General features: G+C 44.8%; 1 protein-coding gene across 1 annotated transcript; it reads left to right on the forward strand.

The window, feature by feature from the left end:
- The first annotated feature begins 3,194 nt into the window (after positions 1 to 3,194).
- Positions 3,195 to 51,307, forward strand: ramp1 (receptor activity modifying protein 1). Its single transcript, XM_035651215.2, has 3 exons — positions 3,195 to 3,894; positions 32,080 to 32,218; positions 49,027 to 51,307. The coding sequence occupies exons 1-3, from the start codon at positions 3,837 to 3,839 to the stop codon at positions 49,280 to 49,282; spliced, it is 453 nt and encodes a 150-aa protein (XP_035507108.1). The 5' UTR covers positions 3,195 to 3,836; the 3' UTR covers positions 49,283 to 51,307.
- Positions 51,308 to 51,970: the final 663 nt, after the last annotated feature.

The following is a 51,970-nucleotide window of genomic DNA, read 5'->3' on the forward strand; positions in this document are numbered from 1 at the left end:
AAAATCCCATTTTTTTCTTGAGAGAAATTTCCATACAATCAAATGTTCACGTTGGTCTAATTCTTCTTGGTGTTCACACTAATAAACATAGACCCTTTGTAAGTGCAATAATGTGTCCTCATTTAACTCTTTCAGAATTTTTTCTACAACACAGATACCATGAGGACACTTTTTAATAAAAAAAAAGCTCTATTTTGAGGTCTGTGTCACTGTATTTTTTTTTAACGCATTCCATTTCTCTTCCACTAGATGGCGGTGAAACCTCTTTTGAGCTCAGCGAGTCACTGTGGCTTCAGCGGGACTGGGAATTTGTGGTCCAGAGCCGCAGCAGCAGCACCTTGACGGAGCTTATTTTGCTGTCAAATATAAGCAGATATTAATCTTCGCCAGCACACCGTTGACAGAGAATGTATACAAGCACTGACAATTTTTTTTCCCTGGAGAGTTTGGAGTTGTTCCTGCTCACGGTAGGAAGAGAAGGAGCATAACCAACAACCTTTGTCCTGAGAGTGTTTTTTAATAGCACTGCACTTGACATATACGGCATATTACTCTCCGTGGAAGAGGGGACACGTTTTCCACTGCGCTGGACACATTTGAGATGGCCACATTTGGCGTGTGGCGGTTGAAACCAGCGCCACCTCCTGATGGAGCTCCAAAAGCAGCGGATGTCGATGCGCTCTGTGACGTCACCTGTTTCTCAAGGGGTTAGGGTGTGCGACCGACAGCACCTGAGGTCGAGGAAGGTCAAGCTCTGTTCGGCAGCTTTTTCTGGTCACTCGGTTCTGCTCGCCGGTGGAGGCCCGCTTTCGGTAAAGTGGCAAAGTGAGAGAGACAGTGGATGTTAAGGACACTGCTTTTTTTCCCCAGGCACCGAGAACGAGGGAGCAGGTTCGCTCTGCTCCATCAACAACAAATCGTCCACCAACAGTTGACGCCTGCCTTTTGGTACCTCCGCCCCCTCTTTTCTCTGCAGGTGTCCATGTTAAAGGTCCTGAACACACGGGACAGACCAGTCTGGCACTTGAGGATGCTGGACGGGGAGTCTCCGCGAGGCTGCTCCCGGGACGTGACTGGAAGCTTCTGTCCATTCCATTCCATTCATTTAGCAGACGCTTTTGCTCAAAGCGACTTATAATAAGTGAAAATATTTAAGATCTGGCCAATTGCAAAGAGAGGTATGTAGCTCTGATCACTAATCCCCAACAGCAGCTCAAGCGAGACTGAATTTCCAAGATATATTTCCTTCTTTTGTCCCTGCAACTGTCGGTGACCTCAGATGATCAATGCTTACAAGGTCAAATGAAAATGAAGGCCTTTTCTTTTGAACAGAATGTTGTCATTCTGTGAACAGTAGCACACAGAGTTCCAGTCCTCATCAGTATGTGGGCCGACATGCATAAAGAATCAGGATGGAGCTCATCTTTGAATTAGGAGTCAAGGATTTATAAGTAAAATGTTGGACCTATAAATAAACCTTGTGTACAGACATAAGTGCTGATTTCACACATGAAAGTCTGATCCTTTTGAACCTGTGTCACTGTCCATCGGGAGCCTGACATCGTTGTAGGAGTGCGATGCTGAATCACTGGAGATTCCATTGAGTCTGATTCATAAGTGGTGACTGCAGTGCTCTTACTGTAAAATAAGGTCTGCAGATGACATGAGGCATCAGCCGGTGATCGGTTGATCACTGAATCAACCAATTGCAGGCTTCACATCAGTCCCCCCCCCCCCCCCAAAAAAAAAAACACATTAGTCTAAAAATACTCCCCGGTGAACCGTACTCACTGTCTGCCGTTTCATTTAAGCGTTCATGTGAAATGTAGGTTCCCCGAGGTCAAGTGCTCTCTAAAATATTATAAAAGGAAAATTAAATGGCTGACGTTATGCAAGTGATGCCAGTGACGCTTCAAAAAGATGATACAAAAGTCTGTTGAATAACTGCTCACTATAACGTAAACTACTGATATACAGGGGGAAATGAATGAGTGAACCATGCAATAATTTTGGGCAGAGGCCTTGACATGATTACGATTGAAGACAAAACTGTCTGGAGCCCGAGGCTTGTACAGAAAATCTTATTTAGTGTATTTAGTCAAGCCATTTTTGAGTAAAAGTAACTTTATAGTGGGAAGTGACTCTACGTGCAACTACACATCTACACCTCAACTGCTTTCTGAGGCTGTTTTTCTTTTTCTCTATGAGTTCTCTCTGTTTCTCTGATGTAACACAGAGACGCACGGAGTTACAGTGGCAGTGGAGAGCACAACACTGGAGTCCCTAACACTCCACGCAGATGAGTGATCTGTTTGGCATTTTGATATCAATGAATGTTTTATACAAAGACACAACACGCCTCTATGTTTCCTGCTGGTCTGGTCTTTGTAATGAAAGGTTAGAAAAAAACAATAACAGCACTTACATGTATTTTAAAAGGACAGTACATGGAGTATGATCCTGTGTGTGTGTGTGTGTGTGTGTGTGAGAGTGTTCAGTGAAGTGAAATATTCTATTGATGTTTTTCCCGTCATCATCTTAACCACAGGGCCTCGCACTGATGCTCCAGTGCTGCACAGGAGGCTTTATTCTAATTGCATTCCCGCTGACGATCAAACCACTTTGAGGCCTGAAATAATTTCAATGTTACATTCAAACTATCTCATCATTTCATATATATATATATATATATATATATATATATATATATATATATATATATATATATATATATATATACAGTATCTAAAAAATAAGTGTGTCACGATTCGATTAAATCTCTCCTTCAGTTGGCCACAAGTAATGTGGAAACGCGGAAGCTAATTAATTGAAAAAAAAATGCCATAAAGTCCACAGCATTCATCATCATCTACAAGGGGGGGGTATAAAACATCAACTATGTCGCCTCCAGGCTCATTTGATGAGCTCGCGCCACTCGAACTCATCACCACTAGATGGCGACGTCGTACAATCGTAAACCCTCCAATCCCTGATCGAGAGCAAAAAAAGTCCAAAAAAAGTCCACGCTCCATACACCTGTCCTAATATCGGCACCGCAGCTGCGCCACCACTTCTTTTACCAAACTCTCCAGCCTCAATGCTTTTGCATAGTCGGGCTCATATGTTTCTGTGCCCGTTTAATCTTCCATGAGCAAAAAAAATAACTAGAAATTGAATGAACAATCTGCAGTTTGACGTTTGCTGCTCACGGCTGTGTGTCTCCGATTGACCGCCTCATCCTTCATCCAGATCGCCCTCCCTCCACTCGGCTCAGTCCCGCGTGTCTCCTCTCCTCTCCTCTCCCGACCCGCAGTCGTGTCCCTCTTTTTACTCCCTCAAATCAGCCCGCCGTCTCTCAGCTTCCAGCCGGTCCCCGGCTGCAGGCGCATCCCGCTGCGCGCAGCAGAGCGCACGGTCTCCAGCTCCGCGCCGCGCCGCGCGCGCGCGCGCTCCGGATTCCCCCCCCAACCCTCGGACAAGCGGCTCTTAACTTTACGACTCTTCATGTTGTGAAGGTTGTTAAGGAAAACATCAGGGGCAAGGACGAGTCTTGCCCCCCCCCCCCCCTACACACGCACACACACACACACACACACACAGCCCTCGAGCAGCTCATTTGGCAACGTGGAAGGGCAGCAGAAGCTTGAGATTCGACCGGACGCCTGCTGCACCGCACGGATTCGTCTCCACCGGCTGCCACCCACCCCTACGTGTTGTCACCTGCTTTTTTTTTTGACTTTGAGCTCCGGTGAGTCGCGCTCCGCTTCACCTGCCTCCGGGAAAGAAAGAAAAGATAAAAAACTTTCGGTCCGCGGATCAATTTCCTTCTCGACAGGATGGGATCGCGGCCCGGGACCGCTCCGTACGGACAGACGCTCCTGTGGCTCATCGTGGGTGAGTCCCGACACAGTGTGGCTGCATTGTGGCAAAAGGTATCAGCAGTGGGAAGTGTCACCAAATATAAAGCAGAAGAAGAAAATCAGTCTGCAGCTGAGGGGTTTGGATGTAGATTATATATCCATGGAAGCATAATAAGGCGTTTAAAGTGAGTTCAATTACTCCTCATCAAAAAAAAGGGATATCCCCACAATATATTGTATTTCTTTCTTTCTTTCTTTTTTAACCCAGATGTGTGTATTTCGGCAGGTGTAAAGGCGAATGACCATTGTTGTGCCAAGGGTAACCAACAACAACAATCATCAAAATGTACTTATGTCCTATTCTTCGAGAAGCCCGTTGCCCAATCTGTCATTGCATTTACAGTTGGATCAGAGTACATGGTTGGTGACGTGTAAACAGAATAATCCTTGTGTGCACAACAGTAGCAGTGCAGTTGGGAAGTGATGGATTGCGGGTGGAAGTGGTTTCGACCAGGCAGAGTGAGTGAGGGAGAAGCAACTGGTTGGTTTTCCAACAAAAAAACGGATGAATCTGAACAGAAGAAGCTTTGAGTGTTTGGTCTTTTCCTCTGTCCTGTATGTGGATAAATGGTTTAGGTCAATGCTACGCAAAGTCACAACGTGTTTGTGTGAAGACCTTCTTTAGATACATCGATCGATAGATAGATAGATACACAACAGATACATAGATGTGAAGATAAATTAATCTCATTTGTGACAGACTGAATTTATTGCCCCCTGACTACCTCCGCCCGCTGTGTGCACTCACACATCCACTGCACTTGTAAGTTGGTTTTGTTAACGCTGCTGAAGAAATTCAGTTGACTTTGTTTCATTTCACAACCCCTGACCACTGCAACATGTTCTACCCTGAGACGAACTGTAAGGCGAACCCCACCGGCTAACCCCAAAGCATTCGACAAATCGACAACGGTGGAGCCCTGAAAACGTACACTTACACTTGAACTTCTCAGTGTTCATTTAAAGAGAAGATAAAATAACACACACACACACACACACACACACACACACACACACGTCTGCACAGCTGGAACAGAACAGGCCGCGGTGTATGCACACATGCACGTCACCATGCTCCCTGCCAAAGATGTTCCGGCATGCTTCCTCCTGCTCTTTGCCCTTTTGGCTCCGTGTACCATAGGTGTTCTCTGTTTGCAGAAAAAGACAGAGTTATGAGTCATCACAGCGGCAACAGGTTGCCTCATTACTGTTTCACCACATTTCCATTTTTCTTCTTCTTTTTTTTTGCTCTGAAAATATACTTTCCGAAAAGAAGGTTTCTACCCAAGATCCCCAAGTAATTATCCCCATTTGCTTATCTGTCTAGGAAACTTTGGCCAGTCTTACTGACATACTCAAATCAATTGAGCACAGAGTGATATCAAAGTCGTCAAAATCACTTTTGCCTCGGCACAAGCTATTTCATACATTGTCTTAGTGAATCACTGGAGAATGGGTGATGCCTATTTCCCAGAGAGACACTTCCATCCTCCTCCCCGTGACACCATCGCCTTTCATCTGATGGCTCAGCATTTAATTTGAATTCTTCTGAAATATTTCACGCATATAAGCATCTCACTAAGACGGAGGCGAATTGACAAAGGGGAAACACTTTGAGGAGGGATTCAGGGGAGAAACATCTGGCAACACTGACAGTTTGACTGGATGACTGAATACGCTGTAAGCAATCCAAATGGTTGCATGTTGTGGACAACCAACAAAAAAAACGGGAGACTCAAGAGTCTGGGTCCCGGGCAACATTTGAATCAATTCCTCTTCCAGAATCACACAAAAAAGTTATTAAAAAGAAAAGCTCAAGTTAATTAACTTTGGTCGGCCGGCTTAGTTCAGCTTTCGGAAATCTGTCCGATTTAAAGGATCATTTCAGACTCTTTTGAAGTCTGACTTTATAACATGCTCAACTCATTCTGGTCATCCCTCCCGGAGAGTCAGTGAGCCGGAGCGAGTGGGTCAATTCATCCAGAGTTCGTTTGCGAGTTTTTCGTTGCTATTGCGTCCAGACGAGCCTACAGGTGAACGCCAGGGCTCATGCCTCAGCCCTCTGTGGCTACACGGGGAAAAGAAACGTGTCCAGGGAAACACAATAGAGGACAGTTTTCCCTAACAGGGCCGTACATTTGGAAGTCGCCTATTGATTCGGCTCAACCTGCTGAAGACACTACTCAGGTTAAACTTGCAGTTATTTAGGGCAATGCAAATCCCTATGCTCCCTCATTTCTATGAAATCCCCCCTATTGTATATTATTATATATTATAATTCCTATAACATATCCACTGCATCTGACAGAGAAAGTATTGTACTGAGATGGTCTTCATAAAAAAAAAAGAGAATCTACGCTGTGACTTCAGCATTTGTACTTCGACTACTAATATATCACCCAACAGAATTTGTTGCATCAGTGTGCAAAGATGTGACTGTTTATCAAAAACTACTTTCCCAGTGAGATGTTGTTGTGGTTAGTTGGCTGACATCAGCAGCACCAGCAGGCGTGGTTTTTTTGTTCTTTTTAAAGGCAACAGTGTAAACACAAGAGTGGGAGGGGAGCAGCAGGGATGGAGACAGAGAGACCCCCCCCCCCCCCCCCCCCATTGCTGCAGATCAGAGAGAGTCGTCTTCAAATCTGTCAGGTTTACACCCCAGTCCCCCGGGAAGCTCATATATATATATATATATATATATATATATATATATATATATATATATATATATATATATATATATATATATATATAAGGAGAGTATGAATATTTCCTGTCCTGGTGCTCTTGTTGTATCTGTTGTGCTCAAACAGAGGAGCGTGTATTTCTGGTGTGGAGGTCTCAAGGGGGACGTTTTTAAGAACCTCCATAAATCAGTGGAGAGAGAGCCAGAGAGAGAGAGAGAGAGAGCCAGAGAGAGAGAGAGAGAGAGAGAGAGAGAGAGTCAGTTTAACAAGACAGAGAGAGATAAATGTGGATGGTGGGAGGGAAAGTTTTAATAGTGCAAACATACATACGTCCATTTTGTATGGTGTGTGTTTCCGTGTGTGTGTGTGTGTGTGTGTGTGTGCGTGTGTGAATGTGCATCCTGTGTGTCAGACCCACCCACTGGTTTTGGCTAATTAGATGTGGAAAACGAGAAATGAAAGGATTAGAAGAAAGCCAACCAAAGTAGCCGTGCCCTTTGAGGAAGCAGTTTTGCATGTGCAATATTAGATGTCTTCCCTCTTACTCTCCCTTCTTCCTCGCGGGGGGGAAGAAAACTCAGGAAATGCTGCAAGAGACAATATTGCTGCAGTTTCGTGCTTAAATGAGCCGGGCTTTTTTTTGTTTTTTTACAAGCCAGGCCCCACTGAAGACAGGAAATTCAAATAACGACCAAGGGTCATGCTCCCACACAGTGTTTGCGGCGTTTGAAATCTGCCCGCAGTGAGGTAAGCTGCAACAGCAGCGGCGCACTGCGGCCCAATCGATGCGTCCAAACCGACCAAGCGGCGCTGAGTGTGTCTGCCGTCGTCCCGCACCAACGCAGACCGTGAGCGACTCTTCCCTAATTAGTCGTAGATCGTTGCGAACGCATGGGGACGTCAGCAAGTCTCTCTTGTCACAATCGTTTTTTTTAATGGACTAATGTGTGTGTGTGTGTGTGTGTGTGTGTGTGTGTGTGTGTGTGTGTGCGCGTTCACAGTCCATTTAGCTCCATTTTTATGACCCACTCACTAAAACAGGATGCTGGTGTTACTTTAAATGATGAAAGGTTATGAATGTTTCAATACCAATATGTTTTTTTCAGCGATTACGTTCGCGAAATTTGGCCAAACTCAGCGACATTCGGGTTGAGCAACTGAAACGTGGTTAGGCACGAGTCCTGTCGTGGTTAATGTGGCATCACAGCAATTGATGTTCTGACCTCGATGCCGAGAAATATGCGGCTGGACGGCTGCTAATCATGCTCCAGTGTGTTCACGGGCTAGTCGCTAACCCTCGCGTCTGATGTTCATCGGCTCAATTAATCCTCTTATTCTGACTGCATCTAGACACCAGAAAGATACTGTGGGTTCCTATCACCGACACAAAGAGCTGAAAGAATCACTCAGCTCATTGTGTAGAGCTAAGTGGAACTGCAGAGCTGGGTGATGATTCTCTTTGGGCGTCTTTATGAGCGCCCCTTATTATTTTTACCCATCGTTAATTTGAACATATCAATAATAGTGCAGCTTTTGCAAAAAGCTCCTTTAATCTTTGGTCTGGGATGGGACTAACCTCGAGTTCATAGCATCAATGTCAATTTAACCCCACACCACGCAGAGTAGACCCTAAAACTGTTACTGATTGGATGACAGCTGGAGTCAAATGCAAACACATGCAACAACAAAAAAAACAGGTTGGCGCAGGGAAGATATTGGAAAAAGAATAAATGGGCTTACAGTAGATCAGGTTGGTAGACATGCAGGCAGGTCGACGTAAACAGGAAATCCAACTCAAAGACATGGGAACAGGACGGCAGCCACGCGGGAGCTTTAGCAGACGACCTGACCCAGAGGACTGGGAGCAATGACTAAATACATACACAAAGGAGGAAGGATAATATGTAGGTCACAAGTGAAACACATCGGGCCGGGGCAGGCTATCACTGAAGCCGGAAAACTGGACAAAGACAGGAAATAAAACAGTAAGGTAAGTTCAGTAAGTGCTATCAAAATAAACAGGGTCAGTTATTTAAAAACCCCCACTAACAATTCATTTTTTAATTGATCTATTAATTGTTATTTTTAGTTGAAGATTCAAATCATCATTTGGTGACCCCTCAGGTTACTTAGTTTCTTCCGGTGAAGCGTTTCTTCCTCTTTTTTTCCCATTGCAGTGTTCATCGGGGGACATTTCGGTTCCCAGAAGTAGCTGGAGAGTGAGCGCTCTTCGCCTCGCGCTGCTTTCCAGGGTAAAATCTAGCCTGGGACCCAGACGAATTCTGGGAGCTCATCTCAGTTGCTCTGCCAGACTACAGACTGGATCCCCTCATTCGGAAGTGATTTTCCCCCCACTGGCAGAAATCTTGCGCGTCCAATCGCAGACGAGTATCTGATAACGGGCGGGGTTCATGCCGCCACGCGGAGAGAAGCGACCGTTGCAAACAACCGCGATGACTGCCGCTGACGAGCGAGCATTTGACTCTGCGTCGCTCAACAGACGTCGCATGATTCCATGCTCTCACTTGTTGTAGGTCTATCCGTTTGCGTCCGGAGGCCATTTTTGGTTGGTAACGCCTCTTGGAAATCGAAAATGAACTGAAATCCGATTGCTTGTCAGTTAGACAAGGAGATGGCTGGGTGGATGGTGAGGTCAGTGTAACACAGGTTTCAAACAAAGTAATAAACAATCATAAATAGAGAAACAATCTTGATTGTGTTCCTCCTGTAAAGGGAAAAACTCAAAGGTTCAATTAACATCAAAAAGGTAGTAGCTGTTCACCTGAAAACAAGAAAAATAGATAACTGAGAAGGGAAAATAGCTCAAATAAATCGGTCTGACCTGTTGAATTAACGCTTATAACCCGGGAAAGAAGGACCGGTCATAACCTAGACAAACGAAATCGAGTTGAAAAAACTAGGTCGGAAGTTGAAACCTAAAGAAACCTATTCTGAATAAGAAGAGGGGATGAACAGGGCTAGTAAACTGCTGGCTTGTTCATTTAAAGCCTCTAGTCTCTGGTGTACCATTTCAATTTTTTTATATTTGACAAATAGAAACAGAATCCCATGAACACACAATCCTCCTCCAATCAGCCCTCTCGTCGAGAAGTCCGAGAGCAGATTTCACAGCCCATTTAGCCGGGCCGCTGCTCTCGTACATCACATTTAACCTAACATAAAAGTGCCATAGTGAGCCTGTCGCAGTGGTTCATTCCACCAGCGCATCAAGGTTGGAATTTTCCTTCTCAACATGTCTTTGTTCAGGGAATTTCTGCTCCACAGAAATCACATGACGACGCGTCAACGTAGTCGCGTGCGGGATCCACGCCCACGACGGCAAGAGCTCCCGGCACATGAGTCATGTAGAGCCAACCCAATAAGCCTGAAAGGGCTTTTCCTCCCAACATTCATCCGACCAGACTGGTCAAAACAGTAATACACATATTTATAGCGGTGACCCGAGGGAGGAGTGACGGAGGCACGGCGACGCGTATTGCACGAGTCAGGACTTTGTCTTTTGCAGGCGGTGTCACGTGCTCCTTCTGACCAGCGGGGGCAGACCAGACCTACTTGCACCCGATGAAAAAATTGGACGATTTCCGCCCAATGATCCGATCATGTGGTGTGGATTTGTCCAGCGTTGATGTGATTTTTTTCATTCTCGTGGTGGCAAAGAATTTGCGAGTTGAGTCCGAGAAGCAAGCGTGAAACAAACGTATTATAATCCCGCATTAGAAATAGTAAACTGTAGATTCCGTGCGAAAAGGGGTCCTTATGTATGATGCTAACTATTACATTTTCTAAAAAAAGGAGTATTTTGACATAATTAGGAGATCGGGTCAAAAGGGATGAACAGCTTAACAACTGTAAACAGTATTGAGAGTGTGCCGAGTGTTAAGCGCTTAGCTCCGAGCACTACCGCCTCACAGAGCCACCGGCGTGGTTGTAGCCTTATCATTTTGTTAACATATAGATTTATAGCCAACATGAATGGGATTAAAATGTCTGGTGAAGCGTATTTTTTGGGGGCTGAAAAGTATGTTCGCTATTATCTATTTGCAGAGATCGAAAGAAAGTGAACTTTGTGTAAACTAGACGCTGGATTGCACTTTGTAAATCCAAAAGTGACCTGCCGACCTAGGACTCCCTTTTTGACGTTGACACTGTTGGCCGATTTTAAGAGTGGCGCTGGCGTACGTACAGCATGCAATAATTCATATAAACTTCCCGTGCGGCAAGGCAGCCCTCCCGATTTAAAATCGCTCGTGCTGGAAATGAGCACGCTCATTCGATCCCTCCGCCAGCTTTACTAGGTTCGTAAATAATAAATATGGCGTTTTAGGCTCGGGATCTCTGGTGCCATTCGGTCGCCGCGCGGATCGTACGAGGTCAGGGCTCTGAACTAGTGACCCTTTAATTCTTCCGCCGGGTTGGTCAAATCTCAGAACAGCCGGTGTAGGAAATTTATGTCCGATTTTTTGCCTTCCGTCTGCATTATTTCATTCATTTATTTACTGTTGTTCTCCTCTCCAGGGGGTAGTGAGGCGTAACTTGCCAATTTACTGGAGGGGACTTAGCGTCGAATTTAAGCAAAGCAGTGCAGACCCAAACTGGACCAAATGAAAGCAAACTACAAATTGCTTTTAATTTGATTCATATTCATTATTTTAATCAATGATTCATACACCAGAATTGGCCAAGGAGCAGAGCTTGATGTCCCCCTCACAGACGGATGACGGTTACACACTGTACATCTGGCTTAATCGTACTGTTTATCATATATCAATAAACCAATCACCTGGTGCGATGAATAGTAAAATCCACAGTTCAAACTAAGATACATCTGAGCAGTAGTTTCTATGACTATGAGCGGACGTGTTTGTTTGCCGCTGAGGCTTTTTTTCTCTCTTCACACGAACCTGTGCTATGGCTGGTCATGACTGGTGTGTGTGCACGCGGGGCCGCGTTGTGTTTTTGTTTGTGCCTGTGCATGCGTGTGCACTGGCGAAAGCAGTAACCCAGTTTCCCCCCCGTCACGCCTCAGCAGCTAATGAGCGGTGTCGAGGGCACCGCTAGTTAGTGAAGCATGTGTGAATATTCATGTGCACATCGTGTGCGAGATGCCGATGTGTGTATGTGTGTATGTGTGTGTGTGTGTGTGTGTGTGTGTGTGTGTGTGGCGTCCGCGTTTGCCCCTGCCCGCAGTGGAGTGGCCATCTGCAATTATCCAGGCGCCACTGAGTATTCCAGCACCTCGGATTGCGGAAACCACACTATGCGCCACACACACACACACACACACACACACACAATTTCAGACGCTGTCATACTTGGCATCCACTCCCAGACAACGGGAGTCTCACACACACACAAAACACAAAGGAGCATAGTAAACAGTCACACACATAGTAGCCCTGTATGTGTGAACACAGTCGTGTGAAGCACCGGGTGAGTCCCACATGCCCTCCTCTGTCATAGCAGTGCCCCTGGGCAGGACACCCAATGCTCCGTTGATGTCAAGTGTCAAGAGATGTTGTGTATGGACCCATACTGTAATTGTAGGCAGTGACCCGAGTGGCATATAAGTCATATTTAAATGATTATAGAGGAAGTGTAGGGTGGGGGGGGGGTTGGGGGTTATAAATCAATGCAATGCCTCTAGAGCAGATCAATGCTCGATGCTTTGAATCTCTGCTTAGTAATGTATTCTAATACTTTGGACGCCGTGGAAATCGGGCATCTCCCAGCGCCTCCGACGGCCGCATCCTGACTGAAACTGCATCCGCCATATGCCAGATGACGGACACTCAGAACCCAGCGCAGCATTGTGCTATAGAAGTTCATACATTTTTTAAGCAGGCGAGATCCCAGTTGGACCCCGGCACAGAACTCGGCAGTGAAACTGCCCCGCGCCTCCCGCTTCCCCGCTTGAGCCGTAAACACGGAAAAAAAGGGCCCCTCAGGAAACACGTGTTTAGACTGATCATAAATTAACATCTTCAACTGCCGCAACTGTTCAAATATGCTCAAGTGCCGAAACACTCAAACACACCCGTAAACGGTTGCATGGCCTGACCCCACGGGCATGAATATATTCACGAGGGCACAATTGAATGTGGAGGCGCACAAGGCACCGTAAGTGTCACGTGTAAACAAAGGCTACACAGCAGCCTCATGCACGTGGAACACAGACAGTGTGCAGATGATGGCGATGGCCGAAAAGGATTCTTCTGCTCTGTTCCAGTGAATCACGAGCGCTATTCACGTTCTCAAAACTGATAGGAGCACTGGAGAGGAATGATGTGTCCTTTTACCCAGACGGTGATCATTTTTCTGTGATCAGGAAGGAAAGTTTAACGCATCTAAGTGGTTTGTCTGAATTCATGACTCTATTTCTATTTAATTGCCTCAGTTTAGTCAACTGGTGTGCTCGCACTCAGACTTACTTGGACAGTGTGACGCCGAGACCATTTTTATGGGCATGGGAAAGTCTTAATGATCCTCCTTGGCGGAGTAATGTTTCCGGTCAATAGGCAGAGTCACAAGGGCAGATCATCCATATTTATCTCTTTGTCAGGCAGTGCCAGTCAACCTCTGAAAATTTAATCAGCCATTTCACGCGCGTGTAATCGGAAGCTTTGCCGGCCCCGTGTGCACGGATTACAGGTGTAACCCGAACATGCTATGGGAACATTTTGTAAGGCTCCAACCTTTGCCGGCGGGCAGGGGCGGCAGTCGGGAGAGAAAGAGCCAGTTTAGGGGCGTCCAGAGTGCCGGTCGGAGAGAGACACAGACAGGATGAGAGCAGGAGAGCAGCATATGACATCAGACAGTTGCCGGAGACTATACATGACAGGTCCCTATTTGTGCAATTATGCATTATGCAGAGGAGTCCTGGCCTCTGCTACCGTACAGCGTTGTGGTAATTTATACAGTACCTCTTCGTGTAAACTCTCCTCTTTCATTTCATGCTCCCTACACACTGCAATGTTTAATGAAATTACACTTTCTAATAATTGAACACCCCACCACTCTCTCTCTCTCTCTCTGTCCCTCACTGTTTTTACTGTTTCTCCCCTTCTGCCTGCCTTCACTCCCAGTCAAATAGCGCCGTGCCGCCTTTGCAAGTACGCCAGTGTGGCCACCGAGCCTGAATCAGACATGGTTAATGCCGCGCAGACACCCGGCTCTTTGTCTCCGTCTCTCCCATGCCGCTGCCCCGCAGATGATGTCAAGTGAATCAGACGGAGATCTCCGCCGTTTGTGGCCGTGACTGTGCTCTTCGCTGGCTCAGAAGTGCCGCTGGCACGGCAGCGGAGTTGGCTTCGCATCATGCCTTTGCTGGGATAACAAGGGAAAAAAAAGAGAGAGAGGGAGGGAGAGAGAGAAACAAACAGCTTTTGTTGTCCCCCCCCCCACTGAGGAATTAACAGATTTGACGAGTAAACGAGTTATACAAGTTGTCACAACTCTATATGTCAAAAAGAAATATCATGATCAGTGGTGGACATCCAAAAGATTGACTGTATGAACCGAGGTTAAGATGAATTTAAAACAGCAAATAGAAATCAGAGAAAGAGAGAGGGGGATAGAGGGAGTGAAATTGAGGCCCCTTTGCAGGAATGTGACCTCACAGAACCTCTTCCATGTCCTCTGGGTCTCCGGTGTTCAACCGGATACTTGGACAAAACGACAAAAGGCAGAAGATGTATGCCTCCGTTTGGTTTAAGGGCAGAAGGGGGGCGCAGGGGAATCAGTTGAGAGGTCCCTCCGTCTCTCTCTCAAGTCAACGTGATGTATAAGTTGCACGTTCTACTGCCCGTGGACAGCGGGAAGATTAGTCCAGGGGATGAGGGGAATCACAGGTGGAGTTTATTCCGGGGGGGAAGTACGTGAGGAAAAACAAACTGTTAATTTATTCACAATTAAAGGAAATTAAGAGTCAACATGAAGCGAGCTTCTCAGATGAAAGAGGCCGATCTACCTACAGCAGGAAACAACAGACAAAATTGTCTGTTAAAGTAATATCTATATATATACACACAGACAATTTAATAAAGAATTTTGCAATGGCCGATGGGATGAAATGCTTTGAAACTGTTAAAATGAGTTGAAACGATGTGAGTAATTAATTCGAAAATTAGTCACGGGGAAACAAGATGATGACAATGAAGTGATTTCTAAAGTATACACACAGAGAAGCAGCGGCAGCCCTGCGATTCCACGCATACTTTGGCCACTTAGTGAGTCCTCCACTGCAGCGTTGGAGTGGATGAGTGATTTGCGTTTCATGGTTTTTAGCAGCTGCAGGCGGCTGCTGCGGGACATGGGACAGGACAACCGTCAGACACACTTCCCCCCCCCCCACCCCCCGAAACAATGTTTTCATCAGCTCATGAAGTGAACATGGCAGTTTTCCATCAGCAAATTTGAGCTCTCTAATCCCTGAACTCCTGCTGCTTCAGAGTGCGTGCAGCCAAAAGCAAAAAACTGCAATGTCCCAAAGGATGAAAAGAGACAGGGATATGCTCAATGACCTTGGACACGCTGACAGTTTTTCACTGTAAATGAACATATGGAGCAGTAAACTGCACCAGATGTCGCCGAGCCATGACCTCACTGTATTTACAAAATCATGCTATGCAGTCCGAAGTCCAACCAGCAATCTTGAACGGAAGAAATAAAATTCAAACATCTAACACGTGCAGTGATCGGGCAGAGGATCATTTTTTGTCCCTCAAATTTACAACGGCATGAAAATGTTTGTGTGTTTGCATATACTGCACGAGGGCTGCAACTAACGATTATTTTCATAATCGATTAATCTGTCGATTATATAAGTTGTTTGGTCCATACAATGTCATAAAGGGTGAAACATGTCGATCGTGTTTCCCAAACCCCAAGATGATGTTTTGTTTTGTCAACATACTAAAGATATTTTACTGTCTACTGAGGAGCAAAGAAACCAGAAAATACTTGAAATAAATAATAATTGAAACGATTAATTGATTATCACGATAGTTGACGATTCATTTAGTAATCGATTACTAATGGATTAATCGATTGTTGCAACGCTATACTGCACTATGGTTGCCAGTTTTTTCTTCGGTAAAATATAAATGTTAATAATTGCACTGTACGGAGATGAGCAATTTCAAAACTCACTTTTTCAGCGATGTAGCATTTTTTTAAACTGAGCACCTAGCTTCTGTAAATTAGTACAATCTCTCGTTTGACTGTCTGAAAAAAATAAAACATGTTCTTGGTGTTCCTTTCCATATTCTTGGACAAACGCTGCAGTCTACGGCTTATGGGACATGATGTTTGCTAAAGTCAGCTAATTAAAGAAATTGAATTAACAAGGACATTACATATTGGAATGAACCACGCAACATTCATTAGTAATATCATGGCTCAGTTATTAGTTAATCGCATCATTACAAATGTGGGAAACTAGGAGTTATAGTTTCACGCATAGGCTCTCTATCGTGTGCCTTGTTATCACGAGTAAGCCATAGACATGTTTTTGTTTTCGTAGATAAGATGAACTGGCGAATTGGATTTTGACACAACAGATGAAGAAAGTGTGGATGAAGGTTTGCTTGTATATTATCACAGCGAAAAATCTGAAGTCACCGTTTATCTTGTAATGTAAGCGAGCAGTGTGAATGGACATGGAATAGCTGTTTCCTTGGTATATGATGTTGATACAGGTAGTTTCCATCCATCCATCATCTACCGCTTTATCCATTTAAGGGTCGCCAATCCCTGCCGACATTGGGCAGGAGGCAGGGAACACCCTGGACAGGTCGCCAGCCTATCGCAGGGCCACATACAGAGACGAGAAATTCACTACAACCATTCACTCTCACTGTTGATTCAGAGTCGCCAATGAACCTGAGCGCAATCTGCATGTCTTTGGACTGTGGGAGGAAGCCGGAGTGGAGCAAACTCCACAAAGAAACCTGGATTCGAACCCAGAACCGTCTTGCTGCGAGGCGACAGTGCTGACCACCACACCACCGTGCAGCCCTGACACAGGCAGTTAATGCAACAAAATTTCCGATTGTGCGTAAAAGTGTCTTTATTGGGTCTTTGGCCTCAGCTGAATCCTCTGGCCCACCCTGACCGCGACTAAACCGGCGATCAGTCTATTTCGTACGCTGACCCACCCCGACCTGTGATATCAGCTCCTGAACCACGTACAAAAAAGCAGAGCACTGGGCTAACCTCATTCCCAGCTTGTGTCTGCCGAGATAAGAGGCGAAAAACAATGTTACTTATCCGACTTATTCCTGACAGATGGCAGAGTAAACCGAGATACACCACACACACACACACACACACACACACACACACACACACACACACACACACACACACACACACACACACACACACACCGCAGAGCCTCTCGGAGGAGAGCCGCTCGCTCCGCTACGACCCATCTACCCGGTCTCGAAGGAGCATAGTGTGCCTCCACCAGTCTTTCCAGAGGAGAGAGGGAGAGTCCGACTGCAGCTTTTCATGGCTGGTTAACCCTGGCTCTCTCCATGACCTAAATTTACCCTGACTGTGATCCTAATAACTCTTAACTACTAAAAACAAAAAAACTATAGGAGAAAAATTATTGGAACCGCAAATTCTGTGCAGGCTAATGTTACCAATAACAGGGGTCCCTATACGGTCTATTGACATCTTGTTCGTTGCTGACCAAGAAGGTCACATCTCTTTTTCTTTCTCTGTCACACTCTAACTTATATATATATATATATATATATATATATATATATATATATAGCCAACTGCTTCACCTCGATGGCTTCACTAGCCCCTTTACTCACCTCCAATCAGAGCTCTTGCTCCTCTGACACTGTCTGTGGACATAAGATTGGCTGTGTCATCACAGCCAATCAAGGGGGATGCATGTGTGCCTGTGTGTGTGTGTGTGTGTGCATGTGTGTGCGTGTGTGTGCGTGCGCGCGTGCAGCACATGTCCTTTCCCTTCTTTCTAAAGCCTCCCTGACATGTCGTGTAGCCTAATTGACTCTGCTGCTCGGGGTCCACTGTCCTCTGTAGGCTGTGATAAACTCTCTCTCCCTCCATCTCTGTGCGTCTTTTTTCCCCCTCTTTTATCTTTCAGCTTCACAAATACACCCCCACACGTACTATTTACTGTATGTCCAGGCACACTGAGCTACACACAAGCATTTTTCAATTCAACAAAATCATAAAATCATAAAACCGAAACCGCTGAGTTAAAGTGTAACCATGTTCAATCTGTAACGCAAGATGATTCGCCATGCAGGGACGGGTCGATTTTAAGGGGTAAATCCCCGAGTTTGCCTGCACTCAGTTCAGAATGGTCTCTCACCGTTTCCTCAGACTGTGAGCACATAAAGGAAGCCATTCCTCCTCAGGCCCAAAACATCGATCGACACTCGTGGTTCTGCCCTCGCTCGCTCTCAGACCTTGTCCGGGGGTTTATAAATCGCTCCCCGTGTGCCTGCTATGTACTTGCTGAAATGTTTCTGAACTTCCACGTATTGCTGCTTGTCCTCTGAGTGTCCTACGATTGACAAATGTTTGCATGGTCAGCTGTTGTCTGTCATCAGTATCATGAAGCTTTTAACGCAGCATTGGTTTGGCTCTCTTCCACCAATTTGGAGCAGTTTTTAGATCCACGAATGAATGTCTATGCTTCATTTTATGGCAAACTATCCCATTTCACAAATTTCAACCTCATGCACTGGAAAAGTTTAGGGATTGCCAAAGACAGAACAACACTGCCATCCACAGAGCCATGTTGCTAGCTGTGACCTTTAGTACGAGGTTAGGCTACCATTACATTTTTAAAAGTCTCTGAAGAACAGCTCCAAAACTTCTTTAGAAAAAAAATAGTTCCTCGTTTGGTAGTGATGTTGATGGAGGAAATTGCTCACCCGCACTTTGTTCTGTGAATGCCATAGCATGTGATTTCATACCCATCCAAAATATTCAGTGATGCTCTGTTCCCCCGTTATTCAGATCAGGATAATAAATAATACATTTTCTACGGTGCTATGACCCAGAGCTCTAGCGGTCTTGATGCAGACCACTTGACCTCTTGGTGTAATAATGCGTGTGTGCCAGACTTCAGGAGAGGGGCTTCAACTTTTGTCAACATGATAAGATTTCCTCAACTCATAGCTTTTATTTAATTATATGTTATCACTGTAGCAGTGCTCTGTAAAGAAGCTGTACGTAAACAGGGGTTGGGAAAAAGGCTCAAAATTAACACTCTTTATTATGCCTTCGGAAAAACAGAGTTACATATCACAGCATATGTTACCGCTTGTTATCTTGTTCCCTCTGGTCTTTGCAGATAGCGTGCTGCAGTGATGTCGCAGCTCATCCTATTGTTGTGCGCCTTTCTATCTACATTAATTGTATGCTATTACCAGAGAGACCCGGTCAGGCCAGACCTCTATCTGTGCTGAAAGCTCTGCCTGCTATAATGATTAACTGGTGATGGATGGGACCCAACTTGACAGAGATAGATGCTGCAGGCACGCACGCACATATACACACCACCTATTCAGTAATTGTCACAATGCCCAGCGTGTTTGTGTACGGGGGAGGGAAGGCATGTGTAGGTGTGTGTATGTGTCTGCGTGTGTAGGTGTCATGGTCGTCATAGGCTTGCAAAGCTTCGTCTGTTTGCGAAATGCAATAAAACCGAGCTGTCTGTCAGAGAGGAGCCAGAAACTGGACTTGAGTCAATATTCTATCAATTGAAAAGTGTGAGAAACCTGTGTGTGCACATTATGCTTTAATCAAACGGAGGGACCAGACACTGAGCCCACGCAGTATATCTTTAAAACATTTTTATAGAGCATGTGTGAAAGAACTAATGAGGGTTGGCTGAAAAGAAGTAAGTAAAGTTTATCTCTCCATTGAACCTATCTAAGGTCGATGTCAGAAAGTGCGTCACGATGAAAAAAAGAAGAGCAACGGGCATAAGATACAGGCACCATGTCGTGGTAAAGAATGAAATCAAATGGAACAAAGAAACAAGGCGGTACTGTGTTGCATTTTGAAGCTATTTAAAAATGAGGAAATGCCCTCGGAAACTGAAGTCTGATCGCTCCGATGCATCAGACTTCAGACGCACTCTTGTCAGATGTTGAAAAGGTGTAAATGTATTCATGTCTGCGAGATGCATATCTAATTTTATGTGTACCATCGTCAGTAAGGAAATAACTGTAAGTAAATATTTCAGACAGTTAGAGGGTCTGTTTTGTGATAACCCTGGAATCAGCAGTTGTTCTCCCCGTCTCATGGGGGATAGCTGACCCTGTTTAGCATGTAGCTCGAGAAAACCCAAGACAGATGCAATCAGAGTTGTGACCTGGCAGTCATGAAGCTCACTGTCAGTGATATTATGTTATTGGAACACAAGCCCACATCAAGGCCTGTACCCCCGTACCACCTGGTGTGGTGTTTGTACTGGAATCAACTACATCAACCCCATCGACCAACTGCAGACGCTAGTTCCAGGAACCCCCTCAACCAACAGGGCCAAGCCTGTCAGCCTGGTGCCCCCAAGGTTGCACCCTAAGTCCAGTCCTCTTCCCTCCCACCTCCCATGACTGCACTCCCGCCCACAGCTCAAATGTCTTAATGAAATTTACATATGATACAATCACATTTGGTTTGATATGAAGCTAAATGAAACATCAGCACACGCCACAGTGGACTGTACATCAACGGGGAGGAGGTAGATGTGGGTTGCCAGTTTCCTCGGAGTTCACGTACTGTATGTGAGGACCTGACCTGGTCAACAAGGCCCAGCAGGGTCTGTTTTTCGGAGGACTCTGTGGCACAACAGACTCCCTGAAAAACTGTCAGTAAACTTCTACCGCTCCAAAGATACGGATGATCGTGATGTAATACTGTACAAGTCTACCCAAAGTTCAATCTTCAGTATGTCTTATGGCCTTTACTTCAAAGTTCCTAAGCAGTGACTATTTTTATGATAAACAAATATCCATAAAACAATTTTGTGTTATATTCATTCATTTATTTTTTGCTAGGTTACTCACAGGTCCCACTGTTCCACGTATGAGGACATGAACTGTGGATCATTAATCAATTACATTGACGAAAATTGATTGAATCGCCCGCGCTCCCAGCTGCTGCCCCCGATGTCATACCTCTATTATGGATCATTGTTTGTCACCACCTCTCATGTTCAAGGGGGCAAAAAGAATGATGTATGAATGAAAAGAATCGAGAACGAGTCCTTGGCTGAGCTTTATGTAGCATTTTTTTCTCCTTTGAGTGATGTGACTCATGATGCGGCATCATACAGCAGAGAGTCCATCACTGGTTCTACCGAGCTGTGTGTAAAGTATTCACAAAGATTTATCCTTCTGCCTCACCACGTTAAAGGAATAATTCAGCCTTTAGGAAATATGGTATTTCACTTATATTAGGGACAATATTACTGTAAAGGTGTACTGAACCTAATAATGACAAATTGATAGGCCAATTTAACTGTGATACATTTTCCAACATGTTGTACATCACATTCAAAACCATTTCCAACTGTTTGTTTATTTCTCATCTTGTCCATTACTACAGAAACACCCATGCAGGCTAACTCTTACTCTCCATGTGAAAAAGCAGACCTAGTTTGAGATCTCGCCATTCCACTGTGATTGCCTCCGTGCTGGTTGCATCAGTCACTGGGGAGCTCAACTGAAAACGGCTAACGTGAAGCTAATATCAGATTGCACAATGAAGTAGTGACAAAAAGGAAATCCAGCCTCTGAAGCAGAATCATTGTAAATACCTCCCAAATTAAAAAAAATCCCGCTAAAAACTGCAATGCAGTTAAAACACTTCACAAACTGATGAACCCAGTTGTTATGGCCTCTATGCCTGTGTGTGTGTTTGTGTGTCTGTGTGTGTGTGTTCCTTCATATCTCCTCCGATGTTGAGCCCACAGGAGTGGCTCCAGGCTTTATTCAAATTCAATGGCTTGCGTCGACTGCCTATCAAGAGGCAGACATTGCGCTGAAGCACGCCCTGGGCTTTAATAATAACGCTAAGCGCCCCTCTGAGGGCGAGAGGATGCTTGTTAAGCTTCACGGCCAACCTCAGGTCTGTGTCATTGGCAGAGCATCGAGTACTGTGCATGCACTGTATGTTGTGGAGGTTTTGCGACAAAGCTCAGCGATTAAGCCGATGAATTTCTCCTTTTCAGCTTTCTTTGAGGGCGATCATTCTTTCATCCGCAAGGGTGTTGAATCAAGAGCAACTGGACTTGGCTGTAGTATCTTGAAGACGTTTCACCTCTCATCCCAGAGGCCTCTTCAGTTCTAACTAAGTCGTGGTGGAGGCCAGGTATTTAACCTCTGTGGAGTGTTTTTAACAAGGGTAGCAATGGTCGCTGGAGACCTCTTTGGAGCCATCAAAACAGAGAAACCATCCCTCAACAGAGGAGGAGGTCTGCGACATTATCTTCCCTGAGTGGACACAGGTAACTCCAAATACTCCGACTACCCTCGTTAGAACAGTGCCAGCGACAGTCGTACAGACAGTCTGGAGCGTTAACAAGCTCCGCCCACACTCCACAGAGGTTAAATACCTGGGATTCACCACAACCTATGCCGGCCTTACGCCTAACGACTTTCAAGCGTTTTTCACTGTCTTATACAAATTTCCTTTGTCGGTATAAAATCGTGAGAGTTTTGCTTGAGTTGAGGCACGCTCATCTCGATCGTTTGGTGTATGGTGGTGATCTGAGCTGTTTTAAGTCGGTCTTTTTCTCGTCTTGACGGTCCGATAAAATCCACCGCGTTTGATATGATCGTAAGTTTTTAGTGTTCGCTCACACAGGGGTGACGTGATCATTGTCTGCAACCAATAGGTGAGCTCTTTCCAGAACCAAACAGGAAGCAGAAAAGCGTGTGGGGGCCGGGGAATACATGCTGCAACATCGCATGAAGACTCCGGAGAAGCCTTGAACGCCGCGGTTTCGAAAACTACCCGGTTGCGTGAGCGGGGACAGAGCAAGGCTGCACCGGAGTCTCCATGCGATGTTGCAGGAAGTATTCCCGTTGTCTCCACATTCTACGCCGTCTTCTTTTTCTCTTGTTGGCTTATATTTCCTGTACAGACCATTGCCCACACACACTGCGTCTTCTCAAAGTCGTCCAGTGTACGGTTGGCATAACGCTGAGTTCAAACTACACGATTTTTAGCCCAGTTTTTCTTTTTGTGCTCGCCGACAAATCCTGGAGCTCGCAGCAAATCGGAGGAAAATCAGCGTGAAATCAGCGCCCGGGAACCGGCACTCGATCGCCATGTGCGAACTACCAATAACGTGATCCAAGGGACTCCCTGATGCCTCGCCGAAGACTAAATGCAGGGCTTCGAGCAGACTTCAATGACCCGAGCCACATATTAACGCGTCAGGTTATTTCTCTCCGTCCACACAACACACAGAGCTTGCGCTCAAACCACTTCCTGTTTCTGACCTTTCAACATAAGAGTATTCTTAAAATGTATTGAATAGTGTGTGACCCACGGTCGCCGATGAGTCACGTAGTGTGAACAGCGAAATGACTGAAAGCCTGCGATTCATCAGCACCGCTCGCTCAACTAGACCTGGACTCATTTTAAGACTAAGTAAGACTCTTTTTAGTCCAGCCATATGCTATAAACAGCCCAAAAGAATTTGGGGACATATCTGTATTTCATTGGGTTCATTTTCATTTATTGTGTTTCAGATATAGCAGTTGGTAGTAGTCTGCTGTTGGGGGAAAAAAAGGGAAATTGGTAATTACTGACCTCACTTAGCATGTGAAGAGGCAGCCTTTGGGGGCTTGGTATTTTCCAATTGCCCATGAATGAAAAAATGAGTTTGACATTTTTGTTTTGCTTGCATTGCCCCATAATTTCTGTTAAAGGAGTACAGTGCAGCGAGCTCAGAAGAGCGCACCCGTTGCATTCGTTGCATTGCTCGCAATACATCGCTCATGTGTTTGCAATGCAAATTCACCAGTGGGAAAAGTTAAAAGAATTTCGTTGTACAGTTTTACATGTGCAATGACAATAAAAGGCTTCTATTCTATTCTATGGATTCTGTTTTGCAGTTCATAGAGCTGCTCCATTTCGCACAGTTTTAAGCCCAGAGGGAGAGACCCGCAGCTCGAGTGCTTATCCATTCTCGATGGGTCTCTTAAAAACTGAAAATGTCAATTTGAAATTATTGTTGTTCAAATTTGGCTTATTAAAATACCAAATAAAGTTGCATCTTATCAAATTGTTAAAAGTGATTAACACAAAACCTGGGGCAAGGCAGGATTATTACAGTATAGTCAGGAGTGTACTGGTTGGTGTCTTGGGACATAATGAAGCTTCCATGTGTGACGGGGCCCAACAACAAAGTTTTGCCTCCAGGATTTTTTTAAGCTGGTGAATCCAGCCATGATTAAAACATCACACACTATACACCGTAACATTATGTGTTTATAGATGGTGTGAACAAATTCATTTGTTGAGCACTTTAAGCGACCAGTTTTAACATCATGCATCATCATATCATGTCAAAATATTTAAAGTAGTAGTTATATATTAGAGCATGACATTGGTGCCCTGTTTTGTTTGATTAATTAACTTAAGAGATGGCAGATTAAAAAGAAAACACATTTCCAAACCTAATAGAAAGGTATATTGGATAGTATAGCATGTTGGAGTATGACTGATTCATGTCTCAACTGCAAAGAGAAAGCTGCTGTTCCACACAAACACAAAATCAAGTGCATTGCTCTTCAAAACGCGCACTATTGTTGCTCACCACACAGAATTTCATGATCATATTTTCGGTTCATAGAAAAAGGGAACGTGCCCCAATTTGGTTGTACACCAACTGGAAAGACTATGATGGCCACGATAAATCATCCAAAGGGTGCTGGGAAAGGCTCAGCGAAACTTTCCTGAGTGTGAACATCAAACGGATCAAGTTTATACGGGAAGTTGAGTTGTGTGGGTTTCTAAAATATTCATAAAACCTGTGTAACTTTAGAGGAGCTAAACCGAGCTGTCAGGCAGGTGGGAGGAGACGCAGCTCTCTTTTTCTCCCTCTCCTTTACTACTTCATGAATTGGAATGATTCACGACCAAAAACTGTTTAAAAGTCAAGGCGGTGGGCGTTCTGATGTTAGATAGGGTGCCATGGGCTCACGGCGCTTATAAAATACCTCAGATCAAAGGCCGAAGATGAAGATTTCCTTCTCCGTTAATCATCAGTGAGAAGATGATGAGAGGGAGGGGGAGACAGAACAGCGGCAGATTGCAGGATGCAGGTTTCGTTTTGCAAATATCAGATCTGGCTGCGTAATTAGTCGTAACCTTTGACAGAAAACATCTGCCGGCCTTTTGATGGCTGGTTGTCACTTTCGAACCTGGAAGGAGCCGTGGGCTGCAAAGTGTGAAGGATTTTAAGAGACACCGTCGCCCATGAGTCACCGGTCTGCCAGCGTTCTGACACATACCCTCTCAGCTGTCTCTCAGTGAATCTGATGCCAGAAAAGATGCACAAGGAGAATTCTTTATTTATGAGGCAGTTCTGTTGATCTTTGAAACATTCTTTTCGTTTAGTCAATGGGTTTATTTACACGCTGGGTCTTATTTTCATCGCTTAATTCGACAACCACTTCCACTGGTTATATGATAAGTCAAAGCAAAAAAACACAATCCGTGAGACAATCCGACATGTTGTTTGACTTTGCACATGCAACTCTGGGTCTACAGCTGTAGGAGAGTGCTCTATGTGAAAATAAAAAGTTTGTACAGCCGGTTGTGGCTCCGAAGGTGCTGTGAAAAATCCAATAAATCTTAGTTACGTCACTTGAGTCACTTGTCAGTTGGGTCTGAAGATGACAACTTTGACGAGTTAAAAAAGAAGTGAGCTGACTAAGGTTGGCCCACTCCTCATCTCTTACACATTAGCTGGTTCTAGCATGAGAAAAAAAGCAAGATGTTTAACAAACTGTCAGCAGCCGAGACACGTTTGTATGTATTCGGTGCCCGGTTATGACAGGGAAAAAAATATCAACACCTCTGGTTTATCCGATTGTATTCAACTAATCATCATCGTCTGACGATGTACAAAGAAGAATTGGTGGATAACTCAACACTTTAGCCAAATTTATTTTGAAGTGAAGCTGAAACGTGATGCGCCCAAGTTTAAGTTTAAAACCGGCACGTCTCTGAAGATCCTCAGGTCAAGGTTATCCTAGAAGAAGTTTAATCAAGGGCAACCGCGCGTGGTTACTGACATTTGAAGACTTTTTCACCTGCAATCCAAGAGGCTTCCTCGGTTCTTGGCAACTGATGGGGAGTTATTTAACCTCTGTGGGGTCTAAGTCAAGTCCATTAATGTCTCTTGATTTGTTAATGCTCCTGGCCGATGTAACCACAGTCAAACAGATCCAGACTATCTCCTACCGGCACCGGTTGCCCTCGATTGTTGTAGAACGTGAAAATGATTTAACCAAAAGGTTCGAGGTCCAATGTGAAAGCTTCAATATAATTAGGTATTTAAAGTGCCTGTCTCCTTAGACCTGCCGAAGTTCTTTGGGTGGAGGCTTTTTCATTGTCGGCAGGGGAAATACTGATTCGGTGATTGGAACGGGATTTGGAATGCGAGTGACAGGGTTGTCGATGGCAAACCTCACGTGGAATAAGATTGGAGGAAACAACTCAGGACTGGGGAAAGATGGGATGGGAAAATAAATCCCCTCCTTTGTAACGCCGTAGTCTCAGTGATGCTTTATTGCTTTCAGACACAGAGGACCAAGCTGCCCGCTGCAGAGGCTACAAGTGAAACTTATCGAAATGCCCCCAATCTGCTTCATCAAGGCATCGTCAGGCAGTACACTCAAGTTTGCATTTTTCCCCGAGGAGCTTGCTTAGTCAGCCAACCCCTGCGGCTCTGTGTACGGTGGAATTCTGCCAACGAACGTGTTGTAAATTCATGGCGAACTTCTGACTTTACAGAATGCCACGGTACTGGAAACCAATTTGTAGTGTGATCGTGCTTCTTGGTCATTGCCGTTGGTTTCTGTTTTGTGTAATTTCTCGTCTGCTTTGTAATTGAACTATTTTAATGCAAATAAATTCTGCACCTGAATCCTGCAGGACCTGTCATAAGTTTCAAGTATTCCCAGCGGAGGCTATAATGTCCATATTTTCCCCAGAACTGCTGAAAACGTTCAATAACTTAGAAAACACAAACTCTTCGATCATCTACTGATTTTTTTTCCCCACTCTGTTTCTCTGATGGTAATCTTCCAGCTTGTGCAATGCTTCAAGTTCCATATTTAAGGGTTTGCATGAAGTTCCCAAAAGAGACAGATTAAAACTTGTGCCACCCTATTGAAACATTCATGTCAGTATTCAGAAAACTGTTGGAATAACTTATGCGACCTTCACAAGACACCATTTGCATTGAGCGACTGAGAGTCGGTGTTAAGAAAAATGCAAAAAGAGAAATACTGAGTTTCAGATTCCACTGAGTCCAAACGCGCTGTGAAGTCTCATCCATTTCCTCGGCCTCATTCATATTTAGCCCCTCATTTCATCTGACTTGAATCTCGTCATCTGCTCTACGCCTGCCGCATTCCTCTCTCGGTAGTCACTTTAAATACATGTAGTACATGAATCATTCATCGGTGTCCCATCTCAACCTATTTGCTTTCATTCCATAATACTTACCAATTCCCTATGTAGAGAGAAACCTGAGCTTCTTAAAGGAATAGTGCGGAGGATTCAGTGGCACCCGGCAGTGGGGTTTGCTGATTACAGCCGAGCGTATATATATCCCTCCTCTCACCTTTTCTGTTCTAAACGTGTAGGAGAAGCTACATTGGCCTTCAGGTGACATAAAAAAGTGAAAGGCCCTCTCTGAAGCCAGTGACTGGAGTCACAAAAACGATTAGTTCCAGGTGATTACACGTGAATGAAAAAATGCCATTTGTTATATTCAATTTCTGCCATTGGATCCCTCGAAATCCTGGACCCTTAGTGCCAGAGTATTTCAGTGTGTTTGTGTTCATGCATAGGCTGCTTACGCAGATATGATTACGAGTAATAGCTCTCAGTATGATGCGACAGCAGCTGCACAATAGCTGTCAACCTGGACTCTTAAGACGCTTGTGCATGAACATTCAAGTGGGGAAATGGACAGGTATGGTGACTGGGTATTGGGTCACAGCCGTTTAGTTCCAAAGCTGAAATATGCACACACACACACACACACACACACACACACACACACACACACACACACACACACACACACACACACACACACACACACACACACACACACACACACACACACACACACACACACACACACACACACACACACACACATAGACGCTAAATGCAAACACATGGTAACCATCGCTTCATCTCCTCCAATTTTTCTATCGGAAAAAAAACAAACAAAGAGAAACCAAACAAGAGAAACTCCATCAGAAATGAGCGGCTCCCTTGGTCTTGCCGCGCGGCTCTTTTATTAGTTTCCCTCTCCGTTTTCATTTCTCTTACATCCTATAAATAGAACAACGGTCCAATTCCTCTCGCAAAACCTCTTACAGACACACACATACAGTCCACGTAGCCCCCCCTGAAGCTACTGTAGCCTCTGGGCGGGCTCGCGTACGGGCAGGAGTGCATTCTGGGAGAAAGCCCCGCAGAGAGGAGAGAGGAGGGCAGCATGGGCAAGGTTGAAGGTCACCCACTGTCTACTTCCAAGAATAAGCGTGCATTTGCTGCAAGTGTGCATTCATGCCTTTGTGTATCATTTATTCAGACAAGTTCACTATGGCCATAGCTTGAACTGTCTTAATGCACGGATCAAGTCAGGTTTAAGTCAAGTTCATTAAGCCCAGTGTGACATACAACCTCTCGTGGGTTTTACAGTAACACAATCTTCCCCAAAAAACGCTTTTTGGAGGCAAATGGAAGAGGCCTTGTGGGAGGCAGTTCACAAAGAGAGATTCCCTCAATGGACAGAGGGCTCTAAAAGTCTGAAGATTAAAAGGCAAGTCCAGTTAAAGGGAGATAAGTGGTGCAGGCACTAACCTCTGCTTCTTCCATGGGTATGATGGAGGAGGTGGTACAGCGAGGGGGCAGGACGCGGTGCCGACCTCGCAGGTCAGACCTCAGCACTCTGACATCCAGTGCGTGTTCGTCCTCACACATTGTGACAGTGTAAAGGCAGCCTCACTGCATTACTTGGAGCTGCAGCTCCCAGTCGATACACTGCTGTAGGAGGAAATGGGAAAAACTTTTAAACAACCGTGACCCTTTTCTCCAGATTGACCGCGCGCCCGCCTCACAGTGAGCGTGAAGGGAGCCTGGAACGAATAAGCGACGGGATGAGGTGGATAATGTGGAAGAAAAAAAATTCTGTTTATTCTGCATTTAAATGAAACTAAATAAAAGATACAGCAAATATGCGATTTCCACTGGCCAACCAGGAGCCAGAGACGTGCCCCGTTGCTACACTTTGTTTTTGTTTGAAGACAGCCCCGATGGAACGCTTTTGGCCATGATGCCGCTGTGCTCCTAGATCCTGTGCTGGCAGCACTGCCTTTAATTTGAAGAACTGCGATAAGATAAGTTGAAACATAAATATTATAACTTGGTGGGATGTGGCAACACCGGTGCACATTTAGCAATAATATACAGGGGGGGGGGGTTTATTATTTTTTTTAAACAACGCTCTCTATCCATTGATCCTGCTGATGTTCGATCTATAAACATGTATATTGTAAATGTCAATCGCAAAAAATTCTGTCACCCACTCTTCTGTATTTCTGGTGCAGAATTGAGTCGTTGATCACAACGCACGTTGTACTGATTATGTAATTCCTTGCATCCCTTCAGGACAAATCAACATGCATGCAATCGAGGCATCATTAGTGCCGCTCAATTAGCCCTCTCACATGGAATGAATTTATGATGTGAATATGAAGCCGGAGGTCTCTGCGGCCACCGGGGAGTTCGGTTATTCCATACAGTTGTTCTTTTTTTAAACATTTGCGCTCTTCATAAAAAAGAAGAAAAAAAACATTCTGAACACGATTGTACCTCATTGAATGTCTGAAATTGCAGCTGCTCTGCACATTTATTCATCACAAGGTTATTTCAAAACTGCCAATCAGTTGTTCCAGGGGCTTCAAGTGTCTGGCAGGTGGTCAGAGCCAATTTATGCATTCGCAATTTGATCGCAAGTTGTTATTCACATTGCATAGTGCACGGTTTGCTCGAGAGAAGATGGCTCGTTCCATCAGCGTAGATTTTTTTTTTTTCGCAATGTAGACAAATACATAAAGTAAAATAAAATAAAGAAAAGTCTTTCCCTCTCCCTTGTGAAAACAATGTGCTGCTAAAGCACGCAAATCCTATATGCATGAGTTTGATGATATGGCGTACTGCATTAAAAAAACCAGAGCAGCAGTGGGAAATATATAATATATTTGAATATAATATATTAATATTTCGTATAACTTTCAAGCGGGCGCTTAGTAAATTAGACAGAGACAGATACAAAAATACATTGTGTAACTGCCTAAATGATCTGATCTGGTTGAGACAAGTGTACTTACACCATTAAGGATATTTACAGAGGGAAAACAACAGCAGTGGTTATTTGATCAAAACACTCCCAGCATGGGCGTCACTTTGTTTTGAAAAGTGGTGGGGACACTTTTATTTCAGATGAAAAAAAAACAAAAAACTATTATTCTATCAATCTCCCCATAACATTGTTGAAAACAGTCATCCAACATCATAATCCATACTTAGGTTGTGGTTGTGTGTTTTTTCCCCCTCCGGATGAGTTACTCGGTATGTTTTTCCAAAGTGCCACGTCCTTCTATCATTTCGTTTTTTCTATAGCTGATCCACAATTTTTTCATCCATGTTTAAGCTGACTTTAACGTCTCGTCTGTCCATCTTTCACACTGCCGCTATCCAATGGTCATGTGACCACGGGAACTTGAGGAACACGATTCACATCACCTCTCATCATTAAATTGTCATTGTCCCAATAGACGCACACAGCCTGTCAATCTCCTTGACTAACGCCGCAGCCCACCACAGGATAGTCATAAATTATAGTACTTATTATACTATTATAGTGGTGGGGACAAAATTGGCCATTTGAAAAAGTGGTGGGGACATGTCCCCAGCATAAATGACACCTATGACCCCCAGTTACTTCTCTTCATGCAGCCCAGTAACTCATTGCGTGCCTTATTATAAGCTTTACTTATGAACCTCAACCAACTACCTCAGTTCTGGAATCTTAATGGAACCTTGGTTTATACAATCTTTCCTTAACCTTAACTTATACTGGTGCCACACGCAGATATTCTTATTAAAAAAAAGGATTAGATTAGATAAGATTTATATAGCAGGAGGGTTGGTTTATGTTTTCACAATAATGTGGCCATGTGGTTCATGACTGCTGCCTTTAGAAGTGACATTCAAGTGGCCATCTGAAACCGAACCAAAAGCTACGGCTGCCGGATGATCGGAAAACTTTCAAAAGGGGCCAAAAAATGTGTTTGTTTTGTTTGTGTTGCTGTTTGGTTCAGAAGGGATTGCAGACGTTACAAAAGTCTGATCTGAAGGAAAAAATATGCAGGCTCCGACTGCCTTTGCGATTTCTTCATGTACGTGTCTCCCTCTAAACACGCGCTTGACCTTAATCTTTGATCGCAGTCTCCCCCCCCGCCCTCGCTCCACACCATTACATATACACATATAAACATAAGCACATGCGTTTCCCATGTCTCTCGTTCGACACTAATCGTCTGAGAGGGAGGGGGGAGTGGGGTTTGGGAAAGATGCTGCCCAATGAGGGATGAACAGAGGTGTATACAGACGTATACAAAAACAAGAGAACAAATGAGAAAAAGGGGAGGGAGTCTTATGGGAAAAAGGGAGGCAATCTGGAATAGCGCTATATAAATCTGATGTGTTATTATTAAATATGACAAAAAGGGGAAGAAGGGTGTTGACAATAAGTGGAGGCTGCAGAGAAACAGGATGACGAGGCAAACATGAGGGATAGGGAGTGTGTCTCCGAGGTTCCGATGTGATGGTGTGGCGAAGCAGTGCGACATCTGTGTCCAGAGAATTCATGACGGTTTATTCACTTTCATCGACAAACAAAAAAACACATTGCGATGATCACAACTTGTGCCTTTGTTGTACAGCTATTACGCAGTGATAGCAGATGATGTAATGTCTAAAGACTGTTTAACGTTTTTTAAATGATTTCGAAAAAACTTTTAGGGACCTACTCTGACTTTGCCCCTTGTTCTTCTCCGACTTCTCTTGTTCTTCCCCTTCTCACTTTCATCCCTCTCCATCTGTACTCCCCCTTCTCTCAGCGGCGTCACAGTGTGTGTCAGCGCTGGGATGCGAGCCCCACTACGAGAACGCCATCGAGAAGTACTGCCTGGCCAAGTTCAGGCTGGACATGCAGGAGCTGGATCAGAGACACTGGTGCAGCTGGGAGGACACAGTCGAGTGAGTAGGACACACACACACACACACATCCAGTCACACAACAGATTTACGTTCATAAAAATCTGCTATGTGTTTAAGATTTACACTGGGGTATTGGGATTTCAACCTCTTTGTTGGTTTTAATGTGAAATGAACGTTGAACACCCCAAATGGAATTTTGAGGATTTCCTTAAAAGCCTATAGGACAATTATCTTCGCACATCACAACATATTATATATATATCCCTCAGCATTGATTTTAGATATGATAATTTCCATGTGGAGGTCAATATAATTGTATGCACAGGTGCTTGGTCACGGTCCAACGGCTCATTAGATACTGCGTGAGAGCAAAAGGGGAAAGAGAGTGATGGGGGGGGGGGGGGGTAGTGTAGAGGCATATGCAGAAACAGAGATCTTTTGTGCATGTACAAAAATTATCTTTGCACCCACCGTAAAAGACGCACGGAGCCAGAGATTTTTTTTAGAATCGCTCCCACAGCTGGCGTCAGTAACTGGCATCCATTTGCACCATTAAGAAATTACATAATAACCCCACCCCCACTTGAATGTCCGTTCGAAATTGTGCATCGGCCTGTTTTGTATTAAAACAACCCCCCCTATTCTGAATAGTTTGGTTATAATATCATGCTGTCTCTCTGAACGCTGAAACGCTCGTAACTCCCCTCGCCGTTAACAGCCACCTTGTGGGGGAGGCCCGATTTCTCCGACAGGTCTGGTCTCATGAGCAGAGCATGGTTGTCACTGCGCTCCTGAGAATAACCTGAGTACTGTTGCTTTTGAAACTCATAAACGCAGTTTTGGATTATTATACAGAGAAAGGACATCTGATTGCAGACACTCAAAAGTCGACCTCCACATGTACAGCATGAAAGCGAGAACCAAGAAGCTGATCTTTGAAAGATTTTCTTGGTTGTCTCTGTTTGAGGTGGTTCTGTGTGTCTCTGTGGTAGTTTTGTTTCTCCTCATAGTCATTTTTGAAGTCCCCAATAAGAACAGTCTGTTACTGTAACTGTTAACTTAGGCTGAGGCTTTGGTCCAGGAGGATCCCAGAACCCTTGGCCCCCTGGTCTTGTGCCCAGTCGACCCCTTCAGTAATCCATACAAGGCCTGAACCAGCCATGACTTGCGTAAAAGAACATCGTGTCTTGACTCTTGCAAGTCAGCCAGCACATTGCTCTGCTATGCTGCGTTGCTAGCCGCGAAGTCTAAATAGAAATCTTCTGCTATTACTCTCAAGTGGCTAAAATCACACTTAAGAGTCTGTGCCTGTTGTGTTCAGATAAATAATGACGTTTAGGTGAAGTCAAATGCCTGAACCATGAGGATACCAGATGGCCCGCTGTGAGGCCCCATTTAAAGAAAATGAGTATATCTTCCATCTATGCGTAAACAGTGACGTATGCAGACGACACGGTGCTTTATCTGGTAGATACAAGTAGATGCAGAATTGATGTGAACAGTGGAGAAATTAATAACGTTGCTGAAGTGTGTGTAAACAAAAGGCTCGGACCAACGATGAAATTAATGAAAAATTTGAGAACAATTTTGAACCTTTAATTATGAATATAACTTGAATTTATGTAGTCAAATAAACAGATTTGCCTTTTAAGTGCTTGGATTAAAAAAAAAAAATCTAATTCTGGTCAATTAATACTTTTTTTCACTTCTGACCATTTCATCTGTTGGTGTATATTGCACTCAGCAAACTGTGGAGATCTGGCGTTGCAGTAATAATACAACAAAGTCAAAAGGGGCGAGAGACATTTCAGACAACAATTCAGAAATATGGTGAGTAGGAGGAAGCTGTGACGGTGGAGGGAGCTGCAGCAGCAAACAGTGTTGAGATTAAGGTATCAGCAGAATAAAGTGAGACGCTTCCCTTCTACGATAACGGCTGCATTGTACAACCGCATTTATATAACTGGGCGTCGCTGGTCTGCTGTGATTGCGCAGTCAGGTCTCACTTTATTGCCCTGCCACAACTGACTTTCTCAGATCTCAGCAATTATGATGGTGAGTATAGAAGATTATTACCATTGAAGATAAAATAGCCAACTCTTATTGCTTAAGAAGCATATACACAGTATCAGGCAAATTGGAAAATCACATTGGTCTCAGACCCCCCCAAAAAATAATCTGGTTCTAAAAACTGGACAGAGAATATAGATGATGTTACATTGTTGTATACTTTGTAAAGAGAGTAATAATATGTTGAGGCTTGATGACTTTCATTTTCAATCAGATTTATGTCTGGTGCATAAAAGAAAACTCACACTGTTGATGAGCTTCTGTTAAACTTTGAGTCCATTCAATAATGGAATAATCACATTTAAATGCACCTCTCATGTTCAAACAGTTATTAACTTTTATTATTACAAATCTGTATTCAGATATTTAATTACTTCTTTTTTTTTACATTTGTCTTCGTGAAACAATGCCACCTGGAACATGGGCATCACTGCACATCACTGACATTCTGTATCTCCTGCACTTTGCAGTGTTTTAGTTCTATCTCTCCAGGGGCTGCAGGAGTAAAGTGCTGCAGCGAGAAGCTGAATTGCTCTAAAGCTCCTCCTCCTCCTTATTGTGGCTTTAGATTAAAGTTGTTTGCGCACAAAAAGTGAACTCTGCTTCTGCAGTGTTGTTCCTCGCACCGCAGACGTTGGTCTGCAGCAGGCTCACTGGACAGGGTTGTTATCAGTGAAGGACATGATGTCTAAGCAGTGTAATTTTCACGAGTTATGGTTCCCTGAATTTTTTCTTCACATCACCCCCCCCCCCCCCCCCAAAAAAAAAGACAGGTAAACGAAAGATTGAGCAGCAGCTCAACGGTGCCTCGCCCTCCCTTGGCCCCTAATTGCTCCCCCTCTGCGTGAAATCTCTCCCCGCTCTCTCTCGCCGAATAGAAACAGCGGAACTCGCGAGTGTGCGACGATGGATCCCGTTTCCCGTGAGCACCAGTCCTCGCCATTTCCAGCGCACCCTTGCGTTTTTGCCCTGAACGTACGGTTGCCTGAACCACACATCCCTCCTGCTAAGCGCGCTGCCGTGGTACAGCCCCGTCAGCTCTGCCGACCTGTCGCTCAGCGTCACTGAGGTATTCATTATTAAATGCTCGTGTGTATTTCCCCCCGGATCCCGGAATATACCCACTTCACCTCAGACTTCGCCAGCTTTCGCGGAGGAGTGCAGACTTTACTCTGCATTAAAACATTTCTGAATGAAATACCCTCTGGGCAAAAAAAAATGGGACAGCTTCCTTGTCTGAAACTATATCACTATATCTTTCTTTTTTGTCCCTGCTTACTTCTTCCCATCACTCCTTTCTTTTTCATTCGCCTTATCTCATTTCCTGCTTCCCTCCTGCCCTAATGACTTGCGGGTGCAGATGCTAAGATATCGCCCGATTATCCGTCTCCCTTTCAATTCTAGCGACGTCCCTAATACATTTTATCCTCCCCGAGCCCCACGCGCAGTTATTGTTACTGCACCAGTGTCCCACTTCACTATTTGTTCTCCTCTCAACATGCTGTATAATGTCCACTTTAAATCCCTCAATGCAAATCGGAAAAAGAGCAGCGACGGGCCTTGGGACGGTCATACACCGCAGCCGCGCCACTCCCATTCAGAAGTGACGGTGACGCTCTTAGACGGCGGCGTGAAACACGAACACGCAGGAGGACACTGACTAATTGCCGAAGCCGCTGTGAAGTCCAACAGCGGAGGGTCACTCCTCTCACGTCCTTCTAATTGTTCTATTTGAGATGTTAGGAAACGGCACATCGCCTAATGACAGCTGCCGATTAAATCAAAAAGAGCCAGATACTTTACTTGAATTAACCAACAGCCATTTTCCAATTGTCGTAAAAGTTGAATCTGAATGCAGCATTTCAGTATTCAGCTGTCAGAAAATGGCAAAATGCCATCTGCGGAAAGAGTCTTTATAAACCTGTCACAGCGGCTATAAACCATGAAGCAAACTCTCTGCCTCCACAATAAAAAAAAAAGGGGCCCGGATACTAAGAACATCTGAAACCTTTGGATGACGCGACCTTTTCCGTTCTGCCATCATCGTTAGAGAAATCATTAAAAACGTGAACGGATGAACTCTGGAGATCCTTCGGTTTATTACCCGCTATTAATAACCTCCTGATTCAATTCCTCAACATGTCTCCTCCTTTTCCTCGTAGAGACCCTTAGAGGACCACGCCGCTGCCCTTCAAATTTTTTTATCTGCTCAACTACAAATCATGAAAACTTTGCAGTTCGATATAATACACGTCAGATTTTCAGCATTCCGGAATGTTTGGTTTTTTTCACGTCCTTCCATGCAGTTCTCCATTTATTCATGAAAAGCGCGATCAACTGTTTGCAGACGTTTATACGTTGCTTTGTATTATGATTATTATTGTCAAGGTCTGCACATTGTGTTTTTGACACTGTTACATTAACACGACATGTTAAGTGCTGCATTGATCGACCCTTCGGGCGAGTTCCAAGAGTCTGCCAACCGATTTTTTTGATTATCGCATGAAAACCAATAGCTTCCCGGAGGATGCGGAAAAAAAGAAATACACAAAAAAAAGAGCAGTAAATAGAATAAAACACGCAAAATCATAGTTACATCTTTTAAGGAGTAATATGGACCAGTATAATTTGGGTATTTCACACTAGCTGATGTGGTACTAATCGTTTACATGCATTCACAAGCGAGCAAACATCACAGTACACCCACCGCATACTAAGTCGCGTTTCAATGTTTACCACTGGATGGATCAATATCGCATCCGCCGTCGGGCCTGTCTAATTACCTCCTGCCACGCTGCTCAGGGCGGCGACACGGCGGCACCGGAAAAAAAGACGGCGCCGTGACCGCGAAGTTCTCAGAGAGTCATTCGTAGACATTTGATCCCGAACGATGCTAGAAAGATAATGTTGTAACAAAAATAAAAATAAAAAAAGCGAGACTATTGACAACTGATACTGATAATGATGCTGCCGGGGGGGGTTGTGGTGAGGGAGCGGCCGTCGAAACTTTTAGCCAAAGGGGCCTCGGCACACGGCGCCAGACAGCACTGGACAACGCGTCCAGTCTTAACCAGGAAATCGTTACCTTACTCCACCTTAGCGTTTGCTGCCATCGTGCTGTTTTCCCATTGGGCCATTTAAAGCTGTCACTAACGTTTTCATAGCCCCGGGAGCTGCCTACGTTGGGTCGGAGGATCACGGGCTTGCTCCGTTATGCACGTGGCACCCTGGTCCCACTGCATCGGTGAAGGCGACGGTCCGTGGCCATGTGAAACATGCTGTGGCTTGAAACCTTTTCAAAGAGAGTCAATTATCAAATCTGCTGCAGAGCAAAAATGGAGGAATTTGGTCCTCGGGCCGTCCCGTCCGATTACTTTGCGCCAGTGAACGAACACAGTGACGGAGTCTGACGCGTTGCGGCGATCGTTCCTGCAGCCGGTGCGACAGAGGAAGAGGTCTCCTGTCAAAAAAAGGATAGAATTTGTGCTTTCAATCCAGCGACCGCAGTTGATCTACAAAGCACAACCTCACCGTAGCGCCTTTAATCCCCAGAAGAACATTAGCGGAACATCAAACGGTTGTCAACGTCCAACTAGAATCCGGTCCTCCTCGCTGTCCAAATTCATTCAAATGGCTGCCCATCATGTTAATTGTTTTAAAACGAGGCTTTGGGAGATGAATCAGAAACGCTCCCCACGTGTCCTTGTTTTACACTCGGACTGGGAGAGGGGGGCCGCGCGTCCGACCGGCAGCCGGAGCGAGAAGAGGAGTCAAGCGGCTGTTTGCGAGCTCCTTCCCCGAGGGCCAAGGTGCGACGCAAGATACGGCGTGTGTCCGTGCTCGTAGATAAGACCTTGAATCAGACGCGGGCTAGAGAGTCTGTCGCTCTTTGTTTATGTTGCGTCGCAGGCGGCTGTACAAACTGGTCCGTCCACGTAGAGGAACAATGGTATTCTGCCTCTGTCCAGCTTGTAAATGGATGAGCAGGGTCAGCAGTATTTAACTATATATATATATATATATATATATATATATATATATATATATATATGAGAGAGAGACAGAGAGAGAGAAAATGTGTTTATATAGATATATATTTTCTCAGTCCAGAGATGCTATTGCGGGAAAATATGTCAATCACTATCACTTGGACTTTTTGCTCTTTTAGCCACAGTTGTTATTGTTCTCATTCAGGCCTTCTGCCATTTGTGTTGTCTTTGTGACCTATTTGCTTCTATTCTTACATAGCAACACATTAACATGGTGTTTTGCAAAAGTCACACAACCGTTGAATATCATTTTTCTTTTAAATATCCCAATAAGCTGTGACATGTCAGCAAATAAAACCAACTGACACTAAGAATATCAATCGTGATTCTTTTTTTTTCCACAGTGGCACTTATGCGCATTTGATGAATATATATATGTATATACAAATATATACATATATATATATATAAACAACTTCAGCTGCCCTCCGTCTCTTTCACTCAACTCCAACGTCAACTATTTGAGATAATCCGCTGCTTATGAATATGTATGAGATCTGGCTGTAGTCAATCCATCTGCCAGCCTAAGTGAATAAAAGAGCCCGTGGGCTGGATCAGCTCATCCAGCCGCTCTGTGTGTTGGGTGAGTCGGCTAATTGTGGCACATTATTACATTACTGTGGCAGTAGCTTAGCATAGCCTCGAACACACACACACACACACACACACACACACACACACACACACACACACACACACACACACACACACACACACACACACACACACACACACACACACACCCTGTAACAAACACTGCCAAAACATCATCTTTCATTTGTATCTTCATTTGCTCTGTAAAAGATATTTTCAGCGGAGTTAACATTTTTCTGGTTGGGAAAAAAAGATTTTTCTCTAAAGTTTGCATTCCGCTTATGAAGCCTTATTTTCTCACTTGTACAAGTTTGATGATATGCTCATTCCTCACGTGTCGATGATCGTCGTCTTGTGAGCGGCGTCACTTTGTCATGACAGTATTTTCTATGAAAGCAGCTTGTCGTCAGCACCCTGCTGGGCCGACGTGAACACAGGCCTCGGAAAAACACAGTGTGAGAGACTTTCCGATAAATCCAAAGACAAATATTGGGTTTTTTGATTGATCCCAATTCGGGTGTAATTCTCTCCGTTCGCCCTTGTGTCAGTTTTTTTTCCTTCATGCTACAGACTCCAAGTTTAAAAATAGCATTCTTTCTTGATTTCCACAAGAGCCCCCCCCCCCCCCCCTCCGTGTGTTTGTTGGAGTGTATTTTGGTCGGTCAGTCATGCATGCCTGTCAGCCAACTGTAATAATTTAAAAACCCCTTTGTGGGCGAGCTCACGGCGGGTCTGTGCAAACCCGGGCCAGACAAATCCAGTGAGCTCAGTAGTGTGGAACGCGGACTGAAGTTCCCTTTCTGTGGACCCCTGTGATTAAACGGCTGATTAGACCGTGATTAGAATCGGATTGTCGTGCGGTTTGTTTTTTTTGAACAGCTCTAATGACTGGATGACATCCAGCGCAGCCTGGATTGCCCCCGCGGCCGAAGCTGTTGCGCAATGCATGTTAAACAGCTTCGGGACAACGATCTGAATAGTGAATATTTGCCTCAGTTAAGATGTTTTGGGGTTTTTTCTTTTCCATTTGCATCCGCCTCAGATGTCGTGGCTGGACGCGGTGAGTCATAGAGCAGCCTGGATCAGGACTTGTTGAGCTTTGATTATTCTCAGTATATAAAAAAATAATAATAACAATATTTTATTTGATATGGATAGTGTCTTTCATTCTGTAATGTATTTACAACAAATTTGCAGCAGCAAATAGGCTTCGAGGGGGAAAAGAAATTCGAATTCATTTCTTTTAAGTTATTGAGGATATGCTGATGTTTTATGAATTTGGCAAGTTGTTGTGCCATGTTGACATTGAACTAAAATGCTCGCAAATGTGTTGTTTTCTGCCGAAACATCGAATCTTGTTACGGTCGGTGGTGCATTTTGGACCAGGTAGGCAGAGACGGATTGAGGGGAAAAAGGAGGAGCGGGTTTACTTAATATTGGGCAGGCGAACGAGGGCTGCTGCGCAGATATCCCGATGGTTCCTCGGACAGGGGGGCGGACGTGGCTGCGGGGTCAGGCAGCGCGGGGGGAGGGCCAGAATCCATAAAACTGGCATAATAATCTGGCGTCTCCTGATTACGGGAAGCTACACACACACACACACACACACACACACACACACACACACACACACACACATGACCACAAGACCGGAGGAAACACAGACACAGGAAAGGACCTTAACCTATAACCACACAACCAGGACGAGAACCAATGGTCTCTGCTGTGTACGCCTGCCATGCACCCGAATCACTGCTACTGTTAACAAAGTAGCACGTTCATTCATTCGCTCCAAACAAATGTTTGCGTCTGAATGTAATAAGCCAATGATCACCTTACCGGAGCTTAGATCATCATCCGGAAGAGACGGGGTCGTCGACCCATTTGCTCCGTTCTTTCTTCCTGTTTCGGTCAAAGCAAGCACATGCAGGGGATTTAAGTGTCTCCCGCTCTGAATCTAGTTCCTCATAATCTCCCTTCTCCTTTATTGTTTTTTTCTTTTTCCGTGCACCGGCATTTTGCCCACGGCTCCATCCACGACAATACGCCTCCACTTTGATTGATCGGAGTACGTGTGCGCGGGAGCCCCTTCGAGGAACAAGAGGTGTTTCCGCCCCTGCGCCAGTTGAGCCGAGCTCCTCGTACCGCAAACGCTCGCCTTGTCGATTCCATTGGTCCCGTTTTGTTTCAGTCGGAGCTGGGGAGGAATTTGGGATGAGTTTCCCCCCTTGGAACGGTCTTCTTCCTTTCAGTATGCACCATCGCCTCTCGCTCTGTCGTCCTGTCCCCTTGTGTGTTGCCGTGCACCAACGCTCACAGCGATACTCTCAGTGAATATCCAATATCAGTTGTCATCTGTTTTCTGTAGTTATATCTAATAATAATAATAATAACAGACAATTATTCTCATAGTAGTTATCTCCAGCTGTTACATTTCAATGCCTTGGGATTTGTCTCCCAGGCTACAAAGGCCTAAAAGATGCTGCAGCCGTTAGGGAGGTATGTTCATTTTTTTGCGGAGGACATTACCACTTCATTTATTTTTTCAATGTGACAACATTCCTCTGAAGAAGATGCTGAAATGTTGCATCATCAAAGCAGAAGGCCGCAGAGGGCAGGTGGTCTTGATACGTAAGCAGAGGTTTAGTAAATACATTTCACTGTGTCTTTTTTTTTTTTCTGGCACAATTTGCCACGAACCTTTCCAAGTATAATATTGTCTTGTCCCAAACTTCCAACCGGGTAACTGGAACCCTGAGACGGATGAATGTTGAAGTGCTTGCACGTGTCTGGAGGGGATGTTTAAAGTAGCTGGTGGAGTGTTTGACCTCTCGCGGTGCTGTGGAGCGGGTTCGATTTGTTTACATCTCGTGCACGACCACGAGTTTGGCCAGACCCCTCAGGCCGGGAGGATTTTGCTGTGTTGAGCTGGAGGTGAGCCAATGACATTATACAGTGCACACTCGTGTGCCGCCGGTCTGTGTCGGGGGCTTCACGCTCGTTGGAATGGTACGGACGTCAGTCTGTGTCACCAGACTGTAGCGTCTGAGTTAGTTCATCTGTCTGAGTTCCGGCGATATTCCGGCACGGCAAGAATAAACACTGAAACACACACACACATTAAAAAACACTCTATACACTGCATAAACAAAGTCACAAAAGAAAATTCATACCTTATTATAAATATAAACAAAGCACCAAAAAAATGCAAATGCACACACACACACACACACACACTTGTCAAAAGTAAACTTCTTTAAGCCCCATCTGTCCACATCTTAGTGTTGGCTGATATGAAAACAGGCAGAGGGAGAGAAAATGAAAGTGAGAATAAAATGACAAGCGAAAACATCTTGAGATGTGTGTGTGTGTGTGTGTGTGTGTGTGCGTGTGTGCATGTGTGTTTGTTTTGAAACCGCTTCACAGCTTGAAAATATACATGCACATCTTTCAAACTGTGTGAAGATGCGTTATCACTCTTTCTCTCATGTAAGAAAGAGAAAGACCCAAACTGGATGGGGGGGGGGGGGGGGGGGGGGGGGGGGGCTAGCAGAATAACAAAGTAGAAAGAAAAAGAAGAACATTTTGTCTGATGTGCTCAGTAGTGACAGTTGGGCCTGCCTTGTTTTTCTTATTTTATTTTATTTATTTACTCATTTTTGGTTTGGTTCGGACAGGGGAGTGTCTCCCTCTCTGCTCTGAGGCGATCTCTCCAAGCGGGCATGACAAAAAAAACTTTCTCAGCAGTGAAATGCGAGTGATGAAGAGGGGTGTTTCTGGGCAACGGCCCGGAACACAGCACTTACGTAAGGTCCAGTTTGAGGTGATGACACATGGGTCAACATCACGGGACAGAGGTGATGAACAGTAATACCCGGTCTTGTGTTGTGACCTGGAAAATAAGCACAGATATGTTTCCGTGCCCCTGTCCTCAGGTTCTACTGCAATCCGTTGATGCTTCCTCGCCCGTTCTCCTCCAAGGAAGCTCTTTCTTATCCTATCTTATCTCAGTTTTAATGAACAAAAGTATCATGACTTCATCACCGTTGATCTAAATCAATTACAGTGCTTTTCTCTGATCTCCGGCGAGAGTTGCAGCATCTTTGTTACCAAGCAACCCCGTGTCTTCCCCTGTCTCGGAAGAAAAGAAAGGTGAACCTTGACTAAACTTAGTTGGAGCCGCTGACCTGAAACCTGTATAAAAAATTGACTGCACGACGACAGAAATCCTTTTGGTTTTGATGTTCAAATCAGGGAGGTTAGCTTTTTTTGAAACCAAGGGGAGGATGATGAAACACAGATATCACACGGTAGAGCGGGAGTACCTTTGGACAGTTCAGAGCCCGTAGATGGATCACAAGCTGATTTCTACTGAGTTTTCTTTGTAGTTTTTTTACGTGATGAGGGATGCAACAATGTCGCAGTCAGTCTTCGGAAAGACAGAACTTTTCCTTGGTACTTCTGGACAAAAATCTGGGAGCGATTACAAAAGAGAATAACTTGCATGCATTCTTAAATCAGATCTACAGATGTCAGTCAGATATACTAGATGTTTGCTTACAAAGCAATACTAATGTTCGGGATGCAATGGTTTCGATTATGAAGTGAGTAGAAATGACTAAACTCTCATTTCCCAGTTGAGGTAATTTAATATCTCAGACACTTCTCTGGGACTCATTATTTGTTACTCACCCGCTTTCGCGACAGCATAAATTGCGGCTGTGTCTTTGCAGATGTGAGTTGCAATAGCAGCGGCCACAGGGTGTGTCGCTGCAAGAGCCAGTCCCGACGCCAGGTGGTTGTTTTAAACTCTCGACTGTTCTTTAGTGTCGCTCGTCCGTAGACTCTCTCTGTACTGTTTGACATTCTTGCCGGTGAAGGAACACAAAGCGAAGGTCAAAAGGCGATGAAGACTGCCACAAAGAGTGATTGCCCATCACAACAATGTTAAAGATTAAGCATAATAGGAAACAACAGTCATAATTCTGCCATTAGATGGTATACAATTGCATTTTTTTGTTTCGTTTTCCTTTTTTGCTGGCATTGTCTACGTCAGCGACACTGCTGTGTCGCCAGACTGGCATCATTCAAATAAATGAGAGGGATATGGTTGGTTTAAAAAAAAAAAAATGAAGTCAGTCTAAACAGCGCGGTATGTGCCTCGCAGCACAGCGTGACCTGAGCTGCCTCTCTGATGGTAATTTCAAAGAGAGGTTTGCCACTGCTGAATATAAACTTTCACTAAAAATATAATAGGACGCCCTTTTAAAAATGATTCCCTTTTCTGTGCATGCCAAATGACAGGGTTTTGAACAAATCGGACATGTTGAAAAACAGCAGAAAACAGAAGGTGACAGCGACACTGTTGCTGGTGGTGTGATTGACGGTCGGACCGGTGCATCTCACGGCGGCGTTGTGGACAAGAGTATATCTCACAGAAGTGTGTGACGGCAATCGCCAAATGTGCCTTTTCTGTCGTGCGTTTTAAAAAAAGAAGCGTTGGCGAGTACACGGTCGAATCACACTGACGCATATCATCCCGTTGTCGTAGTCACATTTAGCAGCAGCTGTTGATGGTGGACAAGAATAATCGAGGGCGGTTCTGCGAGTCGCGGAACATGAGAGCAGGGCGGGCTCGGGGACTTGCGGCAGGAGATGCGACATTTATGAACTAACAAACAGCCTGAACCCCACATTTCACAACTTGCTCACAGCTGTACTGCTCATTTATTTGCTCCAGTCACCAGCCTCACTGTCACACACCCACTCTCTCTGAGTGTCGCCCCGCTCGATGTGCACACAACTTCCATACTGAGCTCATCTGCTTGTGTCACAACATTGCCGCTCGAACTTCTCCAGCTCACAGCATCTTTGACGGAGATGATGAATGAGTGTAATTCACTGCTGCCGCCTCTTAAAGGGAAAGTTCAGTGATCTTGAAAGTGGGGTTGTATGAGTTACTTATGCAGTAGTTAATATGTCACCTTATGGAGACGTTGATCAGCGATGTCACTTAAAGGAGTTCGGAGGAGAGGTGGAAGAAGCGAAAGTCTGAGTCCCACTGTTGCAGAGGGGACCACGGAAAAATGTCTTTTTCGCCACATTTTTAAACGCTTAACTTAAAGAAAGCGTTCTTCGGTCATGCATTACTGCGCCTCACTCAGCTGTTCGACACCGCGGCGAGGTGGCGCAGTAATGCATGACCGAAGTACGCTTGAAAAAATAGTGCAAACTTAAACGTCTGTCTGGCGGCAAACTTAAGCAGTGAAAAAATACATCCTTTTTAGCGTACAATTAAACGGACGGGGGTTTTTTTAGGTAAGCATTTGAAAGTGTGGCAAAAAAAGACGTTTTTTCGGTGAGGCCCTCTGCATCAGTGGGACTCAGACTTACGCTACTTCCACTTCTCCTCCAAACTCCGTTAAATGACATCGCTGATCACCATCTCCGTAACGTAACCAGAAGTAGCCGTACTTGACCGTATTTTCGTAATCTGATTCGTGCAACCAGTGTGGAGTCGCCCTCTGCTGGTTATCCCGGAGAATACAGGTTTGAGGCACTTCACTTTCCAGACCCAGTAACTCATGTCCGTGTTTTTACACAGTCTACAGGCAGACAGCTGTCAGAGATCCTGGGTTTGATCCGCAATGCGCATGCACAAAAGTAAACTGTAAATGGACTCTATTTATGTGTATAATGCTGTTCTAGTCTCATTGACCAATCAAAGTGCTTTACAGCACAAGTCACATTCACCCTTTGACACACATTCAGACAGCGCTGCTGTTAACCGCGCACTTTCTGTCACATTCATACACCGCCAAAAGGGCCGTCAGAGCGTCTTGCCCAAGGACACGTTGACATGCGGACTAGGGGAAGCTGAGATTGAACCACGACCTCTCGGGTTAGTGGACGACCGTCATACCAACTGAGCCTCAGCCGCCCCACAAAAGTCCAAAACAAGCTGCTCTCCCCTCCGCTTGACAAGGTCCGGCCTTTGTCAACGGGACACGGTCACACCAAGGAAAACCCCAGAAAACGATAGATGCAACGGCTGGAAGTCGAGCTAGCCCCCAAAGACAATTACCTGCTGCCGCCACTAGAGGGCGTGCGTTAAAAATAAATGCAAACTCGCAGCATCAAATCCTTTATGAGACACAGCGCTGTTCTGAGATCGGATGTAATGGCAGTCAGCTATAGCTTCCAGTTAAGTATCGTCTAATTGATGTATATTTTTTGTTTCAACGGGTCAAGCACTGCTTCACCTGCTTGCCCTGATGGCAAGTCACACCTTTAACTTCCTTCGCAGGGATCGTAGGAATCTATTGGTCCAGGTACGATTTGAATAACCAACAGACCTCACTGTTGTCTTTCTGCCTTTCGGTGAAATGACAACAGCTTGCCTCTCACAAAATCAATATTCCCGTCAGATGCTGCAATCACCTGCGTGGATAACCCCACCCACCCCCCTTGACAGCTGTACAATATGACCACTTGGTCCTGTGGAATTAAGGAGCGGCCCCGAGTCCTTTCTCAAGTCACTGGAGCAGCTGTGTCCTGTGTCACTTTTACTTATTCATTATCCAGCTTTTATTTATACACAGCAAGCTCGGCAGTCAACGGATCAAACTACTAAAAAAACCACCATGCCCCCGACCTGATCCAGATGCCAGTCAAGTCACCCGCTACACGTGGGATAGTATTATGATAAAATACTGTCAGAGAGGCAGTGAACCTGTCCGCCTCTCTTTATTTTTCCTTATGGATCTGTGTCATGATCCGATAGTAGCGACAGTAAATATGCACACGTCTTTGTTTTTTTACATGATCGCAAAAGAAAACTCACAACACCTTCCCTGCAGTAAAACAAAACAGACGTGACTCTCCTCTGCATGTTCGTGAAGCAGCTTTTTTCTTTTTACTTTGAAGAAACGACCTCACGTGATTACCGGAAATCTCAAGTGATTGTGAACAGTTGTCGGAGAAACACACACCCCACAAAAATCGAATGCTGTTTAGAATAGCAAACCCGGCACGAAGCGGTCCCGACACTTTGTATGCATAAGAAAGACCTCTCCTCTTTTCTGTCCAGAGGAGTCGAATCAAATGGCAATCCTGGAATAAACACAGACAGTGCTGGACACAGTCCGACCCAAGAAGGAGTAGCGTTTGCTGACGCCGACAAGTAGTAGATCCATCCATCTCAACATTCAGTTGTCCTAACATGGGCATCCAGTGTGCAATTGTCTGACGGAGTAAATGTCAAACTCTGGCCTTTGTTAAGCTCGGTGATGTGATCGAAAAGGCTTTTACCCCCAAAAAATGCTGCTTAAAGTTGTCTGAACAAATCACATCTAAACTTTGCTACACTTAACACCATTGAGTTAATTAAAAAGTCCCCCTCCACTCAAACAAAAGAGTTTTTCTTATGTTTCTGCATGTCCCCTTAATTGTCTGACATTGACTACAGGGACTTGTGTCTGAGCAAATGTTGTCGCTGTATAAAGGTGTTTTTTCGCATTCCTCTCCTGGAGGAGGAGATTACTGTGCACTTGGAAATTCAAACCAATCTCGGGCAGGCTAGATTTGGTTCGTCACAAATACAAGAAAACCAATGGCTGTCGAATATGCAAATGTAGGCAAAGAAACCGTAAAACTTCCAGCGCACGCAGAGGCAGCGCGTCCACGAGAGGACGGCAGGTGTAAACAATGTTAAATAAATATTAGGCATAGCAGATTATATTTGTGTATTTCAAAAGTTGACAGGAGGGGGTTTTAAATGAATTTCTGGAGGAAACCTGACTTGTTTGACGTTCGTGTCCCGCTGTGGACCCGCCCCGATCATGGCTCCAAATGTAAGGATGGAGAGGCGAAGGAAGACAGGCGTGGAGTGGTGCGAGGAAAAGGAATTAAAGGAGACATATTATGCTTTTTCAGTTTTTTTGCCCCCCCCCCCCCAATAAAGCCTGCTAAAGCGAGAACAAGAGAACTTCCTACACGCGATGGACGCGGTTGACCAATCACAGCAGAGTGGTCCAGCCGGCCAATCACCACAGAATGCCAAACATACTAATTCAATGCATTTTACACCCTCCTCCTTCGTTTACCTGTCTTATCCCTGCCTGCCAACTCTGTGCTTTATTTCAAACGGGGAAGAAAAAGAACCATTAATACATTATGGGAAATACATGCATAATGCATACAATCGGCGCAGCATCGGAAGCGGTTAGAAAATGAAACGTGAAATCTGAGCTGTGCAGAAGGACTTATATTAAAACTGCACGGACTTGCATTAGGTGTGATTTCAAAGGGAAACACAGATTTTTTTTATTTGCACTTTTTGCAGTGTTGTGGTTTAGCTGTTTTGTGTCACGGTCCTCATTGGCCGCATTTCCAGCAGCAGCAGGCAGCTGTTGTACCTAAAAATAACATTTTTTTAAGATAAAGAATCTCTGACAAATTCACTGTATGCAACACAGTGGAGCATTTAGCTGCGGAATATGTTTCCCCCGGGAGTTGGCGGAGCATAAGTGGAGCTCAAAGCCGAGTTAATATAGGATTTAAATTAGTCGTGGAGCAGCAAACCTGACCCGAGGTGAAATCTAATGGTACCAAGTGTCTGCTGGATGTGTTTACTGTTTCCTCGCCACATTTTTCTGTTTCTTAGCTTTTTCTCGGCCCTCTATTGTATCATAGAGAAGGAAGAGGGCTTTTCATGGAGACAATCTGCCATTTGAGTCTTCTCTTACCTCATCTACACATCTAATTTCATCAAAATTCAGTGCGACCACATGAGTCAGCAGAGTCACTGTGGGCAGGGCGAACAACTAGGCATCAAAGCCCCGTTTTTCACCTGGCTCGGTCCCCGTTCAGATGTGAAAAACCATCGTGCCACAAGACACTAGCCCAAATAGCAGTTACGTGCAAAATGCACACTGTCTGATTAATGTATTGATGAAAAATCAAAATAGAGGGGGGGGGGGGGGTCAGTGTTTGGGGGGGCCAAACACTGACCTTAAAAAGTCAGCCAGAGCCACATGGCCATTATAACAACAATAAAACACACATGTACAGTGAAACTGTAGCAAGAAAGAGCAGGCAAAACATGACCTTCTCCTCTGTGTCAACACCACGCAGGCTGTACGGTGACCTGACGAACTGCACGTACCTGGTGGCGCTGAAGCTGGAGTGCTTCTGGCCGAACCGGCTGGTGGACGAGTTCTTCATCCGAGTGCACCAGCACTACTTCCACGACTGCTCGCTCTCCGGGCGGCTGCTCAGGGACCCGCCGAACCGCATCCTGGGCCCCTTCATTGCCGTGCCCGTCCTGGTCACCCTCCTCATGACGGCCCTGGTGGTGTGGAGGAGCAAACGCAGTGAGGGGATCATGTAGTGAACCGAACATTGTGGGGGGGGGGGGGGGATTCAAAAGACTGGAAACAAGAGGTACTTCTTTTGTCCCGAAAAGTTGCACCGTTCCCACCTTCAGTGACCAAAGGATGTGGTGATGTTTGGGGAACGGGCATCAGTAGGACCCGAAACACTCTATCAGGGACTTGGAGTTGTAGCTAAATGAGATCAAAATGTAAAATCAGATGCGACTTTGTTGCTTCAATGCATCCATATGAAGCGTCCGCTGCTCGAAAACATTTCAAAGAGGAGCTGAACTGCTCACCAGAATCTAATGTGGACCAGAACAGTGACAGTGATTATATATACATATAAGACTTTATTGATAGAAACTGCTTCAGAGAATTTTGGATGTGATGTTAAATCTACCACAGACCAGAATTGAATAATCCGTTTTTTCGCTAACAGCTCCACAGGAACAAGATGCAGAACTTTCCCAGGATGTCTTTTTTGCACTGCGACAAGGACACAACAGGACAATTACTCTGACCTCTTTTAGGGAACCCAGGGACATCAGATTGTGTATATATATACATATATATATATATATATATATATATATACACACACACTGTAAATATACACCATATGTACGATATGAGATGGATTGTCAGAATTGTCTTTGTAACAGAATAAAGACAACAAGCCACAGTACACTTAATTCCTTTCTCCCATAAGAACATGTTTGTGTTTCTGTGTGATGTATAGACACGTATATCTTATTTGAATCATACTCATATATATATATTATATGATCATGCGGATTCAGTGGGAACAGGATTCTTTTGGGTTTTTTTTTTCATTTCTTCCGCTCATATCAGACACCCTGGCCTCTTCTCTGCAGGCATACCTGCAGCTCAGTCTCTCCCCCTGAGTGAAACATAAGATAGGTTTCCATGGCACGATGCACACTGAACCAGCTGGACAAAAGGCAGAAGATAGCAAATGTCACTTACCGACGATTTGGCAGATGCACTGTGCAGGAGACGAGACACGCGAAGGAACAGGAGAACCGTGCAGGGGTCCAGGCCCCAATTTGGGCCGGCTGCTTCCATCTCTCCCATCACCAAGGAAACAAATTGGTAAATCGATCGCAATTATGGAGCGCTTTTCTAGTCTTATTGGCCCCTCAGAGCGCTTTACAGTCCAAATCCCATTCACCCATTCACACACACATTCATGCAAGGCTTCTATTGACAGCGCTTGTTGCATCATTTATCATCCTGACACCGCCGGTACGGCCGTTAGGGGGCAATTTAGGGTTTCAAGGCTTCGGCAGGACTGGAGGACCCGGGGATCGACCCGCCGGTCTTCGGGTTGGTGGACCATCCGCTCTGTCTCCTGAGCCACAGTCGCCCAATTACACAGCCAGAAGCTTTGGGGACTGCAGACAGTTAATCAACCATTAGCTCCTCTGTCATCGACGTTGTCCCACTGTCCCTAAAATTACCGTATTGATTTTTTTCCGCATCCAGCTGAGTAAGTTATGAAAACATTTTTGAAAGACTGCACAAACGGCGAGAAACTCTCAGTGGGAAAAAGTCCATTTTGAACTAAAGAAAGAACAGAGAAGCACAGATTAAGTCAGCCAACGCACACCGCTGCTGGATGCTACCATAGCCTGAAGCACAGTTTGTGCATCACAGACCTGAGGTTTTTTTTCATTGATTTATGATCTCCATGTGGGGTAAAGTGTGCTGCGTGAACTGATTCCTCATTGATATTTTTGAATGCTCTCCTTCCTTTATAGATTCATTGACCTGTGAACCCGCCTGTCAGCAAGACACGCTTTTTAAAACGCACCCACACCTCCCACCATAGCATCATCATACTTTGTGCTCTGTGCCAAAAGCTCTTTGAAAATTGAGGGCAACGTTTGCTATGAAATGTCAACTTTTTCTCCTTTTTTTTGCCTTTTTTCTTTTTGTGGCGTGACTTCTAATAATATAATTTCAAGATCTATGATCATGAAGAAAAGTTCAATAAACTGTCTTATTATTATGTCTGATACTGTCTGGCATTGATTTTCCCTCCGAGACGAAGACGAAGGCACCCAGTGAACAGCATTTAGTTATAATGAATGAACTGGGTTCAACTCCCCTTGTCAATTGCTGAAATGGGATCATTTAAGAATGATCACCCCCCCCCCCCCCTACTCACAGTGAAGCATCGGAGAGCAGCAAGGGTTGTCGAGCGGCTAAGAAATACTAAACCAAGGTGCATTAGGGTTACAGCGTCATATCTCACATTATATTGCCAAACAATGAGTAAGTTAGTGATGTGACAAATGAGCCCAGAGGTGTTCGTGATTCGTGATTCGGTGACAATTTTCGGGCATCAAGTCATTTAAGACCAGCGCGAGTCTAGTGTCGAGTCAATTGAGAAGTGCAGGTGGAGTCCTAAGTAATTTGATTTAAATTCAAGTCTCGAGTCCATTACGGTAAGTGTTGAAAGTTACATTTAATCTTCCTTTTGTCAACGTCTTCTCAGGACAAAGGGCAAATGATTTGATATTTAATATTCTGCATTCTGGGATTTTACTGGTTAAGAATTGTTGTCTTGGTTCGACTTGGGTCCATGTCTCAAGTCGTAGCAAGTAGCAGTGTCTGCTAATCTTGCGAGAGAAACAAGCAACCAGGTCTGATGAATGAGAAACCAAGTATTCAAGGTT

This window comes from Scophthalmus maximus, chromosome 14, assembly GCF_022379125.1.
Source record: "Scophthalmus maximus strain ysfricsl-2021 chromosome 14, ASM2237912v1, whole genome shotgun sequence".
Taxonomy (NCBI): domain Eukaryota; kingdom Metazoa; phylum Chordata; class Actinopteri; order Pleuronectiformes; family Scophthalmidae; genus Scophthalmus; species Scophthalmus maximus.

What these genes read in the sequence shown, in the direction of transcription:
- ramp1 (XM_035651215.2), top strand. Translation starts at nt 3,837, where the DNA reads ATGGGATCGCGGCCCGGGACCGCTCCGTACGGACAGACGCTCCTGTGG. An exon ending in GCTCCTGTGGCTCATCGTGG is followed by an intron (nt 3,895 to 32,079) that starts GTGAGTCCCGAC and finishes CCCTTCTCTCAG; the next exon opens with CGGCGTCACAGTGTGTGTCA. An exon ending in AGCTGGGAGGACACAGTCGA is followed by an intron (nt 32,219 to 49,026) that starts GTGAGTAGGACA and finishes AACACCACGCAG; the next exon opens with GCTGTACGGTGACCTGACGA.